The 70,026-nt window shown below is 38.1% G+C and overlaps 5 protein-coding genes across 12 annotated transcripts; 4 read left to right on the top strand and 1 right to left on the bottom strand.

The window, feature by feature from the left end:
- The first annotated feature begins 23,223 nt into the window (after positions 1-23,223).
- LOC110605924 (U-box domain-containing protein 15) lies at positions 23,224-26,655 on the top strand. 4 transcript variants are annotated; one of them, XM_021744609.2, is made up of 4 exons: positions 23,224-23,820; positions 23,903-24,019; positions 24,737-25,126; positions 25,475-26,655. In XM_021744609.2, the coding sequence occupies exons 1-4, from the start codon at positions 23,485-23,487 to the stop codon at positions 26,522-26,524; spliced, it is 1,893 nt and encodes a 630-aa protein (XP_021600301.1). In that variant the 5' UTR covers positions 23,224-23,484; the 3' UTR covers positions 26,525-26,655. The 4 variants fall into 4 exon arrangements, with proteins under 4 accessions (XP_021600301.1, XP_021600300.1, XP_021600299.1 ...); XM_021744608.2 differs by having other exon boundaries at positions 23,226-23,820; positions 24,758-25,162; XM_021744607.2 differs by having other exon boundaries at positions 23,228-23,820; positions 24,737-25,162.
- Positions 26,656-28,902: 2,247 nt separating this feature from the next.
- LOC110606601 (catalase isozyme 2) lies at positions 28,903-33,856 on the top strand. 2 transcript variants are annotated; one of them, XR_006349428.1, is made up of 9 exons: positions 28,903-29,085; positions 29,443-29,539; positions 29,625-29,902; positions 29,998-30,774; positions 30,883-30,972; positions 31,069-31,136; positions 31,234-31,327; positions 31,425-31,548; positions 32,048-33,856. XR_006349428.1 is itself a non-coding variant. In XM_021745478.2 (8 exons), the coding sequence occupies exons 1-8, from the start codon at positions 29,071-29,073 to the stop codon at positions 31,482-31,484; spliced, it is 1,479 nt and encodes a 492-aa protein (XP_021601170.1). In that variant the 5' UTR covers positions 28,903-29,070; the 3' UTR covers positions 31,485-31,717. The 2 variants fall into 2 exon arrangements, 1 of the variants encoding a protein (XP_021601170.1); XM_021745478.2 differs by lacking the exon at positions 32,048-33,856 and having other exon boundaries at positions 31,425-31,717.
- LOC110606602 (catalase isozyme 1) lies at positions 31,313-39,199 on the top strand. Of its 2 annotated transcripts, XM_043953360.1 has the most exons (10): positions 31,313-31,327; positions 31,425-31,548; positions 32,048-32,080; positions 35,764-35,860; positions 36,133-36,410; positions 37,205-37,981; positions 38,228-38,317; positions 38,543-38,610; positions 38,710-38,803; positions 38,898-39,199. In XM_043953360.1, the coding sequence occupies exons 2-10, from the start codon at positions 31,495-31,497 to the stop codon at positions 38,955-38,957; spliced, it is 1,551 nt and encodes a 516-aa protein (XP_043809295.1). In that variant the 5' UTR covers positions 31,313-31,327; positions 31,425-31,494; the 3' UTR covers positions 38,958-39,199. The 2 variants fall into 2 exon arrangements, with proteins under 2 accessions (XP_043809295.1, XP_021601171.1); XM_021745479.2 differs by lacking the exons at positions 31,313-31,327; positions 31,425-31,548; positions 32,048-32,080 and adding an exon at positions 35,309-35,468.
- Positions 39,200-40,216: 1,017 nt separating this feature from the next.
- LOC110606584 (protein NLP4) lies at positions 40,217-46,466 on the top strand. 2 transcript variants are annotated; one of them, XM_043953359.1, is made up of 5 exons: positions 40,217-40,916; positions 41,560-42,592; positions 43,460-43,507; positions 43,603-44,572; positions 45,081-46,466. In XM_043953359.1, exons 2-5 carry the CDS (start codon positions 41,699-41,701, stop codon positions 45,968-45,970), a joined length of 2,802 nt encoding a protein of 933 aa, XP_043809294.1. In that variant the 5' UTR covers positions 40,217-40,916; positions 41,560-41,698; the 3' UTR covers positions 45,971-46,466. The 2 variants fall into 2 exon arrangements, with proteins under 2 accessions (XP_043809294.1, XP_021601146.1); XM_021745454.2 differs by having other exon boundaries at positions 40,225-40,916; positions 41,555-42,592.
- A 381-nt stretch (positions 46,467-46,847) lies between these two features.
- LOC110606583 (NPC intracellular cholesterol transporter 1) lies at positions 46,848-65,479 on the bottom strand. Of its 2 annotated transcripts, XM_043953349.1 has the most exons (39): positions 65,283-65,478; positions 64,202-64,278; positions 63,835-63,934; positions 63,421-63,528; positions 62,484-62,600; positions 61,901-62,051; positions 61,056-61,303; positions 60,741-60,929; positions 60,448-60,524; positions 60,256-60,373; positions 59,615-59,698; positions 58,917-59,012; positions 58,654-58,755; positions 58,094-58,162; positions 56,829-56,924; positions 56,641-56,748; positions 55,740-55,853; positions 55,206-55,289; positions 54,849-54,977; positions 52,462-52,660; positions 52,227-52,370; positions 52,081-52,124; positions 51,742-51,825; positions 51,576-51,644; positions 51,401-51,477; positions 50,983-51,052; positions 50,331-50,480; positions 50,079-50,144; positions 49,812-49,956; positions 49,573-49,637; positions 49,401-49,466; positions 48,974-49,067; positions 48,609-48,645; positions 48,420-48,477; positions 48,188-48,298; positions 47,845-47,912; positions 47,421-47,487; positions 47,256-47,324; positions 46,848-47,167 (listed from the first exon to the last, which is right to left on the bottom strand). In XM_043953349.1, the coding sequence occupies exons 1-39, from the start codon at positions 65,313-65,315 to the stop codon at positions 47,081-47,083; spliced, it is 3,870 nt and encodes a 1,289-aa protein (XP_043809284.1). In that variant the 5' UTR covers positions 65,316-65,478; the 3' UTR covers positions 46,848-47,080. The 2 variants fall into 2 exon arrangements, with proteins under 2 accessions (XP_043809284.1, XP_043809285.1); XM_043953350.1 differs by lacking the exon at positions 54,849-54,977 and having other exon boundaries at positions 65,283-65,479.
- Between the last annotated feature and the right edge of the window lie 4,547 nt (positions 65,480-70,026).

Genomic DNA, 70,026 nt, shown 5'->3' with positions numbered 1-70,026 from the left:
TTCTACTAGCTGGTCCTATAGCTCATCCATTCTACATGGAAACACCTGTCCTGGTAGTGCTTTTGTGCAACTGCTCACAGTCGTTACAAAAGTTCAAGGTTTCATCCTTCGTTTCTCATACTGACACTGGAACATTCCAGGGTGAGGTACTAGGTCGGATAACCTTTCTCTACCAAGCTTGTCTATACTATGCTGATTATGCTCTCTGTGCAGGTGCCATGCTGTAGGGTAAAAGGAAAGAAGGAAAGAAATGGTTCCGCGTCCAGACACCACTCCTATTCCAAACTCTGACTCCCTGACAGATGGATAACCTGACAGCTCGTCTGGGACAACCATCTAGAACTCACTAGCAATGGGCGTTGAGGCTGATTCCCTAATCTGACTCCTAAACTTGCTCACAAGAGCTAGAACCCTCTGATACCCTTTCCTGTGTACCGTTGAGCCTACTGGGCTGACATCAAACCTCTAGGCACCTATACTCTGTCCCTTTCAAGGACTATCTCTGATCCATCTTAGCCTCTGAACTCTCTTACCTTGTCTCTACAGACACAGACACAGGTAGTATACTGAGTAAGTAGCCAATCCGCCCTAGAATGACATCAACTAGTCAACTCTAGAACCATAAGGTCAACTGGATAGTCTCTACTCACTCCAACCGCTAAACTGCTCTGACTGACTGACTCTGCCTCAGATGGATCATACTCGGGTCCACTAACCCAGAGAAAACAAAGCCTAGAAGGCATCCAACCCACTCGATTAACAGCTTACTAAGTCACAAGAAAGTAGAAACACGCGGGTTCTAAACAAACAACATACACATCCGAACATCCACAAGTGAACATACCTGACGTCACTGTGTTCGATGTGATAGTTTCCTACTGAGTCAGAGTGAAGATCCGAACTATAGGTAACGGACCTTCTCTCGGGAACGTACTAATGAAAAGGCTAACCCTTTCCTCTGCCTCAATTACCACCGAATCCCAGAGTAAACTGAAAGCTCCTCTTGAACTTACCCTTAGTCTTACTCTTTTCTTTCTCTCTTTCATTCTAGTTTGCGTATTCTTTTTTCTTTCTTTTGTTTTGTTACTCTGATCTATGACACTTACTTTTTTCTTACTCTTATTCTTTTCTTACTCTGTTCTTTGACTTATTTCTTATCTTTGAGGGCTGCACTCGAAGATGAGAGATCACTCTCCCTATACCTGGATAAAAAGCATCTCATAGCACCACTCTCTAATATCTTTCCTGGTTCATTATCTCGCTATTACTCATTTGGCTTTTCCTCTCTCGCACTCTGGTAGTGCAATCTTTACCATTCTTCGTTCTCACTCTCTTCGTTTAGCGGGTGGTACACCTGATGACTTGTCTGGGTCCTAGCGACAACTTTTCTCTGGCTGTGGGCACTACAACTGTTCCCCTTCTAATCTGACTAACTACGCTGTTCTCTAACACAAGCAAGAAACCTTTGATAACCTCTCCTAAATAGCGTAAGAGCCTCTAGGGCTGATAGCAAACTTCTAGGCATCTCTACTTTGTCCCCACACACATTACCTGTGATCCATCCATCCTGGTCTCAAAGCCTGACTACTCTGCCTCTGCTATCTAAGGCAGTACAATGAGTAGCTAGCCCATCCACCCCTAGTGTAATACCCGGCTAAATCAGACACCGAAATTCCTACCGTCCGGTGGAATTCAAGGATGTCAGAGTTTTCTAGAAGGGGAGAGTGAAGGTTTTCTAAAAGATTGTTAAGCATGATTGTTAGTTTAAGGATTTGACTAGAATAGGATTGAGGTTTGAAGAGAAAAGGTTATGGGGACAAAGGCCAGGTTCGGCCGCCGAAGGTAAGTTCGGCTGCCGAAAGTGCCCAATGTTCGGCCCCCGAAGGTGATGTTCGGCCCCCGAAAGTTGCATGGTTTTGCATGCAGTTTCGGCAGCCGAAGCTGAGCTGGTCAGCCAGCTATTGTGCACTCCTCAGTCGGTGAAATGGCCAGCTCTTGCTTCCAAATCACAGACAGAGGGTTATGCCACGTCTCCCATGACTCATCTGCAAGCTTTTATCAGCTCATGCAGAGGGTTTGGTCGCGTTTCAGTAGCTTTGAAAGGTTTTGAGAGAAAAGAGTGGTTTTGGTGGTTTGAAGCTTGTGAAGGGGATTTGCTGAGTTCAAGTTGTTCCTCTTCTGGTTTCAGGAGGTAAGGGAAGTCTGTACACTTGTTTTAATGGTTTTTCACAGGTTTTAAAGAAGATAGGGAAGTTTATGCGTGAGTTGCATACTTAGGTTTTTAAGTGAGTTTTTGATGTATTTAATGGTTTATGCATGATTATGTGTTATGTGTGCTGTTGTTGGGGTTAATAGGTAGTTTTGGACCCCTTGGTGCATATACCAAAGTATGTGCAAGTTGAGGAGTTGAGTTATGCATGTGGAGAGGAGTTGTTGCTTGGCAGAAGATGGTTGTGCACGAAGCTGAGTTCTGGATGAACTCAGGTTCGGCCGCCGAAGAGAGGATTCGGCCGCCGAACCCTGTGTGAAGGTGGTTTCGGCTGCCGAAGGTTGCCGCCGAACATGCCTGATTTTCGGCTCTGGAGAAGACATTCGGCCGCCGAAGGTGCTGCCGAAGGTGTTCTGCCCAGCTTTCCTATGCATGTTTTATGTGATTGTTTTATGAGCTTTTAGAGGGGTTTTGGGAAGTTGTTTGAAGAGTTTATAAGAGTATATTTGACACCTCAATCGAGTCCTTTTGTGTAGGATTGGACCCGACAGTTCAGGGAGGTCGTCAGGATTAGCAGTTGCAGAGTCAGTCAGGTTTCTGCTAAAGAAACAGAGGTGAGTAGAACTAAACTTAATCTTTTATACTGAGAAATGGAATGTATGAGTATAGTACATGCATCATGAATGCTATGATTTTTAATAGGGTGACTTGCATTAGAATCACGAAGTTGTTGCATTGCTTATTCAGTGATAGTGGGAATTGGACCAAAGCGACATCAATAGCCCTTAGAGGGAGTTTTGAGGTCATGTCTAATTCCAGATGATTGGACCCAGGCGACATCAATAGCCCGTCGAGGGAGTTTTGAGGTCATGTCCAATCAATGATGTGGAATGTATGAGTTGTGATGCATTTTCATATAAAGTGTGTATGAATGAACTGTTTTCAGTGTTTCTACTCACTGGGCTTTATAGCTCATCCCTTTCCCTTACTCCCAGTTTTGCAGGTATAGAGAGTAGCTGGGAAGGGCAGAAGCAACAGAGTTATGCTAAAGGATTGCATGTGTAATAGTATAGTGTGGACATGATGTAATTAAAGAGATATTGTGTACAGATGTATAGATAGTCAGTTAATGTGCTAATGGTTTAGTATGTGCTTTGCTTACAGTATGTTTTATCCTTTGTATATGCATGTATCCTGTTTTCAGTTTCTTGATGAGAAATGAGTCGAGCCAGGCTTAATAAATGTTGTGTTTCAACACCCAGTGAATTATAACTGTGAGGGAAGACAGGGATTAATTCCTTTGACCCAAGACCAGTGCAAAGGAAAGACCAGGTTTGATTCCTGTGATCCATAGAGAGGCCAATAGAGAAGATCAGGTTTGATTCCTGTGACTCTATGGTAGCCAAGTTAACTTATGATATGCTGACCCTTACAGAGTGGGTTCTATGACACAGCGCATAGTGCATGGAGGTTACTTGGTAGCGTGTCACTGGTGTATTACAGATAGCCCTAAGGGCTATTTCAGATTAGTCTATCTGAGTGGTTTTTAAGTTAAGTCTGGTAGTTTTTCAGAAAAGTTTTCCAGTTGTTGGATCATGTATGGGATGTTTGGAGTTCAGTTTAGGCTTGCTACGGGTTCTGGCGGCCTTAAGCCGACCTGAGTCCTAGCGCCGAGCAGTTTGGGCCGTTATAGAGAGGGTACCGGTTTCCGGGCTGTTACAGTTGGTATCAGAGCATAGGGCCTCCTGAGTACGGTGTGCTGAGCATGTTTGTTCAAGGATTAGAGATCCCACATCGGAAAGAGGTTGATTTAGAGTCATAGTGAGGCAAAGTGTAACAGCCCGGCCCCTTTCGACCGGCCCTGTTACCGTTCACACCCAGGGCTATCCCTCGCCTGGCCTCTTACCACCTCGGGCTTTCCACTGGCGTGTGAGCAGCTCTTAACATCCCTTCACCCTCACGGGTTCCAGGCAGGATTTGTCCCCTTGGGTTCTCGTCAAACGCATCCTTCCCCAAGTGGATTTGGCCCAAATTTCCCTTAGGAAATTAGGTCGCCTCCCCCACTGCTCGAACCCTTGACCTCCCACTTTAAGGGAATAGTCTGGTGAGAGTGAGTACCAATTGTTCCAATGGCACAATTGGTACTCACTCTCACCAGACTATTCCCTTAAAGTGGGAGGTCAAGGGTTCGAGCAGTGGGGGAGGCGACCTAATTTCCTAAGGGAAATTTGGGCCAAATCCACTTGGGGAAGGATGCGTTTGACGAGAACCCAAGGGGACAAATCCTGCCTGGAACCCGTGAGGGTGAAGGGATGTTAAGAGCTGCTCACAGTGGCTGGGCCCAGAGGAAGGTCACGGGCTGTGAGTGGTAACAGTGCCGTGCGAGAAGGGCCGGGCTGTTACACAAAGCATAATAAGTAAAATCATGTCCACTAGGTTAAGATGTTATGTTTGTTTGTTTGCATGCTGATGTGAAATGCCATGAAGATAGGCATGTGCATTACTGTTATGTTATGTATGCATGTATCTATTGTAGGTTCATGTGTTTTCATATGCACTCTATGTGTGCTACTGATTGTATCTTGTGTGTTGTTCTTCAGGAGAGCTAAGATGAGTGATGCTGGTTACCTTGTGGAATCAGATCCGTCTGAAGAGTCTTTTGAGGAAATTAGAGAAGGAATAGATCTAGGAAGACTGGCAGGAAACAGGAAAGAGACAGGAGGAGATGTGCAAAGAAAGAATATAGGTATACAGGTGAATTTAGGAGAGAATGAACCCTCCACTTGGAGTACAGCTACCGCGAAAGGAGTGATGTGGGGGAGAACCAGTAAGAAAAAGGTTAGAGGCTTGAGACGGTCAAAGAAAAATAAGAGTCTAGGTGATGATGCCGGTGTAAGTTCTGGTAGAGGCAGAGCAAAATGTTTGAGGTGTGGAAGGTTGCATAAGGGAGTTTGTCTTGTTGGTACAACAGGATGTTATAGGTGTGGACAGGAGGGACATGTGATGCGTGAGTGTCCTTTTGCGCCCCAGTTGGTTCAGTCTCAGGGAGCAGATACAGATAGAGCAGCTCAGGCTGATAGGCAAGGAGGAGAGGCTGACACATCTGACACCGCTGTGCCAGGTATGCTCATGATTGAGTGATATGACTATAGTAGGATATCAGTTATGTGATAAAAGTAAGTAAGATCGAGCAGAAAAGAATACATAAGAGTAAGAATAAGTTCAGAAAGAGGTTAGAGCCAGTCTGAGATTGGGTGATAGTTGAGGCAAAGAAAAGGGTCAGTCTTTTCTTGAAAGATTCCCGAGGGAAGTTCCATTCGTTTTAGCACCCTGACGTAATAGGAGACTAACACATCGAATACGGCGACGTTAGGTACGTTCGTTTGTAAGTATTCGGATGTGTATACTGTTTGTGTTGGACCCCAGTGTTTCGCTTTCCTTGTTGTTGTGAGCTGTTGGTAGGATGGGTTTGATGACTTCTGGGCTTAGAGTGTGTTTCTTGGGTCAGTGGACCTAAGTGTATGATCCATCTGAAGCAGAGTCAGTCAGTTCAGTTCAGAGTTTGTGGTGAGTAGATGCGATCCAGCTGACCTTATGGTTCTAGAGTTGACTGTGTGATGTCATTCTAGGGCGGATTGGCTAGTTCCTCACAGTACTACCTGTGTCAGCAGCGACAAGGTAGGAGAGTTCAGGGTATAGGATGGATCGGTGGTAGTCCTTTAGAAGGACAGTGTATAGAGGTGCCTAGAAGTTGATGTCAGCCCTACAGGCTCACAGTTATTCAGGAAAGGTTATCAGAGGGTTGTTTTCGCTCTTGTGAGTAAGTTTGTCAGGATAGGGAATCAGCCTCAGTGCCATTGCTAGTGGGTACTAGCATACTGTCAGGTTTACCATCTGTTAGGAAATTTGAGATGGGAGTGAAAATGGTATCTGGACGCAGAACCAATTCTTTCTTTCCTTTCCCTACAGAATGGCACCTGCAGAGAGAGCTAAGAGTTATCAGAATAGTGGAAAGTTGGGGTAGATAAGGTTTTATTTGACTTAGTACTTCACCCAGGAATGTTTCCAGTGTTGTTGTGGGAAACGAAGGATGATTCCTTAAGATTTGATTGTTACAGATTAGGATTCCTAGTTAAGGTTGATGATCTACTAGCTGGTCTAATTAAGTTGATTGGAGTTACAGATTGGTATAAAGGCGGGTAAGGATTAGGAGTACAGATTGGTGTCGAACCTACAAATTGGTGTCGAACCTACAGATTGGTCTCTGTTGAGAATTCACGAGTGAGAGTTTCACAAAGAGATTAGTTTAGTTAAGATGAAAAGTGAAGAGTAAGGATTAGAGTAGCGCAGCGAAAGCTGTGGAGTTCAAAAAAGATTAGGATACTAATTCTGGAATATGGACTCAGATCAGGATAATAGAGTGTCAGAAATTCTCTTTTTGAAGAGAAGTGTGAGGCTTTACTTGCCTGTTATTTGTTTGTTTTGTTTTAACATTCGAGGACGAATGTTTTTAAAGGGGGGAAGATTGTAATACCCGGCTAAATCAGACACCGGAATTCCTACCGTCCGGTGGAATTCAAGGATGTCAGAGTTTTCTAGAAGGGGAGAGTGAAGGTTTTCTAAAAGATTGTTAAGCATGATTGTTAGTTTAAGGATTTGACTAGAATAGGATTGAGGTTTGAAGAGAAAAGGTTATGGGGACAAAGGCCAGGTTCGGCCGCCGAAGGTAAGTTCGGCTGCCGAAAGTGCCCAATGTTCGGCCCCCGAAGGTGATGTTCGGCCCCCGAAAGTTGCATGGTTTTGCATGCAGTTTCGGCAGCCGAAGCTGAGCTGGTCAGCCAGCTATTGTGCACTCCTCAGTCGGTGAAATGGCCAGCTCTTGCTTCCAAATCACAGACAGAGGGTTATGCCACGTCTCCCATGACTCATCTGCAAGCTTTTATCAGCTCATGCAGAGGGTTTGGTCGCGTTTCAGTAGCTTTGAAAGGTTTTGAGAGAAAAGAGTGGTTTTGGTGGTTTGAAGCTTGTGAAGGGGATTTGCTGAGTTCAAGTTGTTCCTCTTCTGGTTTCAGGAGGTAAGGAAAGTCTGTACACTTGTTTTAATGGTTTTTCACAGGTTTTAAAGAAGATAGGGAAGTTTATGCGTGAGTTGCATACTTAGGTTTTTAAGTGAGTTTTTGATGTATTTAATGGTTTATGCATGATTATGTGTTATGTGTGCTGTTGTTGGGGTTAATAGGTAGTTTTGGACCCCTTGGTGCATATACCAAAGTATGTGCAAGTTGAGGAGTTGAGTTATGCATGTGGAGAGGAGTTGTTGCTTGGCAGAAGATGGTTGTGCACGAAGCTGAGTTCTGGATGAACTCAGGTTCGGCCGCCGAAGAGAGGATTCGGCCGCCGAACCCTGTGTGAAGGTGGTTTCGGCTGCCGAAGGTTGCCGCCGAACATGCCTGATTTTCGGCTCTGGAGAAGACATTCGGCCGCCGAAGGTGCTGCCGAAGGTGTTCTGCCCAGCTTTCCTATGCATGTTTTATGTGATTGTTTTATGAGCTTTTAGAGGGGTTTTGGGAAGTTGTTTGAAGAGTTTATAAGAGTATATTTGACACCTCAATCGAGTCCTTTTGTGTAGGATTGGACCCGACAGTTCAGGGAGGTCGTCAGGATTAGCAGTTGCAGAGTCAGTCAGGTTTCTGCTAAAGAAACAGAGGTGAGTAGAACTAAACTTAATCTTTTATACTGAGAAATGGAATGTATGAGTATAGTACATGCATCATGAATGCTATGATTTTTACTTGCATTAGAATCACGAAGTTGTTGCATTGCTTATTCAGTGATAGTGGGAATTGGACCAAGGCGACATCAATAGCCCTTAGAGGGAGTTTTGAGGTCATGTCTAATTCCAGATGATTGGACCCAGGCGACATCAATAGCCCGTCGAGGGAGTTTTGAGGTCATGTCCAATCAATAATGTGGAATGTATGAGTTGTGATGCATTTTCATATAAAGTGTGTATGAATGAACTGTTTTCAGTGTTTCTACTCACTGGGCTTTATAGCTCATCCCTTTCCCTTACTCCCAGTTTTGCAGGTATAGAGAGTAGCTGGGAAGGGCAGAAGCAACAGAGTTATGCTAAAGGATTGCATGTGTAATAGTATAGTGTGGACATGATGTAATTAAAGAGATATTGTGTACAGATGTATAGATAGTCAGTTAATGTGCTAATGGTTTAGTATGTGCTTTGCTTACAGTATGTTTTATCCTTTGTATATGCATGTATCCTGTTTTCAGTTTCTTGATGAGAAATGAGTCGAGCCAGGCTTAATAAATGTTGTGTTTCAACACCCAGTGAATTATAACTGTGAGGGAAGACAGGGATTAATTCCTTTGACCCAAGACCAGTGCAAAGGAAAGACCAGGTTTGATTCCTGTGATCCATAGAGAGGCCAATAGAGAAGATCAGGTTTGATTCCTGTGACTCTATAGTAGCCAAGTTAACTTATGATATGCTGACCCTTACAGAGTGGGTTCTATGACACAGCGCATAGTGCATGGAGGTTACTTGGTAGCGTGTCACTGGTGTATTACAGATAGCCCTAAGGGCTATTTCAGATTAGTCTATCTGAGTGGTTTTTAAGTTAAGTCTGGTAGTTTTTCAGAAAAGTTTTCCAGTTGTTGGATCATGTATGGGATGTTTGGAGTTCAGTTTAGGCTTGCTACGGGTTCTGGCGGCCTTAAGCCGACCTGAGTCCTAGCGCCGAGCAGTTTGGGCCGTTACAGAGAGGGTACCGGTTTCCGGGCTGTTACACCTAGAATGACATCAACCAGTCACTCTAGATCCACAAGGTCAGCTGGAAGGCACCTACTCAAAACTCGCACTCAACTCTATTGGCAGACTAACTCTGCCACTGACGGATCACACGTGAGTCTATTGACCCAAAAAGGACATTCTAATCCCAGAAGTTATCAAACCCATACTCTCGACGGCTCTCACAGCCCTAAGGAAAGTGAAACATCAGAGTCACTATGAACAAACACATCAAAACATATGGAAGTGAAACGTACCTGTCACTGCCAGGTCCGATGTGTCAGCCTCCTGCTGCGTCAAAGCGAAGATCCGTGCTGGTACTGATGGATCTTCCCCTGGGGAACCTGTGGATCCCGCTCCCTCTGCCTCTGCCCTGCACCATGGCTAGAGCTCCTGGCTGAGCCACTCTGTCTGAGACTGTTTGCTGGGACTGTGTTATCAAAGTCGCGGTGGAACACTCACGTGCTATGTGCCCCTCCTGTCCGCACCTGAAACATGCTGTTGTCCCTACTAAACAGACTCCCTTGTGCGGCCTACCGCACCTCGGACATTTTGCGGTGTTCAAACCAGAACTCGAACCCTCACCTATTCCCAGACCAGACTTTATCTGCTTCCAGAACTTATTCTTCTTTGATCGTCTGAGGCCTCTACCTCCCTTCTTCCTTTCTATACCAGCCTCGTGCAGAGGGGAGAGATTCACATCACTTGTCCCTGCAAGTTTGGCACTAGCTTCTCTCTTCTGTGCCATATCTACTATATCATGGAACCTCTTCCTTGCGCTATCTGGAAAAGCCCCTTCGGCAAACTCTGTTGCAAACTGCTCCCAGGATAAGCTTTCTACCCTCGGGTTCACATACTGGTTGAACCATTCCCTTACCTTTTCACATTTCAATGTGACCCCTGCCATCTGAATGGCTCTACTCTCACTGGCTCCCAACTCATCAGTTATCATCTTGACCGTTCTGAGATACTTAACAGGGTCATCACCAGTCTCAAACTTGGGAATATCTATCCGTAAATAATCTGTCAGCTGCACCATACTTTCTCCAGGTGAACTAAGCTTAGGTGTTTGGCTAACTGGGGCTACTGGTTCTACTGGTGGTGGAGGAGGTGCAACTTGCCCTGGGTTAGGGTTTACTGACCTTGGGTAACAAAAGAAGGGTGGACACATGGTATCCTGTGGATATGATGGTGGATATGGTAGATATGATGGTGGATATGGCGGATAAAAGGGAGGATAGGGCATAAAGGTGGGATATGGGTGATATCTAGGCAACTCTGATGTACCTCTCATCGGGTACTCTGTCCCCCACTGGTAGGGTGGATACTGAGGTGGAACAAATCTCGAGGCCTGAGTGCCTCCTTGGGACTCACCCATATCTCCTCCTAATCCGCTCATACCAAAGCCGCCCTCTCTACTCTGGTCATCCTCCTCTCTTTCTCTCATAAGCCCTGACATACCACTCTGGACAACTCCCCTTCTACTCTCCTCAACAGACCTTCTAGGGTCCCTTGATGTACCTTCTCTACTTAAACTATCGGATGTTGCCCTTTGCAGAATAAGGAGATGGACATCCATGTCCTCATTCTCCGGCGGAGCTCCAATCAATCTCGCAGATCGACGAGTTCCTCTTATCCTGCCTCTGTAAAGCACAACAGCACACAAAAATATCATCAAATGATCCATGTGAGAACACATGAATCCTCAGCACATATCAAACATATTCATAGCACATGTAGCTCATCATGGCATTTCACATCATCATGCAAGACAGGACTCCACATCCTATCCTAGTGGACATGCGTTTACCTATTGTGCTTTCCCTCCTATACAAGACTACACCTCTTTCCGATGTGGGAATCTAATCCTTGAGCATCTTCGCTCAACACACCGTACGCGAAAGATCTAAAACTCTGACATCTTAACCTCTTTCCGATGTGAGATATCTCTGATCCCTGAGTATACTGACTCAGCACATCGTACTCTAGAGGCCCTATGCTCTGATACCAATCTGTAACGACCCGGAAACCGGTACCCCTCAGTAACGGTCCGAACCATCACTGGCACTAGGATCCAGATCGGCTTAAGGCCGCCGGGACCCGTAGTCAGCCAACTATACTCTCTGTGTACCTGATAAATCCCATTCATAATACAAAACAATACTCACAATCCTGTAAAACTCTGTAGGCTTAACCACTGCTACTCAGAGATGTCAATCTGAAATGGCCCTCAGGGCCTGTACCAGGGACTACTATCTGCTGTGGTCCAGGGATTTACACAATCTGTAACACATCCCACTGGTATCTCATCGAAGCCATACATTAAGCCTAACTCACACATTTCTCATCAAGAAACGTAAAACAGGATTGTGTACAAGGGATGAATCATACATCACACTATAGCAGTGACACTAGGGAAAGCATAAGTCTATCCAGGATATGACAGTACATATCTATCTATTACATTACAACTAATCTTTCAATTACATCATGTCCACTATCCTATTACAACATACATTCATGCATAACTGTCCTCTGTACTCTTGTTGACTTTGACTTCCTAGCTCTCAGAACCTGCAAAACTGGGGTCAAGGGAGTGGGATGAGCTCTAGAGCCCAGTGAGGAGGAACAATAAAAACAGTTCATTCATTACATGCTCTCATGAAATGCATCACATCACAAACATATCATCTCAAGGATGAACTTGTCACCATAGCCCTCTACATACATAATAGTATGTCCAACTGTGCCAGGGGCGATTAGGCCTCACCTGGACTATTCTGAAGTAACTCATATCATAACATGTCCAACTGTGCCAGGGGCGATTAGGCCTCACCTGGACTGCTCTGAGCTCTGATCTGACAGCCCAGCTGTCTCACTCATAGTACCAGGAGCGACCTGGACTAACCAGGGGCGACCTGGTATGGCTATCTCATGCCACAACTCTGTATCTGTGCTCTATCAAGGGCTAAGGATCATCCAACATTCATCCACACAATTATCAGCTTATGCAATGCAGCATATTCGTGGAATCTAATGCAATACAACCTAATACATAACATGGCATTTTATGATGCATGGATCATGCTAGATTCGTGTCATTTCTGAATGTAAAATAGTACAGTTAGTTCCACTCACCTGTAGCCTCTACTTAGCTACCTCTGGGCTACCTCTAACTCTGAGATCGCTACGACTGCTAACCTCTGCAGTTCCTCGGGTCCAATCCTACAATGGAGGATGTAAATGAGGCACCACACATACTCTATGCCACTGATAAAACAATTTCCCAAAACCCCTCTAGAACACTTCAAAACATGCAGGCAAAACAAGCAAAGGAAGGCTGGACAGAGCACCTTCGGCAGCACCTTCGGCGGCCGAATGTCTCCTCCAGAGACGAAAGTCAGGCATGTTCGGCGGCCTAACTTGGACTTTCGGCGGCCGAACCTGAGTTCATCCAGAACTCAGCTTCAAGCTTCAACCAGCCTCCCAACCCTTTCCATACTCCCCAAAGCATGCATTCAACCTCTCAAACGATGCATATACTCATGTACATGCTTCAAGGGGTCCATAACTAACTTAAAACCCCAACAAAACAACAAACATAACACATACACATACTTACACCATTAACTCATCAAAACTAACCTAAGCATGCAACTCGACATAAACTCCCATACCCTCTTTCAAAAGCTGTTAAAACTCATTCAAACAAATATAAAAACTTCCCTTACCTCCTGAAAGCAGAAGAGGAACAACCACACTCAGCAAATCCTCCTCCAAAGCTTCCACACCTCAAAACCTCACTTTTCTCTCAAAAACATTCAAATTCACTGAAAGCACGACCAACCCTCTGCCTAAGCTGATAAAAGCTTGCAGATGAGTCAAGGGAGACGTGGCCAAACCTCTGGTCATGATCTGGAGGTGAACACCTGGCCAAACCACGGACTGAGGAGTGTGCACAACTAACCGACCACCTCAGCTTCGGCTGCCGAAACGGCATGCAAAACCATGCAACGTTCGGGGGTCGAACATAACCTTCGGGGGCCGAACATTGGGCACTTTCGGCGGCCGAACTTACCATTCGGGGGCCGAACATGATAGAAACTCCTTTGGCTAATTCTCCACAAAACTTAACTCTTCCTTAAACAAATCCTTAAAAAATACTTAAACCCATCAGTCTTAAAAATCGTTTAGAAAACCTTCACTCTACCCTTCTAGACACCTCTGACATCCTTGAATTCCACCGGACGGTAGGAATTCTGATGCCTGATTTAGCCGGGTATTACAACGGATGTTAGCATGGTCCGTGGAAATCAGCCCTTACTGTCTGGAGTACCGACCTCGGACAGCTATAAAATCTCAAGCGCTGGCTGACTTCATAGCAGAATGCTCATTCAACAAGGAGAAGGAAGGATCATCCTCGGAGATACCAAGCAAAGAAGGAGAGGGAGAGCTTTCCCAAGAGTCCAGCTGGAAGCTATATGTAGACGGAGCATCAGGCTCTGAGGGCAGTGGCGCTGGGATAATACTTAAGGGGCCGGAGGGCTTCAAAGTATGTTATGCCTTACGGCTAGAATTCAAAGCTTCTAATAATGTGGCCGAATATGAAGCCTTGGTGAACGGAATGTTGGTAGCTTTGGAAATAGGGGTAACCGACCTCGAAGTAAATAGTGACTCTCAGCTGGTGATCAACCAGGTGACGGGAGTATATCAGGCCAGAGATCCCATCATGCAGAGTTATCTTGATAAAGTAAAAACTGTGGAAGCCGACCTCACGAGCCGAGGAGTTATTACCAGATTTCAGAGGATACCTCGAGATGAAAATGAGGAGGCAGACCTGCTTAGTCGACTGACCAAAGAAGAGTTAGAGCAACTCCCTGATGAAGTATACATACAGCATGTCAGCACACCTGCTTTCAAGAAGACAAACATAGTATTGCAGGTGGAGCAGAGCCCAACTTGGATGACTCCATACCTGAGATACTTGGAAAAGGGCGAACTCCCCGAAGATAAAGTTGAAGCCAAAAAGATAGCAGCTCGAGCTGCCAATTACCAAGTAATAAGGGGAACTTTATACAGAAAAGGGAAGTCCAGCCCATGGCTCCGGTGCGTGAGCCCGGAAGAAGCTGCAAAGGTAATGGAGGAAATACATAGAGGCCTATGTGGGGCTCACGAGGGAGCAGGGACATTAGCTAACAAAATATTCAGGCAAGGATACTACTGGCCCACTGTTAAAAAAGAAGCAGAAGAGTTTGTCCGGAGGTGTGACGTATGTCAGAGATTTGCCAATGCCATCAGGACCCCTGCCACTCCTCAAGCAAGCATATCCAGTCCATGGCCTTTCTCACAATGGGGAATTGACATCCTGGGACCTTTCCCCAAGACTACGGGGCAAAGGAAATTCGTAGTAGTGGCTGTGGAATATTTCTCGAAATGGCCAGAGGCAGAAGCAATAGCCACAATCACAGCTCGCAAAATGATAGATTTCGTATGGGGACATATCATCTGCAGATTTGGCATTCCAAGAGTACTTATCTCAGACAACGGCAGACAGTTTGACTGCAGCACTTTCAGAGCCTTTACGACGAACATGGGCATATGGCATAAGTTCTCCTCCGTGGCTCACCCTCAGACTAACGGCCAAACAGAAGTCACTAATAGAGCTATCCTTCAAGGATTAAAGAAACGGCTGGATGGCGCAAAGGAGAATTGGGCAGAAGAACTCAATAGCACTCTATGGGCACTCCGAACCACTCCCAGAGCGCCCACTCAAGAAACCCCGTTTGCACTTGCTTATGGCACAGAGGCTGTAGTCCCAGTTGAATTGCAGATCCCCACTCATCGAGTTCAATTCTTTAGTGAGAACGCTAATGGGGACAAATTAAGGAGCAACCTAGATGCTCTTGAAGAAGTTAGGGATGAAGCCCAAGTCCGAACTGCCGCTTATCAACAACGAGCGGCAAGATATTACAATCAAAAGGTCAGAGAAAGAAGCTTGAAGGTGGGAGACCTGACTTTAAGAAACCTGGAAGCTACGGGAAAAAGAGCAGCCGCCGGCAAGCTAGCACCGACCTGGGAAGGTCCATTCAAGGTGACAAAAGTGGTTAAGCCCGGGGTATACCGAATTGAAGATATGCAAGGAAACCCCGAGCCCCACGCTTGGAACATCCAGCACTTAAAAAGGTATTTTCCTTGAAATATTTGTAAAGAAAAAACATTGTATTTTGACAAAAATGAATAAATAAAAATTGTTTATACAATGTGATTATCTTTGTGAAAAACATTTTTCCATGATAAAGAAAGAACAGGGCTCAGAAAGATCCCTTGCAAACAAGACCTCAGTTAGGCACAAAAACCAGCTGAGATGACGAAGCGACAGTAAGGCCAATGAGCCCGAATTTTGTACAAACAACCGGCGAGGCCCCGAGGTCGTCCCGGAAATTCAAAGAAAACCAGGATCCCGTAAGATCTCCTGGAAACAAAAACAACCGGCGAGGCCCCGAGGTCGTCCCGAAAATTCAAAGAAAACCAGGATCCCGTAAGATCTCCTGGAAACAAAAACAACCGGCGAGGCCCCGAGGTCGTCCCGGAAATTCAAAGAAAACCAGGATCCCGTAAGATCTCCTGGAAATAAAAACAACCGGCGAGGCCCCGAGGTCGTCCCGAAAATTCAAAGAAAACCAGGATCCCGTAAGATCTCCTGGAAACAAAAACAACCGGCGAGGCCCCGAGGTCGTCCCAGAAATTCAAAGAAAACCAGGATCCCGTAAGATCTCCTGGAAACAAAAACAACCGGCGAGGCCCCGAGGTCGTCCCGGAAATTCAAAGAAAACCAGGATCCCATAAAATCTCCTGGAAACAAAAATAGGTCGGTAAAGGACTTAAGAGCCTCCCGAAATAAAAAATTTCTCCACCGGAACAACTTATAAAATCCAATCCCGACCTCGGAAAGAGAAGAGCCCAGAGCTATATATATAAAAAAAAAAAAAAAAAAAAAAAGGGGCCGAGCTACCAGCTCGGATAGACTTATATTCTTACAAAACTCAAGGTCGAGCTCTCAGCTCGGACCAATATTCACAAAGGCCCAAGACCGAGCTCTCAGCTCGGATAGACTTATATCCTTAAAGGATCAAGATACGAAGGCCAAAGAAAAAGGCCGAGCACCCTCCATAGAAGGACTCATAAATGAAGATATCCTTAGGAGGATAAAAAGGCTATAATCAAAGCCTCAACCAGTTTATCTGAAACAAATATACGAAGTCACAACGAAGAAAGAAGGGCTAAAAGCCAAAAACTGACATGATAGTTGTCATTAAAAAGGTACGAAATTTGATCTCTCAGACTATCAGCTGAGAGCTGAGCTCGCAACTTAAGATTAATTCAGAGCTTCTGAATGAAAATATGTAGTTTATATCACAAATACGAAGAGTAGATATAAATGTCAAGAAATATGAAAAACAAGAAGGAAACTAATATTTCATTAATAACTATTACAATTTATTTCTCCGGCGAGGAAGGAGGGTAAATAGTCCTTAAGGGACTTACATCAGTAGGAACACCCTCGCCTGCTTTATCTCTATTTACAGCCACCTCCGAAGGAAGCTCGGTGTCCCTTGGGCCAGAGCTCTCAACATTAATAGTAGGGGCAACTTCTGCCCCAGGGTGGAGGCCTTCTTTCTCAGAATCAAGATCATCTTCCTCCGACCCTACCTCAGATTCCTCTGACGAAGACTCAGATGACCGGTCTATGTTCCTTCGAGAATCTCCTCGGGGCAAAGGGCAATCATCCTCCCCGTATAGCACTGACTCGCCATCTGAGTCCACTTCGCGCCTCCGAAGCTCGGCCAAAGGAACATCAGGAGCCTGTCTAGCTTCTCTTAAACCGCGATTGTAGCCAGTTACATACATGCGGTAGGCCTTATCAAGGATAGCCTTTTTCATCTCACCAGAAGCTTTATACTCATCAAGGTGTTCTTCACAAGCCTCAGCCACAAATTCCTTAAACTCAGAAGAGTCTTTGTAGTCCTGAAGATGAGCTTCACAGGCCTGATCAATTTTAACCTTCAGCTCATCAGACTCCTGATACTCCGCTATATACTGTTCACGCTTCAGCTGAGCCTTCCCTTCCGCATACTTTACCACCTCAAGCAGGGCTAAACATTTACGTTCCAAAGCCCTGACTTCATTCTTCAACTGTTGTTGGCGAAGGTTGAACTCTTCAGCCGATGAAGACAGATCTTTGATACGTTCAGAACTTGTGCCCAATTCCTGCTCAAGGACCTCCACCCGGGCTAGGGCACTTTCCTTCTGAGCCTTCACCTCACTCAGGTGAGCTTGAAGCCCCTCAAAATCAGCCTTTAAGGCCTCATGTTGGCGCTGGACCTCAGCCCTTTGGCTTACAGCCTCATCCCTCTCCTGAAGGGCAGTCGTCATAGAGGACAGCTGTTTTACAACCTCTACACAACGAGTTTCCACTTCAGCTGCCCTCTCATCAGACTCCTGAAGAACTCTGCGAGTACGAGATAGCTCTGACTCCAGGGATTTGCTATGCTCTGCCGCCTCAACTGCTTTGTCCTCAGCTCTTTTAGAGGCCTCCAGGGCAGAATGCAACTCCACTCGGAGAGACTGGATCTGCTCCCGGGCGGCTGCCAGGTGGCCCCTCGCGTCGCTGGTGGCAGTCAGGTTCTCATCACGACGCGCTTCCTCGATCCGGCGGTCCACGGACTCCCGGAGAGAGAGATCACGGGCATCCACCTCCATAACCAGGCCTAACACCTAGTACGGAAGAACAATTGTCAAGAAAAGAAACAAAGCAAACTCAAAGAAAGGTGAAAAAATAACTTACCATCAGCAGCATTTCTCCAATCGTGGATCCGAGCTCCTCACGAGCGCGAGATTGGAAGGACACCTGCTCCTTGGTCGAACTGGCCAAGTGACCAGTCAGGGCCAGAAGACGAGGATCCGAAGCCTCTGTTATCCCGCCGAACATCCGTTCCCGGAGAAGTGCGGCAACAGCGGAGGCCGGAGACTCCGAGGAAATGCTTGACAGGTCCAGAATGTTGTCAGTAGGGGACGACGAAGGAACAGCAGAAACACCCTTCCCTTTCCCAATGGAAGGAAGAGGTGGGGAAGGACCCACAGCAGTCCGGGATTTTTTCCGAGCAGGAGAGGGGACGGGCGTTCCAGAAGGGGTCGGACGCTTGCCCCCAGCCTTTGAGGGGACACCCTCAGATCCCTCAGACTCAGTCCTCACAGGGGCAGGGGCACCTTCACCAGAAACCTCCGGGCTTTGATCCTCCAGGAGGACGATCTCCATCCCTGTCCTAGAGATCTCCTTATCTTCAACAGGGGACTTAAATTTCCCCCCTAACGCCTCCTCAGTAGAACGAACGGCACTCTGCCCCACTTGTTCAGTAGCTTGGGTCTGCTCCACAATAGCTAGGGAAGTTCCCCCCACGACCTCTGAGGAGGCTGGAACGGATCTAGATCCTTCAGTAGGCGTCGAGGTTGAGCTCGACCCACCATGGCTAGATGGCCGAGCTGATTTGATGCTGCGTGAGCTCGGCTTGGAAGTCCGAGAAGAAGCTTTGACGGGAGGTCGGCTGACCTTCTTGGAGGAAGCGACCTGAGCCAGCTCTGCAGCAATCTCAGTTACAGAGCGCCCATCCCCAAAGGCGTCAAAAATTGCATGCATGTTCTCCCGAGACAGGTCAAAATTCTTGGGGAATTTGATGCCATCCATTCTAACCTCAGAAGCTGCAAGAAACACGAAGTTATAAAGAGTCAGCATACTTTCTGATGTTATGAGCAAAGAAGAAACAGAATAGCCGGACAAAGCACTATACCCGTGTCCCGGATATCCCTAAGGTTGGACGCAAACATACACTTCTCGACATCATACTTCCTCTCAACGGAAGTCAGTCGAAGCAGCCCGACCTGCTCAATAAGACTCAATACGGGCAGATCGTTGCAGCCCGGATAGATCTCCCCCCACCTTAGGTCCACATCCCACGATCGGCAGGACCCTAGTTTTAACTCGGCCACAAGGAAATTCTCCACCCATCCCTTTATAGAATCCTTGTAGCCCGTAAGAAGAGACAGCCCATTGCGGGGGGAAAAGTAATAGAAGTTTTGCTTCGCCCTAACCAGGCGGAAAAAAGTGACAAACAGACAGGCCGTAGGTGCGAAACCCCAACCTAGACAGATAGACTCGAAACAGGACATGAATAAAATGGAATTTGGGGATAACATTCGAGGAGTTACCCCAAAGTATTCAAAGACCTCAACAAAGAAAGGGGTAAAAGGCAACGGTAGACCAAATTCTCTCTGCTTCAGGAAAAACACAATGCTACGAACCTCTTGGGGATCCACCAAACCAGGAGGGCGAGGATAAGGAAGAACTATCCTCTCATTTGGAAGAGGTGCTCGAATAAGATACAACGGAGTATCTAAAAGCCTCCGGGAAATGTGATTAGTTATGTTGGAAGGTGTAATATGCGACTCAAGGTCAAAAACATCAGGAAGCTTTAAACTTGCCATGGAAGAACAAGGAAGCGTACCTGAAAATGAAATAAGGTGAGAAAAGCAGAAGGAGTTGCAGGGAGGCAGAGAGCAGAAGAGAGCTAATTTCTTCGGAAGACAGAAAGAATTCGAAATGAAAGGCAATGATGAGACGGAACGTTGATCTGAACAGTTTTGTCTTGGAGCGGCGCGATCATTAAATTGCTCTCGAAGTTTACCCTCTCAACGGTTAAGTAATAACCGGAGAGACGGTAAAGGGGCAAAAGGATGATCGCTGGGCTTGTCTACATCTATCAAGGGTGCATCTATCAAGGGCCAGGTCCACAATGGTAGCCCATCACTTAAAAGCCCAGGCAAGCCCAACTTGTTCGGACCTGATTTCCAGCCAAGACAACTTAACCCACAAGATTCATCACTTCACCACATCCGTGGTAAGTATCAAGGAAATAGAAGGAAAAACTCAAAGATGCAAGCAGATGAAAGCATGATAAAGGTTAGACCTACTCATCACGTAGGATACATATAAGATTTGACTTGTTGTTAAAACAAGGGTTACGAGATCGGAAAGAGACGACAAGGATACCTCGGATCCATACTGAGCTGAGAGCTTAGAGCTTAACTCATCAGAAGCCGAGCTCAGAGGTCGGATTAGTCCAGCTCGGACAGCATGACTTGGGAGCTCGGCCCGCTAAAGGAAACTCAGAGCTCATTTCACTAAGCAAAGACAGAACACTTGACCTGAGAGCCCGGTCGGATGAAGGAGACTCAAAGCTCAATTCATCGAAGTAAAGACCGAGCTCACAGGTCGGTCAGACAGTCCAACTCGGAAACTTGAAAGCACAGTTGGCTAAGTGGATCCGGAGTTCAACTCATCAGAGCTCGCAGATAGGTTGGATTAGCTCGGGAAAAAGCAGGACAGAGCTCAGTTGGTCAAAACTATAAGGCGGGCAATCTAAAGTATTTCACACATAACAAAAGAAGAACAGCTTAAGCATGAGAGCAGAACAAGAACTTCATTAAAAGAAAAGCACATTACAGCACGTTACAAAGGCCCACACTACGGGATAAAAGACTATCCTTAAAGAATTTACATATCCAGATACTTCCTCATCTACGACTATCACCTACCCTACTATTCTAGTCTTCAGCTCGGAGGACTTCTCGTAGCTCGGAATGAGAGTTTTTTAGAAAAGGCCAAGATCTGTCTCGCTATTACAGGGGAACTGAACAAGTTGATTCCCATAAGCATTTCTCACTGTTCCCCTGGGCGAACGTCCGGTTACCCAAATGTGATGCACGGTACATTCGAACAAGCTCAGATATGGTATGCCGGCCGCGCACCACACATGAAAAACATAAGTCTTCGAGGCTATGACCCCGAAGAGATCGCGAAGTACACATTCGAAAAGATCGCTGGAGACCTGACTGAGTGCAACAGACCCCAGTCTCACGTAATACTGGTACTTCACACCAAAGGGAATAATAATACTGGTACTTCACACCAAAAAGAACAGCAAGCTGAGCGCCAGCGCCACTCCCATTTATATCAAAAGAGGACAACAGGGGCATCAAGGAAATTCCCTGTTTCTCTGTGGAAAAAGGCAAAGTAAGATCGAACCCCTCAACAGTCCAGAACTTCTCTGGAGCCCGGACAACAAGCAGAGGAGGAGGCCGGCCAGACGACCTGGGTAAAGCAGTTTCAGCAGCTTGCTGAATGGTCCCGCCCTTCGCCTGCCATATCCGAAGGATCTTCAATGCATCATCCAAACACCTTAGAGGTAACACCGAATTTTCAAGAATTTTGAACTGACCCATTTTTATCTCAGGAACTGCCAAAAGTTTCAAAACAGGGGCAAGTCAGAAACAGTTCTCCCTTAAGATGATGAGAGCACAATCAAGGCAAACCTCTGGGGCGCAAGGCAATCTGTTTGAAGAAGGCGTCGGATAGACCTGCCACAGATAAAACAAGAATTTCTCGCTTCAATAGAAGGCTCAAGAATGAAGAAAAGCTGACGCTGATATATACTCGGAGCCTGAGGACTTAGCATGGGGCAGAGCTACAATAGATCCTAAGCTAATAATGTCAGATTTCCAAAAGATATTCACAGAAAAGGAAAGAAAGGAGATGTCCAGATAATGATGACAAGAAAATAAAGGCGGCAGAGGACAAGAAGAATAGAGAAAAGACAGAAAGAGGAAAGAGCAGATAGAATTCAGAAACTGCGCAACAACTGAAAGATGAAAGGATGTTATTAAGGCACCTGAACCCGAACAGACGCGATCATAATAGTTCTTGGTATTCACCCCCTCGGCAATTGGAGCAATAACTGCCGAGAAGGTGAAGGGGCAATTGATGACCGCTGGATTCCTTCACCCCGGACCAGGGGCTTGACCACCGCCCTAGGCCCATGACGTAGAGGCCCACACACCTGATATACATAACAAGCCTGGCTCATCCAACCTTCAAGGCCGGGCTCGACCTCTCTTCCTCATTCAAGCTGGCCCGGCCCGCACGAAGCAGACCCTCTCCACTCAGGCTTAGCATCTGGCCCAACTCTCAGCCCAGCCCAGGATCCAGAATAATATTCACCAGACAGCCTGGCAGATCCGCTCGAACGTACGCACGAGCAGAATCAGAGGCCATTACGCATGGAGCAGGCGGCTGATATCCTAGTACCTCCGAATCCGCATGGCAGAGACGCGTGGCCCAATCCTGGAGAGACCTTCACACGCCATCGGCAAGCAAGACAATGTATAAAAGAGGAGTCCCCTCCTCAGGAAAAAAAACCCTTATTCAGTAATACAAAACCCTTGTAAAACCCTATTCAATTGGATCTCAGATCATCAACATATATCATAGAGATTAGGGATCAAATGGATTTCGGGATGGGGACTTGCTGGTTGCCATTGTCGATTTCTTTACATGGTTTTGTTGTGTTTGTTCGGTGTGGTGGTCTCGATACACATAATTCATTGATTGTTTTGGACCGTTTAGTGCATAAACTGCCTAATTTGAATTTAATTTTAGAGTAAAAATTGAAATTTTAAATAGAGTTAGTTTTTAATTTAATTTCAATAAATAATTTAATTTTAGATAGCACGTTAATTTATTAAATAATATTAAAAAACATTATTATATTGAAAAAAAAAATATTTTAATAGATATTAAATAATGAAGAAAGATTATTACGTTGACGAAAAAAATAAAAATATTTTAATAGATATAAAAAAAGATATAAACTATTTTATTAACGAAAAAATATGATAAGTACGTGTTAATAAATATAAAAAAAAATAAAAATATTTTAATAAATTTTTAAAAATATAAAAATTAACTTATTAATAATAATAATATTTAAAAACTAAATAAAAAATTTTATTCGTGAATAAAATTAAATTTTAAAAATTTTTTTTTTCTTGTATCTAATTTTAATGAAAAATAAGAAAGAAATATTATTTAATTGAAAAAAAAAACGTTTTAATAAATTTTTAAAATTATAAAAATTAATTTATTAATAATTCTAATACTAAAAAGCTAAATTATAAATCTCCTGTATTTTATGTATCCTGACCTTCGTCTTGTACCCTCGTACTTAGCCCATTGGAATCTTAAAAATGCAATTTTCTTGCATGATAAAAGCAAAAAAAAAAAAAAAAAAATTCATCCTCGACGAAAGGCGATATAGGATGACGTCCGTCAGGAATTAACCAACTTCCAATTTTCCAAAACTGTTTTCTAATTTAAGCACCAAAAGCCTTAAAGCCCGCCAAGAGCTGCGAGGCCATCGAACAGACAGATCATCACAGTTCACGAACACTAGGGTTCGGTTTCGTTGATCTTTGCACATTAAATTTTCAAATTGTAAATTCTCCAAAACAGAAAGTTGCACTCCACTACCTGTTTTTGAGATATCAAAAACCCTGGACACCCTAGTTTTCTGGGCAGCAGATGATGATGGATGGAGAAGAGGAAGGGAACAGGGGAGGAGGAGAGGAAATTGAATCGTATGAATCAAACCCACGAGCTGAAACTGAGATTGCTCAAGCGATACTGAACCTCATCGAATCCGTTGCTCATCTAGGAGGTTACCCAAGAACGCATAAGAAATATTGCTTTGGCCTAGTTAGGCGTATGAAACTTCTGTTGCCACTTCTAGAGGAGATCAGGGATTATAATGAGCAAATTTCCGAGAAGGGTATTTCTTGTTTGAGTAATTTGAAGGAGACATTTCTTTTGGCCGAAAAGCTGCTAAAAGTTTGCAGTGAAGGAAGCAAGATTGACTTGGTCAGTCTTTTTGAATTTTGCTTTTTCTATTTCCTTCCTTTTGCTTGGTGATCATTTGTATGTTGTCCTATTTTGATCTCAGGCTGTGGAGAGTGAAGCGTTTATGGTGAAATTTCGCACAATAGATGAAAAATTATGCCAAGCTCTGGAAGGTGTGCCTTTCGATCAACTTGGTATTTCTGATGAGACGAAAGAACAGGTATGTGAGTTCAAAAATTGTGTCTCAACAAAGGGTGCCTTTTATTTATTTATTTATTTTTATGACTGAAATTATCTAGCTTATGAATTTTCTTCAAAGGTGTGCTTTCAGTCTCAGTTGATAGTGAATTTTGCTATATATTTGGATTCCACTTTTCATGTCATTGATCTGGAAGCTCATCTTTAATTTAATGCAATCAAAGCATAGCTTGAATCACTAATACAATGGGAAAAAGAAGAGGAAAGACCTATAAAACCAGTATCATTTCTTTTGTTTCTTAACCTCGAAGCAGTTGGTTAATTTTCCCGGTTGTCATCCCATCATTTCACCCCAGACCTGGAGTAGTGTTCTTTTTCTCTTTTTAGTTTTCTAATCTTTATAAACATATAGCCTAATATTGATGTTAGAACATGAATTTTCTTATTCTCATTCTTGTTTTTTGAATTCCTGTCAAAGTTTTTCTTTGTGTTGTATATTGGAGGGACGATAACTGTTACTGACACTTGCAGAGCTCCCACTTGAACTTATTGTTCAAGCAGTTTGATGATAGTTGTCTTGTCATTATCAAAGGTTAAAAGATAGTAATCTTGCTTTCAAATCTATAGCAATAAGCTTCTATGATTGACACTTGTCATCTGGTTCATTTTATATCTCTGCAAGTTCCTTCCTTGGTAGAATCATGAACATGCTGTGAGATAAATTTACATGGTTGATCAGGTGGAACTCATGTGGATGCAGCTTAAACGGGCAAAGGGGAAAACAGATACTCTGGATGTAGAACTTGAAATGGATATGATGGCGGTACTCTCTAAGAAAGATGGCCAGAATGCTGATAGTGCTATAATAGAAAGGCTAGCAAAAAAGCTAGATTTGCATACTGTTGAAGATCTGAATAATGAAACCATAGCCATTAGGAATCTTGTTAAAGAAAGAGGAGGATTCAATGCAGAGAATATCTTGCAAATCACTGACCTCCTGAAGAAATTCAAACAAATAATAGGAATGGAAGTAACTGATGTGCTAAATAATCCTGTCATGCCTGAAACATTGGACATATGCACATCTCTAGTCATTCCCCATGAATTCCTCTGTCCAATCATGCTAGAGGTAATGACAGATCCAGTTATTATTGCATCTGGACAGGTAATTACTCATATTCCATATGGGAATCCTTTCCTTATTAATTGAACTAAGTTTGCGAAAACCTAAGCAATTTTTTGAGAATGGATTAGAAGTGTTACAAAATATAAAAGTTCCCAAATGGGAAAGTTCATCTTTAGAACTTTCACTTCCTAACGGCTGAAGATTATTGTTACCATTGTCTTTCCCTTTGAATTTATCTATCTTCCATGTTTGCTAAATCAGAGAATAACCTGTCTTAAACATATCATTAGATTATGATGTTGTCATCCTGGAACTAATTTATGTTTGTCTTCTCTTTGGTATCTACTTCAGACATATGAGAAGGAAAGCATAGAGAAGTGGTTTAATTCCAATCACTGGACCTGTCCAAAGACGGGACAAACTCTGGCTCACCTGTCAGTCACCCCAAATTATGCCCTTAAAAACCTGATCTTGCAATGGTGTGAAGAGAACAAATTTCACCTCCCCAAGAAAGCTGATTGTGCATCCTCTGAGAGCTCCACTGACCATAGCAAAGGCATCTGCTCTTTGGTTAAGGACCTATCCTGTAGTCATTTGGAAATGCTGAGGAAGGCTGTTAAGAAAATCCGAATGCTGTCCAAAGAGAATGCTGAGAACAGAATCTTGATTGCCAGCAAAGGAGGAATACAACCATTAATTCAAATTCTGTTCTATCCAGATTCTGAAATTCAAGAGCACTCTGTGACAGCTTTATTGAACTTATCACTTGAAGTTACTAACAAGAGACTCATAGTGAAAAGAGGAGGCGTACCAGCTATCATAGAAGTTTTGCAGCATGGAAGGAGACAGGCTAGAGAGAATTCTGCAGCAGCTCTATTCAGCTTATCAATGCTTTATGAGAACAAGATAATCGTGGGCCTATCAAATGGCATCCCACCATTAGTAGACTTGCTACAGAGTGGGACACAGAGAGGTAAAAAAGATGCTGTCTCTGCACTTTTCAATTTATCTCTCAACCACTCAAATAAGGGTAGAGCCATTGATGCTGGCATTGTTACAACCTTAGTCCAGTTGCTTAAGGACAAAAACTTGGGTATAGTTGATGAGGCTCTGTCCTTCCTTTTACTACTTGTATCACATCCTGAGGGGCGAAGCGAAATTGGGCAGATATCATGCATTGAAAGCCTAGTAGAATTCATTAAAGAAGGCAACCCCAAGAACAAGGAATATGCAACTTCAGTCCTCCTTGAGTTGGGGTCAAGCAACTCATCTTTCATACTTGCTGCACTTCAGTTTGGTGTATATGAGCATTTACTGGAAATATCAACCAGTGGAACCCATAGAGCCCAGAAAAAGGCAAATTCACTTTTACAACTTATAAACAAGACCGAACAAATTTGAGATGTAAATTCAAATTTTTTACCACTAATCACTCACGCCACATTAAAAATGAAACAAAGATGATGTCCATTGATTGCTTTTGTAATATTTAATTGTGGTTCAGATAATGTTAGCTGTAGTTCTTTTTACATTATGTTCTTTGGCCGTTGGTTCTATGCTTGTTTTTCGTTTTGTTGCAGAGTGTCCGCATGTGGGCATTGTCAATTATAGGTTCATAAAATGAAAGTTAAATAGGGGCAAAAATAGAAATTACAAGCTAAAAGTTGGAACTTGTTTAAGTTCTTAAACAAGCTGACAAGTCGCAAGATGTTTTTTTTTTAATTAATTAATTAATTTTTATTTCCTCTAAATCTCAGAAAGTGAAAGTGAAAAAAGGATGAAATAGGTCTTCCCTTTCTGTTTTGGCCCAATTCTAATTTTCGGTTTACTCCATTTCTAAATTTCCCAGTGCCATTAAACTTAGCATGCGAATTGACTTGCAAATTTTTATTGTACCTGCAAAGGAGTGAAGGTAATAGGAATCGAGTTAAGGGCCGTCTTCCTTTTAATCACACCACCAAAATCTTCAGTCATGTCGAGAATTTCTGGCTTTTGTCCGTCAGGCAGTTACCCGTCCAAGGGATACAAGTGTGCAAGGAAAAGCTCAAGGTGAGTTAAACCCAAAGTAAGGCCAGGTTCCTGGACCAAATGGGGCCGATTCAAAGCCAGGGCTCAGGTGATCGATTTGAACTGTCAAGAATCTTTCTGGGTAGAACTTTTTTTTTTTTTTTTTCTTTGTCGAATTCTGGGTGGAACTTGTCAGCTTCAGTCAAGATATCAGAATCCTTCCAACTCTCAATAAGAAAGTAAATTACCATTTCTCCACGGTTCCGCCAAAGGAAGTAAAGTCTCTGACTTTCCAAAAATTTCAAAAAATAATTAATTAAACAGACATTTTTTCAGAATTTTAAATTATCTAATTAAGTTAGATGCAACAAAACCAAACCAAACCAAACCAAACCAAGCATAAGTTTGGGATGGATGTTAATGTTGGAGTTTTGAATTATGGACATTGGAGGATATAATCCTGAGTTTCTTTGACAACTAACTTCAAGTATTCTAACTCATGCATTTCTGCTTCTGGAGTCTGGCCTCCTTATCAACTCTGCCAATGCCCTTATCCACGTTGTCTGCTACCTTTATATTTGAGCACTCCATAATTATTAAAATAACAATTTTGTTTATCTTTATAGGAGCCTACATTGCTAGAGGCTTAATATTGATAAAAATTTCATCTTTTTTTTTTTTAAAAAAAAATACTGAAACTAATGAGTATTTACAGTTGAATACGCCCTACATCAAATTAACATTCAATATAATAATTAAATGTAAAAATTTTGAATTCCATCTTTCATAGGACTTGAATAAATAACGGCTGAACTGAACTCATTGTTAAGGGAGCGTTTAGACTGATTGATGGAAATTCTCTCTCTTCCCATCGGCCCAAGCTACCACCGAAAACTTTCCATTTTTTATTAGGAATGTGTAGCTTTTCTTTTTATTAATAATAACTAGGATACGTTAGCAGCTGCAGCTGCAGCTGTGTCGTAAAATTCCAAAAACTCCCATTCATATCAATAATTCAGCTTTAAAAAATTATTATTAATATTATTCTTTAAACATTAGGTGAAATAAGACGATCTTATCTCTTATCTTCTGAAATCTGAATTCAATTATTGTCCTGCACATGTTTCAAACTGAACCTTGACTTTATGCGTTGTGCCCATAAGTGGTGGGTCCCCTTCTTCTTTACTATCCCCACCAAATATAAAAATATCACCGCAATTTCTCCCACCATAACACGTAGTAATATTATATATATTTTAAGGATAAGTCTTTAATAGTGATTGAAATTTAAATGATAAACTTAATTATATAATAGCATAATAGGAAAAAATAGAAATATCCAAAAATAAAAATTTAAATGAACTCTAAACTAAAACTGGATTCATCTAAAAATTCATAGCACTTTTTTTTTTAAATGGATAATGAGATTCATATATAGGTAAATCTATATGATTAATGGATGTATCCATTGGACATATAATAAATATATTTAATAATTTTTCAAAGAATGGACCAAAAAATATCAAAGTCCATTCCCAACGCCATATATTAATATCGCGACAAGAAGAATAGGAACCAGTGAAACTGGCGATATTTTAGAGTAAAAATCTAAAAATGCATAAAAATTTTGACCCCTTGAGATTTGGGTAAATCGTACCGTCCATTATTAATTACTTATAAAAACTTCAATTTTTCTTGAGTTATATATGATAGATTCTATTTTTTAAATAATAAAAAAGCATCTAATAATAAGTATATGTGTATATGTATTTACGAAAAAAAAAATACACCCGAGTGTGCAACAATTTTCCCAGAAGGGTAAAGGTCGTGATGCGACAGCCGACAGTGGCAGGGCAACCTACGAGTTCTTATAAATATACCCTCCAATAAGCTAAGCTTACCATATCACAGAAAATAGAGTTTCCTTCACTTTCTTTGTCATGGATCCTTGCAAGGTAATCACTCTCTCTTCATTTTACATAAATTGCTGTATTTTAATTTGCTTTTGTAATCAACTCCTCCATGGGTAAGAGCAATTCAAGCTAATTTCTGTCTGGTTACTGGTTAGATCATAGAACCTAGATTCATGTACTCCAGTGTATAGCCATCGTGATTACATTTTCTATTAATAGAAAATCAAAATCTATCTGATCATTAAAAAATTCTTAAAACTGCATCTAGTTTTGGTAATCTCGGAACAAAATCACCATCCATGCATTATTAAGCAATATTTTTTTATGTTGTGTTATATTTGGCAAAAACAACTCATCTTTCCTTTCTTTCTCCTTCTTTTAAATATTGGTCTGCTACAGTTCCGTCCATCAAGCTCAAACAATACCCCCTTCTGGACCACCGATGCTGGTGCTCCAGTATGGAACAACAATTCCTCCATGACTGTTGGAACCAGAGGTATATAATTTTCAAAGTTCCTTTGTTCTTTTGGAGAATGAGAATCTTCTTCGTTAATTAAGCTATGGCTTTGATCCGTTGGCAGGTCCAATCCTTTTGGAGGACTATCATATGATAGAGAAACTTGCCAACTTTACCAGAGAGAGGATTCCAGAGCGTGTCGTCCATGCTAGGGGAATGAGTGCAAAGGGCTTCTTTGAAGTCACCCACGATGTCTCTCACCTTACTTGTGCTGATTTCCTTCGAGCCCCTGGAGTTCAAACCCCTGTCATCGTCCGTTTCTCCACTGTTATCCACGAGCGTGGCAGCCCTGAAACACTCAGGGATCCTCGAGGTTTTGCGACTAAGTTCTACACCAGAGAGGTGAGCAAGCTTTTGTCATCTTCTCCTCTCTAATATTAATATTTATTACTGCTGCTCCTATTAATTTTCCTCTTCACTACTCGTTAACGTAACAGGGCAACTTTGATATTGTGGGAAACAACTTCCCTGTCTTCTTCATCCGTGATGGAATAAAATTCCCAGATGTGATACACGCTTTTAAGCCCAATCCCAAGTCTCACATCCAAGAATACTGGAGGATCTTTGACTTCTTATCACACCATCCTGAGAGCTTGAGCACCTTCGCCTGGTTCTTCGATGATGTTGGAATTCCCCAAGATTACAGACACATGGAAGGTTTCGGTGTTCACACCTTTACTTTCATCAACAAGGCTGGAAAAGTAACCTACGTGAAATTTCACTGGAAACCCACTTGCGGGGTCAAGTGTTTGATGGATGATGAGGCACTTAAGATCGGAGGTGCCAACCACAGCCATGCTACGCAGGATTTATACGACTCCATTGCCGCTGGCAACTATCCTGAGTGGAGACTCTTCATCCAGACAATGGATCCAGCTGATGAAGACAAATTCGACTTTGATCCACTTGATATGACCAAGATCTGGCCTGAGGATATTTTTCCTCTACAGCAAATTGGCCGTTTGGTCTTGAACAGGAACATCGATAACTGGTTTGCTGAGAATGAAATGCTCGCATTCGACCCTGGTCATATTGTTCCTGGCATTCACTATTCAAACGACAAGTTGTTTCAGCTCAGAACCTTTGCATATGCTGACACTCAGAGGCACCGTCTCGGACCCAACTATAAGATGCTCCCTGTTAATGCTCCCAAGTGTGCTTATCACAACAATCATTACGATGGTTTCATGAATTTCATGCACAGGGATGAGGAGGTATATATATATATATGTTTACACTTTCTCTCTCGTACCCAAGTGATACTTTTGTATAATATATACGCTGCCAGTCTCAGATTAATATATATATATTTTTTCTCTTAGGTGGATTACTTCCCATCCAGGTATGATCCAGTTCGCCATGCTGAGAGAAGCCCCATTCCTAACGCTATCTGTAGTGGAAGGCGTGAAAAGGTCAGTTTCCTTGATTTTCTTAGCTCAAACGCAACACAAATAGCTTTAAATTGTGAAAACCTCAAAGTTAAATCCTGTCGGTGATTATTGATGCAGTGCGTCATTGAAAAGGAGAACAATTTCAAGCAACCTGGAGAGAGATATCGATCCTGGGCACCTGATAGGTAAACTTGTAGTTCTGCCATAGCAAGCTTCAGTAAGTGAAAGATGATTGTATATTTTAATTTCTAATTAGTCATACAATTGATTTTGTTTTTCCAGACAAGAAAGATTCCTGTGCAGATTGGTTAACGCCTTATCAGAGCCACGTATCACCTTTGAGATTCGCAGTATCTGGGTCTCTTACTGGTCTAAGGTTAGAGACACCCAATTTTCATAAACTAAACACCCCTTTTAATTAATTTGCATACAATGTTGTTCTGATGCTGGGTCGATTTGCTTGTGCTATGCAGTGCGACGCGTCTCTGGGTCAAAAGCTGGCTTCTCGTCTCAACGTGAGGCCAAATATATGAAGATGAGGCTATGGGTCACAGTGGCAGAGAGATGTTGAGGAGGAGGAGAAGCAGAAGATCAATTGTCAATCTCCACTTTGCTATGTTGTTTAAATACTAAAACAATAAATTAATGCGCTTAATTATCCAATAAATACGACAGAAGCTGAACTTGCTATGTAGTCTTGGATTTCCACACAAATATGTAATTTTGTATGTTAACCCTGAACACAATGCAGTTATGCTTTCTCCTCTGTTCACACCCTATAAAATAAGAAAACATCGGCAGGCAATATCTGGGCATAAAATAAAGTAAAATTTTCCTAATTCATCGATTTGGAAAGTTTTGGACATCCGACTCTCATAATAGAGTAAATAATTAATTAATACGAAAATGGATTGGTGAGTGAAAATCAAAGAGTTTGCTTTTGTTGATAAACCAGGTACTTTATGATGGTATACTTATTAGATACTTCCAATCCCTTATTAAGTTGGCAACATGTCAAAATCCTTATCCTTAACTTTTAGAAATTGTAGCTCCATCTCTGTCTCTCCTTTATAAACTTTTTTTTTTTCTTTTGCAGGATTGCTTTTCAAAAGCAGCAGCAATCAACCCAGTAAGTTTTTCTTTTCATGAACAACTTTAATTTAAATTTGTGTTATCACATCATAGAATTGATCATACTCTAATTTGAAATCACATAGCTGAACTCATCAAAATCAATTTGAAATCAAACAAAAAATTATGAGCAAGTTTAAAAAATCAATTATTGAATTTATTCAAAATTGATTCTAAATTGGAACGGTGGACCACGAATTGATTTATTTTATTTAATGAACCGGATAGGATAGTATTGCTCCGACCCACATCAAATTTATGGGCCGGATCTGAACATATCACCAATTAACTATAGAGATGCTTATGTCTAAGTTTTATTAAAAATATTATACTTTTTCCTCTAAAAACTATAGGATAAATGTGTTAAGTTCATTAGAAAATCGTAGATATATTTAAATTTAATATCAAACTCTAGTTTGTAATATGAATTTGATAATTTCATATGCTTAATTAATTTTATTGAATTGTATTATATGTCAATTTTATTTAAAAACACACACGTTAATATATAAATATTTGATTTATAACTAATCCACTTATTTTATATAAAATTAAATACAATTTATACGTTATTAAATGTTTATTTCTACAAAATAAATAAGTTGGATAAGCTAAGGGTAGATCTCAATTAAAAAACAAATCTTCTATAAAGCATTAAAATTCGATAATCCTATAATTATTGTTACACTGCTCACTCATATTATTTAATTATTCACTTATTTTTAAAATATATTTTATTTTTCATACTTATTAACTATAAAGTATTAAAAAGATAAATATATTTTAACTATAAAAATATTAAAATAATGAAATTATTTTTTTTTTTAAAAAAACTTAATTTTTTTAACTTATCGCTGAATCAACGGTCCATGTGGTTGTGAGTTGGTTACAGCGATGCAACCAAAACCCGGATAAGGAACCATTACTTGATGACGTCTTCAATTTATTTTATTATTTTTATTCCTTCATCCGGATAATGATAATTGTGTCAAACTTGAAATTATCGACACCATATCTAATCGAATAGAGTTCAAATAATTTTATCATTAACTTTATCTTTTCACATTTGATGATAATTGGTCTGGACACCCGATTCAGGCTAGATCCGCGCTGAAAATGTCAAATGTAATTCCATTAAAATTTAATAATCAAGTCCGTCTCATTTATAAAATTTTAAGGAGTTGGACTAGACTCGAGTCTACATGTGGGAGGTCTAATTTTGTTTATTCGGTTAGTCCCGAAAAATAACAAATCTCATGACACCCGAGATCATATCCGTACAGTACCGAATAAAATTAAATTATCGTCTAACGATAGAAAAAAACACAATATATCCCTACGTATAGCCAACGTGACTGTAGCGAGAGAGTATAAGCGCATGACGGCGGTTACGCATCACTAAATGATAAAAGGAAAAAGAAATAAAGGAAACAAAGGAAAGACACACCAAACTAATCTTATCAAAATGCACCTTCAACTTACCATTTATTGGACCTTAGAATATCAATTGCGTCGTCTATGGGAAATGAAGTAGATCTTTTTATCACTGGAGTTTTCATCCTCATTTTCATATGATAAGATCCGCATGGCCAATCACGACGAAAATAATATTGGAAACACCTCAAACGACTTAAGTTATACTAAGGAAGAACCAGAGTTCTCATTGCCTGCTCTACCGAGCTCTAGAAGAATCGGTTTTGAGCATCAATCTCCATGAATACCCCAAAAACCCTGCCACAGAAAAATAAAAACAGGGTTAAAAAAGCTATAGAAATCAGAGATATACTTAAGAGAGTAGATGACTTACCACGAGGAACGAGAGTTGAAGACTGCGTGTTGCTTAATGGAGCAAGCGAGATGGCTGATAAGGGCTAGAAAACGAGGATCAGAGACATCTAGGATCTCCCTAAACATCCTTTCGCATAGCATTTTGGCTGTAGAAGCCGGCATGGACTCAGTGGTCACCTCGGCGACATCCAATAGGTCATTGTTTGGAGTAGACGATAGGTGCTCCACCACTTTCTTCCCCTTAGGAGAAGGGGTTGTTCCCGCAGGCTCTATAGTACAGGCTTGCTTAGTAACCCTACTCTCGGTTGCAGGTTCCGAGGTCTGGGTCCGCTTATCAGCCCTGCCCCGAATCACAATAGTCCCTACAGTTTGAATAGGTGGGACATCCAGAGGGGCAACCCTGGTGCTCTCTTCAAAGCTGCATTTGGTTGACTCGCTAAGTGTGATTGGCTCCTTAGGAGTCTGCTTAGGAGCAAAAGGAGTCTTGGCAGGAGCCGACGCCTTAGCTGGAACAAACATCCTCGAAGCCGCGGAGTGAGAATCCGATACTGTGGGCACTAAAGCCAAGGAAGGCATAGGGGCAGGGGCAGGGACAGTGTAATGGGTTGCGATTGTAGGTCCATAAAGGCAGAGACAATGCAATGGGGTATGCCTGTTTTACATTAGACCCAGTTTTATTGGCAGTTAGAATCGCCTTCATGCTCTCTTGAAATAAAATAAAATTTTTTGAAAGCTTGATAGTGTCTAGGCAAATAAGATAAATCTATGAAAATAGATTAGAAATAAAAATTTTATTTTATAAAGTGAATAGATATATTGTAAATAAATTATATAAATATATTTAATAAATTAAATTTATATAATATTATATAATAAATTAATAAATATATAAATTAATAAATATAATAAATTAAATAAATATAATATAATTTATTATATTATATATATTTTTTATATTAATTTATATTAATTAAAATATTATATAATTGTTTTAATATATTTTTAAAATTAAATAATCAATTAATAATTTTAATATAATATAAATTTTTTTTAAATTTAATTTTATAAAATAATTTATATTTAAATATTTTTTGTGAATTTTTTTTCAACAATATAATATATTTTTTATCAATTAATTTAAATTTAAAAAATAAAATTTATTAATAAATTTTATATATAAAGAGATATCAATAATAATTTTAATATGTGAAAAATAATTTTTTTTAAAAAAAAAGAAAAATAAATACTTTGTCAAAGAAAAAAAAAGACTTTTTCTAACATACTTTCTTAGGCTAAATTTATTGAGTGTTATAGTCTATGAAAATTATGAACAAAGTATTTTTCGTGAAATAAAGGCGGCCTTAATCTAAAGTACAGAGCGGTGAAAATACAGAGTACAATACTGTATTTACGGTGTTTTGGACAAGACAACACGAATGCAAGGTGGAAAGTGAGGGGGAAGTGAAGGCACCAGCATTTATAAATACCCAAAAATGAGTAAGCCATTCTTTCTATTCAAATATTTTATATCTCGGCGTCTCCGCTTCTGACAAAAGCATCAAAAGTTACCAAATATCATTCCTATGGATCCCTACAAGGTACTCTTCTCATCTTCCTCGTTCGATTTATTGATTTATGTTTTTAGTAGTTAGTCTTTTGGCGTAGGATCATCTCTGTTTATTGGTATTTTTGAAACCAGCTTTGGTCTTCTTATCTGTTTGATTGATTTTGAGAAAAAAAAAAAAATCTATTTCATTGATTTCGACTGATTTCGATTTTCATCGTGAGTTTTGGTTGTTTTAGCAGAGCTTGAACGGATTATTATTATTGTTTTTGTTGTTGTTGTGTTAGTGAGAACCTGATTATGCTCTTCTTTTGATTCTGATGGCATAGAACCTTCCATCAAGCTCTCATAATTGCTCTTTCTGGACTACAAATTCTGGTGCTCCTGTATGGAACAACAATTCATCCCTCACTGTTGGAGCCAGAGGTATTCTGTTGATCACCTTGTTACATTTGCAGTCCCTATCCCAATTATTAGAACTTAGAAAATTAGTACTCTGGCTTTGTCCCTTAGGATTCATCTGGTCGTTGGAATTATATAATGGCTGTTCTTATGTATTATGTGAGTTCATATGATAGATAGCTAGACATAGTCAACAGCCATCATTGACATTATAGGCCAAAATATTTTGCTTTAGCATAGAGTTTAAAGCGGCAAATGAAGATATTAGCTGTCACTTTTCCTCCTTATTTGGACAGGTCCAATCCTTCTTGAAGACTATCATCTGTTGGAGAAACTTGCGAACTTTGATAGGGAGCGGATTCCAGAGCGTGTTGTGCATGCTAGGGGAGCAAGTGCAAAGGGTTTCTTTGAGGTTACTCATAATGTCTCTCACCTTACATGTGCTGATTTCCTTCGAGCTCCTGGGGTTCAGACTCCTGTCATTGTCCGTTTCTCCACTGTTGTTCATGAGCGGGGCAGCCCAGAAACCATAAGGGATCCTCGAGGTTTTGCTGTGAAGTTTTACACCAGAGAGGTAAGGATTTATTGTGACTTCCCCTTTTCATCCTGTTTTGAGAATACATTAGCAGCAGAAAGGAGATGTCAGTGTGATATAGCCAACAAATTCAAGAAAATTCATAGTCAAATACTCAAGAAGCTTATGATTACGGTTCATTGTTTATTTAAAATTTTCTTTGAAATTAAGAGTACTTCATAGTTCTTTTAGAGTTTAACTTGTGTGTCTATTTACATATATTGGTTGTTGGTTCTTTATTTTTCACTGTTAAATGTTATTTTAGATTTCCTGGGAAGGTCTGGATTTCGTTAGGAGTCTTTATTTAGAGCCTTGTTTTGAAGTCCAAATCCTTCAAGGTTTAAGACTACTTTTGAGTCTATAAATGTCTATGTCTGTAATGTGGTTTGAAAGTGTTTTTTTTTTAATTTATCAATATAAATTCTAGCAATTATGCTTTGAATTTTGTGATGCCTATAAACAGGCTATCCTCCTGCATACTGTGGTACTAGTACTAGCTACGGTGGAGATGGCCTTGTGTGCACTTAGATGTCCATTTACCTGTAATAGTCTTGGTGTGCTTGGATGTCCATTTACCTGTAACTTTTGGTTATGCTGAAAACTTCTAGAAAACTTCCAGGGGTGATTGTTGCATCTGCAAACTTATCCACTTTCTTTGGTGAAATTTGCTACTGTCTGTGCAGAACGAAAACCTACAATTTTTTGTTTTCTTTCTGTATGAGTTTTCCCTAATTAGGTTTTCTAGATTTTAGTTCTCTTAATTTTTCACTGTCCTCTTTTTCTTGTTTACTCAGGGTAACTTTGATATGGTGGGAAACAATTTCCCCGTCTTTTTCATCCGCGATGGAATGAAGTTCCCAGATTTGGTGCACGCTTTTAAGCCCAATCCTAAATCTCACATCCAGGAGAGCTGGAGGATCTTTGACTTCCTATCCCATGTTCCTGAAAGCTTGCACATGCTCACCTTCCTTTTTGATGATCTGGGTATTCCACAAGATTACAGGCACATGGAAGGCTCCGGTGTTAACACCTATACTCTAATAAACAAGGATGGAAAAGTACACTACGTGAAATTTCACTGGAAACCTACTTGTGGCGTGAAGTGTTTGTTAGAGGAAGAAGCAATCAAGGTTGGAGGATCTAATCATAGCCATGCCATTCAAGATCTGTATGATTCGATTGCAGCTGGCAACTATCCAGAGTGGAAACTTTACATTCAGTCAATGGATCCTGATGATGAAGACAAATTTGATTTTGATCCACTTGATGTGACTAAGACCTGGCCTGAGGATATCCTGCCTCTTCAACCTGTTGGCCGCTTAGTCTTGAATAAGAACATTGACAATTTCTTTGCTGAGAATGAGCAACTCGCATTCTGCCCTGGTATTGTGGTTCCTGGTGTTTCATATTCAGAGGACAAATTACTCCAGACTAGGATCTTTTCCTACTCTGATACACAGAGGCACCGTCTTGGATCGAACTATCTACAGCTTCCTGTTAATGCTCCTAAGTGTGCTTATCACAACAATCACCATGATGGTTTCATGAATTTCATGCACAGAGATGAGGAGGTATTCAGCCTGTGTTCTTGCGTGCTTGTGTGTCACATGAAATGTTTGTTGTAAAATTGGATCCTACTGCTCTGTTTACACCTAAAGTAATTCCTTTAAAACATACTGAGGTTATATATGCATTGGCAGCTTGGGATAATATTTACATATTCACTTAGGTTTACTGCTTTCTTTCTTTTTATATATATATTCTTTGACTTACTTCTAGGTTCTGTTCTGATCTGATGCTATGATGCTATTTCTCAGGTCAATTACTTCCCATCCAGGTGTGATCCAGTTCGCCATTCTGAGAAATTCCCCATTCCTCCTGCTATCTGCAGCGGAAAGCGCGATAAGGTTAGTGTCCTCCTCCTCGGGTCTCTATTAAAATTGAAGCTTGGTATGGGAGTGTGTGTCGTTTTTTTTTTCTCCCTCTCTTCCTTATCTTCCACATATATATATATATATATATATATATATATATATGTTTTTTTTTTTTGAGGGGGGGGGTTGACTTTTTCTTTTTGGAGCCTACTAATGGAAGCTGCTGCAATATGTAACATAAAATTTTCCGTAATGCAGTGTGTCATTGAGAAGGAAAACAATTTCAAGCAACCTGGAGAGAGATATAGATCCTGGGCACCTGACAGGTGAACCCATGTTTGACAGTTGCTTTTGAATTGAAAGATGAGTGTAAAAATTGTAAAATTGTTATCCGTTGTGCCCTTTGTTAACCAAATGGTTTACAGGCAAGAGCGATTCATCAGCCGGCTGGTTGGGTGCTTAAGTGATCCCCGCATCACTCATGAGCTTCGTAGTATCTGGATCTCATACTGGACTCAGGTTAGACTTGCTTTCAATTCAATGCATCTTTTATAAATAAATAAAGGATTGGTGATCTGATGTTTTATGCCTTGTGATTTTTCACTTGATGCAGTGTGACAAATCTCTGGGTCAAAAGCTAGCATCCCGGCTCAACGTGAGGCCAAGCATTTAGAGATGATGCCACACTGATATTCCAAGTCTCGGAGAGAAGATGCTGGTTCAGAAACACAACATCAATGTGCTGGATTCATATCTCAACTGTTCTTATGTGTGCTTGTTGTTTGCTCAGCCACAATGTGTTTGGACAACGTTAGCAACTTGAGGCATGTGGTACTGGTCATTTTACTGCATCTCAAGTTTGTTACTGCTTTCAGACTCCTGGACAATAATTAAAAATAAAAATGTAAAATATCACTCCGTTGTGCAGTGGCAGAAGAAATTGCACATTATAGTAATTACGTTACTGATTCTAACCACAGCGATGGATGACCTCTGGCTCATTATTAAGAAAGCAATGATACTAAGAAGAAACACTCAGCGCTTTTCCTCCGAAATGAATTTAATTTAATTGTTTTTTTAATTATTTTTTTATTTAAAATGGAGAAATTTATTGTTTTTAAATAAAAAAAAGTTATATTTACTTTTATCAAATGGAGTCCTCTTTAATCGATGAAAATTTTAAGACATTTATCAAGAGAAATAGAATATCCTGCTCACCAAAAAGTTGATTTAATGATATAAATAAATAAGAAAGTTTTCTGCATTTCCAGAAACAATCCTAATCAAACCAGGCCTAAAAAGCAAATTTAATTTCACAAATAAACTAATTCTCGGGAGCACATAGTAAAAAGTATATATTCTTGTTGAGTTGTTTCTTTGATAAAAAGTATTTCCTCTGCTGCTTTAATTTTGTGTTCAGGTAAGAAGATAAAAAGTATATATTCTTGTTGAGTTGGTTTCTTTGACTGTATGGATGAATGAGCATCATCCCATCCCATGTACAAAATGATGAGCATTAATTAAGGTAAAAGAAAGTGGAAATAATTAGGGCTAGTGCGAACCTGGAATCATATAGAATCTTTATGGATCATAGACCAAAGGATGAATCCCATTTGGCTTGTAAAAGCTGGCCTTGGTCTGCTCACTTCGATTAATCAAATAGATTTGGAATATTAATTTATGAGATTGTAGATTAGCATCGTAGCCTGTGCTCATTGGTAACCCTAATATTAAATTCTATATTCTGATTTCTTATATAATAAAAATATCAACGCTGAATCCTTTTACAAATCAAAATTTGATGGTCCGAATTATTAACATTAGATGCGGAGGTGAAGGACTATTAAAATTTAAAATAAAAAAACAAATCAAAGCTCTTTTTTTTTTTTTTAATTTTAACCATTTAAAATTATCAGTATCGTGAAAATAAAGCAGTTGTTATTTTATTAAAAAAAAAAAAACTTGTATTTTCAAGTCTTATGTGGATGTAGTTGTTTTGTTTGCAAGTGAGTGAGGTGAGGAGGGAAGAGCCTGTGGAAAGAAGCAAAAGTGGCACGCACACACACTCTGGAACTTTTTTTTTTTTTTTTGGGGAGAAATGCACCTCCATTTTTAAGCCACTTTGAAAATGAATAAATCAGATTCCATTGATATTTCTTTTATATTTTAATATTCCCCATTCAAGATTTGGCTTCAGCGTCAACCATGGCATCATCAACCGTATCAGTTGTTGATTCCCTCTTTCCCTCTCGCTTTCATTTGTCTGGAGTCGAGTTGGGCTTCAAAAAGTTGTCTTGGACGGCCAGGATTTCATTTTAAAACCCACCAAAAGGACTGTGAGCTGGGAGTGTGGGGTCACAGCTTGGAAGCGGAATCTTCACTCGCACAATAATATGGAATCATAAGCAGTCAAAACTCTAACGAGAGTCTCAGATTATTACTATGTGAGAGAGGGAGAAGAGTTTATTTCTTCTTGTGGAGGTGATTTCCCGAGAACTAGCCTGTTAAAAGGTCTGCCTTTTATGAGATTTTTGTTTTGTTCGTTGCTCATGTTTCTCCTCCTCAGACATTCAGACAGTATATTTTTCGGTCCTGGGTTCTGCTCCACCAAAACAGGCTACGACCATAGAAAGTATGTATCTTCAAGAATCTTTGCACAGTTCTGTAATAGTTATTTCCTCTTCCTTTTCTGCTTTGATTTGATTTGATTTTTGTTTTGGGTTATGAATGGAATTGCTTTCAGATTCTGCAATCCCCATGTTTTTCCTAAATGAAAATTATATCGTGTATTGATTTTTTTTTTTTTTGTTGCTTGGTAAAATCGGAATCTTCGAATCAAAGAAAGCAAAATTGTTTCCTGTACACGTTGTAAGAATAAGTGGAAAGTGAATTTCTATTTGCTTTTGTTCTCTTCTTCTTGACTCTAATGATGGAATTTTATGCTACTTGGATTGATGGATATGCTGGTTTCAAATTTGATATTTATTCTTTTATTCGCTTTAGTGGTTTCTGCCCGTTTATCTAGTCGATTTTTGCTACCTTTTCTTCTACAATATGTGTAAAAGGAAAGAAGGACCTAATCTTCATATAATATTCATTAAATCAAGCCTCATTTAATCTTTGTGTTAGGCGCTCAGCCACTGAAGCATCCTATTAATCAACCCCCGCCCCAGACAACTGGAACAAAAATTATTTTCTTTGGAATCTATTGTTTTTATCTGGTTTGATGTTATTGTTGATTGATTGAGGGCGTTTCAATAATTTGGACAGATTAGATTTGGAGACTGAAGATCTGAAATCTTCCTAGATATTGTTGTTTAGAAAACTTCAGGTGGAATTAGATCATCTTTTGAATAGTAGACCTTTGTGAAATACACCAGAATAGTAACTTCTAAGATTTGAGGACTTACCATCATGGAAGACCACATTTTATCACCAGGCACTATGCTGCTGGGTGCTCATGCTGATTCAACTATGGACTTTGACTACATGGATAAATTATTGTTAGAAGGATTCAGGCTGGAATCAATAGACGGATCTGAGTTCTTTAATCCTAGCTCCTCTAGTTCTGCTGCTTGTGTTGATTCTTCATTTCTATGGCCTGCTTCAGAGATCAGCAATGGCAATTTTGCTTCCAGTAGAAGCAATCAAGAAGATGAACACATACTGTTGCCCAGGATTGCACCCCCAAATGAAGCCCATGGCAGAAGTCTGGTCACTGCTCAGGCTCATGGCGAGGACATAGGTAGTGCCTACAGATTGGGAGATAATACAGTTGATGGTTCTGAAGTAAGCAGAAGATGGTGGATTGGACCAAGAACAAGTCCAGGATCTAAAACTTCTGTCAGGGATAGATTAATTAGAGCACTTGGATACATTAAAGATTTCACAAAAGATAACAATATCCTTATACAAATATGGGTTCCAGTAGACAAAGGAGGTAGACGTGTTCTAACAACTCATGACCAATGTTTTGCACTTGTTCCCAACTGTCAAAGGCTGGCAAATTACAGACACGTATCCATTAACTATCAATTTTTGGCCGAGGAGGATTCCAAGCACATGGTGGGGCTTCCTGGTCGGGTTTTCTTGGGTAAGGTTCCTGAGTGGACTCCTGATGTTCGATTCTTTAGAAGTGATGAATACCCACGAGTACATGATGCTCAACTGTGTGATGTACGTGGAACTCTGGCCCTTCCTGTTTTTGAACAAGGCAGCAGGACTTGCTTGGGGGTTATTGAAGTGGTAATGACCAAACAAAAGATAAAGTACCATCCTGAGCTTGAGAGAATTTGCAAGGCACTTGAGGTTTGTTTTCTTGTTTTAGAAATGCTTCTCCCTCTTCTTCTCAGTGTAATGGCTGAAGGTGTTACAGCCTTGAAAATTAACTTCCCTTTTTAACAGACTAAATTAATACTGCTATGAAGCTGGCCTGATTAGTGGAATTCTTGACATAGCATCAGTCTCTCTCCATGCTTGAATATGTTATATATTTCGTCATATATTCTTCATTTGGTTTACTCACATATGCAATTAGCTAGTTCAGCTTCCACAAGACATGCATATATGCACATGAGCACATAATTAAGATCCAAGGGAACCAAGTTGTGCACCCTTTTTTATGCTCTCAGCGTTTTGTTTTGGAGTACCTGAAATATAATGGTGCTCTTCAAGATATATTTATTTGCTTATTGCAGGCTGAGGTTGGATTTTTTTTTTTCTGTTTCCACTGCCTGGGTTACAAATGGAGGTAGCTCTCTGCCTCTTTCAACCAAACGCACCAACTCCTTTCTAAAGTAAGGGGGAAATTTTATATATCTTAAATCCTGATGTTGGGACCAGGAGACATTATCCATTAAGATTAGATTTCTCTATGCCCATCTTCCATGAAAACTTATCTTTCCTAATAAGGACTGGTTATGGCTATCCCTTGTTAATATATTTGTATCTTCTCTTGATTTTTTGTAATTAAGAAGATGCCTTTTGCCATCCAATGTTAATAATTATAATTGGGTTGCATCTCTTCAGTTTTCTAAGTGAATTTTCTTTGATTTTTTAAGACATAGGCGAAGGATCAGAGCTTCTTGTCCAAGTTGGATATAGATCAAACATGAGGTGCAATAACAATTAACTTAAACTTGAGTTTTTAACCGGAGAAAACCTTTTTACTTGCAGGCAGTCAATCTTCAGAGTTCTGAAGTGCCAAGTTTGCAGCATGTAAAGGTAATAGAAGAAAGTAGCAAAATAAAATTAACGTCTTAAACTAAGGAATTGTTTTTCTAATAACTTTTCATTTCTTTTTTATTTTGTTCCATCAGGCATGTGATACGTCCTACCAAGCTGTATTACCTGAGATCCATGAGGTTCTGAAATCTGCTTGTGAGACGCATAAATTGCCATTAGCTCAAACATGGGTCCCATGCATCCAGCAGGGCAAGGGAGGGTCCCGACATTCTGATGAGAACTACTATCGTTGTGTTTCGACTGTGGATCACGCTTGCTATGTACGTGACTCTGGTGTCCAGGCTTTTCAAGAGGCTTGCTCTGAGCATCACTTGTTAAAAGGTCAAGGAGTTGCTGGAGAAGCGTTCTTGACTAACCAACCTTGCTTCACAAGTGACTTAACTTCATATGGGAAAACTGAATATCCTCTTTCTCACCATGCAAGGATGTTTGGTTTGCATGCTGCTGTTGCGATTCGCCTGCGAAGTGTGCACACTGGTACAGCTGACTTTGTGCTGGAGTTCTTTTTGCCTGCAGATTGCAAAGATCCAGAGGAACAGAAGAAGATGCTTACTTCATTGTCCATCATTATACAAGAGGTATGCCAGTCCTTACGGGTAGTAACAGACAAAGAGCTAGAGGAGGAAAATGACTTGCCAATTAGTGAAGTTTTAGCCCTTTCATATGGAACACCTCCTGATGAAGAGATGTTTAGGGTGACACAGCCTTATTCTGAAAGTTATCATGGAGATAATTTATCCTGGAGTGACAGTTTCCCAGGGATCCAACAAAGTGGAAGTGCTGTCTCATCTTTTCAAATAGAGAAGCAAAAGTTACTCATCCATGAAAAATCTGTGGACTGCAGGCAAACTCAAGAAGATTATAGTCCAAAGGTGAGTGTTGAATATGGCGGTGATTCTGCAATTGCTGAAGGTAGCTTTTCAAGTGTCTGTGTGAGTAAAACAGGAGAGAAAAGACGAACCAAGGGGGAGAAAACAATCACCTTGCAAGTTCTTCGGCAATATTTTGCTGGGAGCTTAAAAGATGCTGCAAAAAGTATTGGTGGTAAGCATCATTGATATAGAGTTTACTTGTAATTTACTACTGCTGGACCTTTCATTTGGGGGGATTAGAGTCTGCAAAATTATTCCTTTTCAATTTAGATGCTTCACAATACATGTAATGCATTCATGTGAACAACTTAACAAAAATTATACACAGTGCCTATGCCAATTTGGTAATTATGAAGCTAAGTATGCTTCCTTAGCCGAATCATGTCTATGACTATTGGGAACAAGTTATTGGTAAATAATGCAATTGAATCTAGAGGGAAAGTTACTCGTTTAGTACTATCTTTGGCGTGCAACCAAAAGCTTGTTGTTTCATGTCCTGAGTGCAGTCATTTTGAGCAAAAATGTCAAAGGGTTGGACTTTGTCTAAAATAAGCTTTTCCATAAGGGAAATGAAGCTTCTGAATCATTTGAGTGAATTATGCTGCTCTGTAATTTTTTTATGATATTTGTTTTAACTCTAAGCAACTTTTTAATTTTTGTTTTCCCCCTTCAATTTTCAGTTTGCCCCACAACCTTGAAAAGAATATGCAGGCAGCACGGAATAAAACGATGGCCTTCTCGAAAGATCAAGAAGGTAGGCCACTCCTTACGGAAACTCCAAGTTGTGATTGACTCTGTCCAAGGTGCCTCTGGTGCTTTTCAGATTGATTCCTTTTATACAAAATTTCCTGAGCTAGCCTCTCCAAATTTATCAAGAAGCACTCCACTTTCAACCTCAAAGCAGCTTGGTCATCCAGAGTCATCAAGCATACAACCTGAGGGAGGCATCTTTAGCTCCCAAGTAGCTGCACCAAAATCACCCTCTTCCTCGTCCAGTCAGAGTTCCAGTTCAAGCCATTGCTGTTCTAGTGGGACAGAGCAACACGCATCTACACTCACCATTCCCACCTGCAAAGATCTTATGCTTGGGGAAAACTCAGGTAATTGTGTGTTAAAGGGGGTCAAAAGTGATGCAGAGCTGCATGTCTCTATTCAAGAAGAACAAAACCTGCTGCCAAGATCTCAAAGCCAGAAATCTCTTTGGGAACAGCCTAATTTGGGGAACCTTCCGCCACTAGCTAAAAGTAGCAACCGGATATGTCAAGAGATTGATGGTCAGAGAGTGAAGGTCACATATGGAAATGAGAAAATAAGGTTTCGCATGCCAAACAATTGGGAGCTTAAAGATCTATTGCAAGAAATTGCGAGAAGATTTAATATAGATGATATACATAAATATGATCTGAAGTACTTGGATGATGACTCTGAGTGGGTGTTATTAACATGTGATGATGATCTGGAGGAGTGTATTGATTTATGCCAATCATCTCAAAGCCACACAATTAAACTCTTGCTGCAAATTTCTCCTCACCTCTTGGACAGGTCTACAAACAGCCGTGGCCTTTCATGATGTTAGTAAAATGCCTCGTACCAAATCAGATTGGAACTTGGAAGTGGGTTGTACTTTTAGAGTTGATGAGGTTCTCCGTTAAGTCGACAGTAGCAGTTGGAATGTTGAAGCCTTGCAGCAGACTACTGAACTATGAACATAGGATCCCGACGGCTGTGTTGATAGAATGATGCTTATGGATTGCAGTTGGAACTTGGAATGCTGTTTGAGATCAGGTATTCACTATCGTGAATAGGATTGCAAAATGACGACTAAACATGATAGGAAGTTTGCAGCCTGACAGAAGTTGATGATTTTGCTTCTGTTCTGTGGGGATACTGTCTGTACATTCGATTGATTGGGGGGTGGGGGTGTGAACTAAACCTATGTCAGGTGTAAAATGTCCTAATCAAACTTAAAATGGAGGTAAAATTTTTTGGACCGAATGTGGTGTATCTTGATAAATAAGTTCCTTATTTCGCTCTTTTTTAATTTTCATTCTTTTCCTTTTATTTTATCTTTTGCTTTGTTTTGGTTCTGCTTCCTGCTGTATGTTAAGACAGCTAAAAGTCACAGAGAGCAGGAGTGCTCAGGCTTTGTTGATCTTATCAGATTCCACTGTATTTGGAATGGAGGCGGTTTTGTATTTAGTTTGTCGTTTGTTTACTATGTTCTTCCCTTGCTATGTTCCCTTTGTCCTTTGCAACAAGGACCCTTTCCCATAAAAAATTTGTCTGATTATTCGGCTGCTTTTGTTTAGAAGAACAGAAGTTATGCGTGTTCTCGCTTAGTTCCCTAGTTCATACACATACATGTACGCCAACGAGATTTACAAATAGACCAAAACAATTGGAAAAAAAAAATCTCCAAAATTGGTAGACCAGCTCATTAACACGCATTGGCAATCACAGCTGCATCAGCTAACTTTACATTCTTTTTTTATTTTTTGAAACTCGACAATTTTCTTCTATTTTGAAACAAACGTTGTATACATGTCAGAAGCGATATCTATATATATATATACTTTTTTTGCACTAATTATACATGTAACTTTAGCACCTCGAGGAGTCTTTTTTTACGAAGGAAAAAAAAAAATACAGAAAGAGCCAAAGGTGCAGCAACTCCAGCTTCTCATGGCTGCAACGAAACTGATGGTCGATCTTCTGTCTTTTCAACAAGCTTACATCTTGAAGGCGGACCAAACATGCTTAAAACAACCTGCAAGTGGTTGTAATGACTTTACAAGTCCACGTCCATAGAGGCGCACATACAATGACTAAAATTGGGGGAAGATTAATAAACTTACAGGTAAGAATACAAGCCCATGCAAGAAACCGAGAAGCACCAGTGCCAGATACATTTGGAAGTAATACACCTGCAGAACATGTGAAGCCAAGATATTAAATATTACTGAGAGAATATTGAATTTGCATGTTTGATTCATTACTAAGCCAAGTGTAAGAACAGAGACCACAAAAATTTCCGTCCTAGAGAAGCACAGAACGAGCACACCGACTAGCTTTGTTAGTGTGATTCCACTGCAAAGTTACATCACAAGAACATAAAATTTGTCAAGGACATCATTACACAGGAAAAAAAAAATGTAGATGAGTTCATAAGAGAATAATGCTTGCAGCAGATCAACATCTTTGGTCTTTAGGCAGAAGACAAATGGTTTTTGCCATTCTTTTGGTTGTATTTTTCCTCCATTACTTGTAAATCTAGTTCTTCCTTGTGAGAGAAAATGTATTGCACCATGGGAAGCCAAAGACAACGTATTTACATGAGCCACAAAGCTATAGGTCATATACCAGCCTATTATAAATGTGTTACCCAAATACAAGAGATCTCAACAATCTAGATCGTATCTCTTTGACGAAGAGGAGAAAAAGAACCTGAAGACTGAAGCCCCCATTGTACCTAGTGCCTCCTTCACTCTTTGGTCTCTGTCTCCACTGGTAACCTGTACAAATATCGTGTAAGAACATGCAGCCAAAGCAACAAATGGGAAATAGTACCAAGAGAAAATTTAGACCAGAAAATATCAAGTTCCTACATTCAGAAACAGGAGAATTCCTTTATATGCTTTTTGTCAACTATTAAGTTTTTCCTAGAAAAACAAATAGAGGCTAAATCACAATATTTTGTTAAACATATCCAGATCCAGATGTAGGATAAATTTTAACTGAAATAAACAATATAGGCAATGAAAAAGGAGTAGGAGCAAACGATACTTACTGAGAAAGCATGTGTTATATGTACACAGAACTCGACAGAGATGCCCACTGACATGACAAGATTAACAACAGATACTGCATTCAGTTGTATATCCAGAATTGCCATCACACCCTGTGCAATCATGCAAGCAGGTAGAGTTTCATCTTGTAACCAGAATTGTAAACATATACAAAGAACGAGTATATTACAATAGATAAACAAAAATTAGTCATTATCAAGCAAGAAGAGGTACCATGAGATCCACGACAATCATTGCCAAAACTAGTAAAATGATTGCTGAGCTCCATAAACTACATTTAAACGACAAAAAGAACAAAAAATATATTAGCTCTTTCTGCCCCTTATGTATATGCATATCATATGTTGAACCACTGATCTTTTCTCAAGGAAATATTGCTCAAGGGCTGAAGAGAATGCTGACCTGCATGTGATAACTAAACAAACAACAAATACTGCACCTGCCATGCCACCAAATAATCCAGTCAATGAAATGACTAAAAGTTTTAACAATGCAGAAATAGTACTACAGAAATCCATAACACTATTTGTTTTGGTTTTAAAAGACACCAAAATTACGCATGAAAACATTAAAATGCCAACAGATCAACCAGCTACTAAAAATAATGCAGCTTTGTGTATAGCAAGAAACATATAAAAGATGGCATTTTTATCAAGAATGTTCAGGACTAAATGATATATAATTGTGCAAGATATTACAGATCAATGATGTCCTGAGAAAATTGGAATACATTAATTGTTGAGCGCCAGCCCCTAAAACTTACTTACCAATTGCAATAGCCAGGTTGATCAATGCTGTCTTCCATATATCAAGATATTGTTCAAAAAACATATAAAACACTGAATAAGGGAACACCTCCATCTGCACCAGAAAAAAAAAATGTTATTTGACTGAGCCTTAATACTGACACAAAGCTAACGCTGTCAAATATTGTTTTGCAATACACCAATCAGCAATGAGCATGAATGGACAAGTCAAGTATTTTTATGGATCAGAAGGCCAGGAGGATCAACGATTTCACTTATTATTATTGGAAGTAAAAACCTAGTGATAGCAAAATAAAAATATCAGCTTCCAAAACTGAAACAGAGAAAAAATTAATGCAAAAAAATCTGACCAGGAAAGCTTGATACATTTCAATTGCAAGCAATATGAAGAAGATCGTGAAATCAACTACCAGAATTGAATTCTTACCTTTAAAGAGTCAGACATCCTTGAACTGAACTCTTGAGCAGCCTTCATTGAATTGACATAGTCGATCTAAAGAAATGCAGCCCTTGTAAGTGACAAAGCACTTGATAAAAAAGAAAAAGAAAAAGAAAAAGAACACATATCATGCATGTTATAACATCAGAAAACCCATCACCTGTTTGTTGAGAGGTGTATGATATGTGCGGAAGGATGATGCCTGAATAACGCCATCCTCATAGCCTGATCACACAAATGTTAAGAATTCACACCTTATCGAAATAACATATTGCCATATGACATCAAAACACAAAAGGCACAAAGTAAAATCTTGAGTATGATTGCATGCAGGAATTTCCTGAATTTTTTTTAAATGGATTTTAACCAATAAGGGAATGAATATCCAGTTAGACAAACCTTCCAGTTCCACACTGCTGGTGTAAGCACCATGGCCCCCTTTAGCACAATCAGCAGAAGGCAAAGCATTGAGGAACCATGGGAGTTTATCCCTAAATTGTGCTGTAGATGGACGATCATTATTCAAATCTGAATGTCGGAAACACTGAAAAATTCCAAAATTGTTATTAAATGAACCCTCTTTCATCTAAAATGACACATGGTTTACCTAGAAGGCAATTAACAATATATATATGATATTTCCCTAGTGTATGCTATGTAGCTTACCGTGGTACAATCTTTGCAAACTCCACTGGGGTCACAAGAACCTGAATCAGAGGAACAGCAAGGAGGCTGGAAAAAAAAAATCAACTATAGCATATTAAGAGGTAGGAATTGCAAATATAGATAATGATATCTCAAAAGAGTAGAAAAGTTAGATATCCAGAAAAAGGCCAAGTAATGTCACTACAATATTAGGATTCACAAGTCCACACCAACATTTATAATTATAAGTTAAATGTTGAGCAAGATGATGACCTGATCATCAGGAGGACAATAACTCCCATTTGTGAACTTCCGACAGCAACCAAAAGCTTCTGGAGATATCCATACAAGAAAATCATCAAGCCATGAAGCAGCAGGCTTAGCAATATAGCTGGACTCAGGCGTCAAGGATGCTCTAGCAATCTAAAAAAGCAAGAAGATAAAAGCTAATTGTCAAAGAAAACACGTCCAAACAAAGGTAAAATTTAGCAAGAGGTAATGTCATGCTTAGAAGTAACATAGACTTTCACAAGAATTGAAATGTTATCCTCAGTTTCAAATTTTGTGTTTATGGTTACAGAATTTAGTTTTAGGATGTAATTGAAAGATTCTGAAAAATAAAACAAAAGAAAAAATTTCCAAAATTCAAGCTTAGAAGTATATCTCAATAGATCCTCTACCATTTGTTCATGTAGGATATATACTTGCACCATCACTACAAAATGCCATATCAAAAAAATAAAAAAGTGAACTGCAGACATGCCTTTCCACTATTGGATTCTTAATCTTCAATAAATTAACATCAAAACCATAAACCAATCAGTATGAGGAAATATTAACAAAGATGCCAGATGAAGACATCTGATATGAAAAAATGACATAGAATCCACGCGTTAATCAGAGTCGAAAAAGAAGGAAGGTTTACCTCATTTAAAAGAGAGTCTGAATTACACTGGCTAATGGAGCACAACTGATTTGTATGTCTTGATTCTGAGCTGAGGAGCAGAGCACCATCAGTTTGAAGAGCTCAAGATATGAAAGCATTAATACTAAATTTTTTGTTAACAATCTTCCCTTGAAATGACAACTAAATCTTCAATACTTTATACAAGGAGGCAATCGGGGATTCAGAATCTAAATACACGTTCTAAAGCAAAAGTAGAAGCTTGGACTAAGAAGCATGTTCTACCAAATTCTTCAATAATCAAGGAACAAATAGTATGTTTATAAATTGTCAACCAACAAAAGTGAACCTAAATCCAATATTAGGGGGATAAAGAATAAGCAAATATCAAACTGGAAGCCAAAGGAAAATCTCAGAAAATGAAAGAGAACTGAATTACCTGTAATTATAGTTCTTCACAACAAAATACAGGGGAGGACCAATTCTGAGATACTCTGAAGCATTATTAAAATAGCCCTGGGTGAAACAGAGTTGCATTTTGAATCAAGCAACAGATAGTACATCACAAAGGATGCATTTCACCAAGCTGCAAAAAAATTCTGAAGAAGTTAAACCTGAAGATAAGAGTCCCGTGGAAGAACAATCTTCTGATCCAAACCAGGTTCAACCCTAGTGGATAAAGCCTACAAGGTTCAGAAATGTGATAAATTAACTTGAGAGATAGAAAGACCTAAAAATTTGGAGAATTGGGAAGAATAGAATCAATCACAGGCAACTTACGATACTAGCCAATGCAAAGCCAATAAAGATGAAAATGACAACTATCTTAACTCCCCAAAGACTGAGCATGGGCGCATGGACCACCTAGCAAATACCAAAAAAAGCTCAACATATTAGAACTTATTGTAAGCAAAAAAAAACACCTATAAATTTATATAAACACATTATATTCACATTGGAATTCGAATCATTATATAATAATACTTACATATCTTAGATTACAGTCCTGCAAATCTAAATGAAAACATACATACTCACATAGTGCCAGTTGAAAATATAGAAGTAAGCTAGCAAAGGGACTACTTCCATGAACATTCCAGAAACGACTAAGTACATTACCTTCATATATCGAGCCAGCAATCCAGGCCTTCTCCCGCCAATGCCTAAGCTTTCATACAATATGCCAAACATGTCAAGTTTACAATAAGATATAAAATACAGGTCATTCATCATGTGAATACAACTTAAACAAGTCGCAGTTATACCTTTATCAGAGTCAGCATATGAAGAAGAAATTTTTAGACATGGAACACAGTCAACCCTCTTATCCTCTGCCCTTAAAAAGTCAAAAACTATCAAAGCAACAAAAGCAGTAACTTGCAGAAGGAAGTCCAAAAGAACGGCTAGTGCTGCAATAAAGAATGCCATAAAATGAAGTGAAAAATATCAAAATAGAAATCCCATGATTAGCATGTTAAAAAATGGATAAAAATATCTGACCAGCAAACATAGAAAACACACGACATGCTGGCATAGGAATAAAACTCCCAACTGCAAATGCTAGCACCTCAGATAGACTAGCAAGAGTTATAGATGGTCCAACTTCCACAAGTGCGTTGCTAATCCGTCCTTCTAGTGGCAACTCTAATGGCTGCCGCTTGACAGCATGCACCAATATACACATGTTGTCCACCCCTACCTGATATGATAGACATTCAGATAACATTTTCCATGAAAATTTCCAAAAATTTTTTGGTGAATAACCAAAATCATAGAAAAGTTATTCATTTTGTCATCTAATATTCAAATTAAAGAATTAAATATTTTCCAGAAAGAATATAGGATTTTGATTTCATTCATCATAAGTTTTTACATGAGTTCTATTGAATCCCACATCAGTTCTGGAAAGGGTAATGTGCCCCCATAGGCACTCCTCCACTTAAGCTAGCTTTTGGGTTGAGTTAGGTCTGACCCAAATTTAACATGGTATCAGAGCCTTCTCATCCGATGTTGGGCCTCCTATAAATATGTCACGCACCAGTAAAATTCTAGACGTGAGGGGATGTGTTGAATCCCACATCGGTTGTGTTATAGATTATAGGAAGTAAATATATTAATATAGGAAATAAATATTAATAGATGGGTTAGTTGCTTAATCTTAGGGATTGTATAATCATATACTTGATTTTCCTTCTTGTTTAGATACCGTCTTTTATATATAAATAGGTTGTAATCTTTATTATAAAATACAACAATAAAATATTATATTCCTACATGGTATCAGAGCCATTCTCGTAGAGATTTATTTTTTTTCTCTCTCGTCAAGTTATAAATTTTTTGAGACTCAGGATTCCTGTTCTTTTGTGTTATCCATCTAGGATAATATTTGTCTCTCACCGTTCACCTAAAGAGGATGCCAAAGTCGCCTTGCAGCTCTCTTGTCAGATTTGCGGTTCATTTGCCGTTTGGGTGTTAGGTGGAGGCTTTTTTTGATACTATTCATTTGGGTTACCCATAAATAGTAACTTTTGGAGACTTAGGGCTCTGTTTATTTGGTTTACCCATAAAAAGGTAATATTTGGAGATTTAGGCTCTGTTTATTTGGGTTACCCATAAAAGGTTAACATTTGGAGACTTAGGGCTCTGTTCATTTGGGTTACCCATAAAAGGGTAACATTTGGAGACTTAAGGCTCTGTTCATTTGGGTTACCCATAAAGGGTAACATTTGGAGACTTGGAGCTCTGTTCATTTGGGTTAGTCGTAAAGGGTAACATTTGGAGACTTGGAGCTCTGTTCATTTGGGTTACTCGTAAAGGGTAACATTTGGAGACTTAGGGCTCTGTTCATCAGGTATTGTTCACGGGAATTATTCATCGGACACTGTTCACGAGTACTGTTCACGAGTCACGAGTACTGTTCATCGAGTACTATTCACGGATTCGAAATTCTATTCATAGTAAGGTGATTAGTTTTATTAATCATTTTGAATTTGTTAAAGAATTAATGGAGTATTTGGAATTTCTACATTCTGGCAAAGGGAATATTTCTCATATTTATGATGTGTGTAAGGCGTTTTATCAAGCTGAGAAAATGTGGTCTCCCGTTCTAGTGCTGAACCTGAATGTCAAATCATGACAAAAATCGTTTGTGAAGTTTTGTGGGTACGTCAATTATTGGAAGAAGTTGGGTTCACAAATTCAGTATCGGTATCTGCTAAGTTGTATGGGACAAGTTGATTATATATGTAACAAGTTGGGTATGATTAACATTTATGCTCCAATTTGAGGGGGAGTGTCATAGATTATAGGAAGTGTTATAGATTATAGGAAGTAAATATTGATAGATGAGTTGGTTGCTTAATTTTAGAGATTGTATAATCATATACTTGATTTTCCTTTTTGTTTAAATACCGTCTTTTATATATAAATAGGTTGTAATCTTTATTATGAAATACAACAATAAAATATTATATTCCTACAGGTTGTGGACAGAGGTAATGTGCCTCTTATATGGACCACAGGCACTCCTCCCCTTGAGCTAGCTTTTGGGATGAGTTAGGTCTAACCCAAATTTAACAAGTTCAATATGCTAATGTCATAGTTGGCATGTTAGCCTAACTTGCCTACATTTGCAATTGCGGGTCCTACACATTGCAATAGAGAAATTTGATAGGACGGTCATTAGTTTTTTATCCTTGAGTAATAAATAAATTGCTCAGCAATAGAGAGGTAAATGTTCAATAAGAATTGGTAGTTCCTATTTGAACCTCATGCTTAATGATGGTTTGCAAAGACTAGGTAGATGAATATGTCATGACTCAAGGGAGATGATAGCTAGATCATCAAATCAAATTAAGGCTAAAAGAAGGAAAAAGGAAGAAACTTACTGCTAACACAAGAAAAGGAATGACTTCCATGATGATTAGTGTAGACTTTACTCCAATTGCACTAAACAATCCAACTGATCCGAGAACAGAAAGCATGACAAGCAGAACTCCAGAAAGACCAAGCAACACCTAGAATTCAACCACCATAAAACTAGAATGATTTGAAAAGTGCTAAAATTTTAATATAGGAAACCAAGCATTCATGGTGATGTGATTGGATAGCAATTTATGACACCATCAAGATGTACAAACTGCATGGGATGAACAGTTTCAATGGGATCAAACAATTTGAAATTGGATTACAATCTGTATTTAGAAACAAGGTTTAAACTTTAAAAGCTACATATAAGAATGTACCTTAGATGAAATGTAAAACGAAGACAAACGAGGTGTATCACCCAGAGTAAGAGAGATGTAGGCAAACATCACAAGATAACTTATCTGAAAAAAAAAACATAAAAACAACCAGCAAAGAAGTTACTTAGAAAAGGATACATGTGAAAATGCAACAGAATTTCAATCTAGTGGGGAAAAGAAAAAACTGAGACATTTTAAATTTCCAAGTCATGGATATAGTTCAGTGATTAGAAGTAATTTTAGCACTAACTTAAAAACTAATGTGAATATTTCTACAACTCAAGGAAAAGGTCACCAAACACCAAACAATTATGGTTCCACCAAAGAGAGTTATGAGGGAGAGAACTTAATCAGACACTCGCACAAGTTTGCAATATGCAATGACCCTCAATCTCAGAACAGCAAGCAACCTCTTGGCTGCAAGTCTAGGACTTACCATTGCGCGGAACAACTAATACCATTTTTTTAAACAAAAGGAATATAATTACTCCAATAAGCTATATGGAAAAAAAATTCAACCGGGGAGAAAATTACCAATATAGTGATTGCATCTGCAGTACTTTCTCCTTTTAGTTCTTCCTCAATAGAACTTTCCGATGAAAATGAGAGTGTAAGATTTTTCCGTTGGAACATTGGCAACAAGTCATCCTATTATACAGCATGTAAGATATTCAGATATAAATAAACAGAAAGCCTAGAACTATACTTCTGTCGCTAATTAAGTAAAAGATGACACACATGCATTACCACATTAATGAGCTCAACATTTGCATATTCAAGATAAGTTTGTCTCTAGAAATTAGGTTCCATTTATTTAATCCTAACTTTGATTCATTCCCTAAATAAAATAAATAACATCACTCACTATCAACCTTAATGTGATATGTTCAAGGTGAATTCCTAGTCATGTTACATTCTTCAGTTACACATGTTGGATCTTATGCCTCCTCTAACATGAATATAATTAAGTTGAGGATGAATTAGTAACATAAAGAACCTCCTTTCATACAATGTATACCATGCAGAAGTCGCCTTGTAATTCAAAATGATCAGAAAAGTCACCTTCTACAGAAGCACTTATAGAATTTACCGGAAAATATGAAAGAGAAAGAAAAAAAAGAACTCGTAGATTTTACACATCAACATCTTTTTTCCATGAAAAATTTTCCAAGAGACCAGCCAAACCAGATTTCTTGGTGCTAGAGATATACTTCATAGCACAACATAGAATTATGGATGTAAAATGCCATAAATTTACATTAAGAAATCCATATGATTGTAAAAATACTTTGATACCATTATGAATATGTTTTTGTAAATTAAAATGTGATACTGCATGGCAGACCTTGAACAAAGAGAACTGCACAAGGAAAAGTACATAAACAACCAATGAAATGAGGAAAAGCAAATCTTCACTAACCAAACAAATGCCTACCTTTGCCAACTGAATAAAGGCCTTCTCCCAAGCAACAGCTTTATCAATTTTATTCCCTTCTCTATCAACTGCATTGTTTACTGGATAAGTTACTATAAATGCAGAAGCCTGTCCAGAAAAATCATTACGAGATCGTCACATGCTCCAGACATATCTGTATTTGCTATTTTTACAAGGTAAATAACTACCTCTGAGTAATTGCTCCCTGAGAAACCTCCCAAAGCAGTGCTTGGATCAAGAGGGGCTTTAAAGGTACTCATACATTTGTCGGCAGAGGTATAATGCTGAAATAACACATATGACAGACAATCTAAAACAAAAGAAAAATAGAAGAGAGAGCTGGAAGAATACTTGAATATGAGATTAAATACTAGAAGACAAGCTCTTATACAATTCAGAAAAGTCAATGTGGATAAAATAATTCAGCCATCTTGATTAATGCAGGGAAAAAAGAAAAAAAAAAGCAAACTCTAGTTAAATAAATATATATCACTATCCAATGGAAATAAATATCACATTAAATGCAATGTCAATTATTTTAACATTGTTTGAGTTAAAGAACCACCGTAGAGTGGCTCATATTCAGAAACTTCCTGCATAAATGAAGACCTCGGAAATGGGGATGTGTGCAGAGCTGATTGTATTTTATCTGGCTACAGTTATTCCTATTCTTCCTAAGCATACTAATTGTAATGGGTCAAGGCTATTTTATACTGATAAAAGAAGCACGATGTATTTTGAGATCCTTGGATCTTAATTATAAAGAGGCACCTCAGGTATAATTTTGAATAGCAAGCAGGATTTTCTCATGAAGACAGAAACCATATTTTTGAACCACGAAAATCTGTCTCTCTTTGATTGTTTATATTCTCTTACACTCTTGTATTTGCGTGTGCACACATAATTTTCACAACAAACATTACCCAAAATGCCAATTACATTATCAAAGAAAAAAAGTTGTCTGGGGTTAAAGAAAAATTTAAATCAGAAGACCAGGTATAATGTAAGAAAGATATCTGCTTCCTTTAATAAAAAATTTGTCAACTTCAGATCCAGATATATATCAATAAGACATTAAGAGAACAAGGATAGTATGTCCAGTAGTTAGATTGGAAGCAAACAGGCTGTGCACAATCAACCTGTGAACATCATACCCAGCAACACAAGTTCCAAATTTGTAAGAATTCAATCTTCTCTAACCATCATAGTGCAAGTTTTATTTCTCCAACCTTCCAGGATGAATGAAAAAGTAAAATTAAAATTTTTTTTCAAAAAAAGCATAACAGTAATTTTCTTCTTCAATTGAATTGCTTATTATAGCTCCTTTTGTAACTAAAGGGCCCAAAAAGCATTAATGCCCACAAAAAGTGATGAAAATGCTAATCTTGCTAACTTATGAACAACAAAAATATGTTCTAGAGTTCCAAGAGAGACAAAGAATATCAAATTATACCTGCAAACAATAATGCACATGCTCAATTCCCCCATAATTGTCATAGTTTTGAGGATCCATTTGGAAATACTGGGTCACAGATTGAGAGAGAGGAGCATTAGACACAAAAGATGAGTACTTGAAAGGCATTGAAGATGTAATGTTGCATTAAAATAAATAACTTAAAAGCAAAAATATGAATAGAACATAGTAAAAGCAGGTTTACTTCAGGTAAAAACAGCTCAGAACTTCTTTTTGTTTATTGGGGAAGGAGAGTTGAAGAGTAAAAAAAAGGCAGGGAAAGAAAGGTTGGGATACATGTCAAGAAAAACGTTAGTGTGTCAACATCATCATAAGAAAAAGGAAATCTAAGAACATATTAGTAATTATTATGTGATATAAATATGAACATTGCATAGACTGCTAAGTGCTGATAGTAGCAAGCCATTCAAGGAATTATAAAATCTCTTAGTACCTTGGAGTGAACAAGAGAAAAACCTGTAAGTTTCATTACTATAATTTAATCACCAAAATGCATCAACAGTTTCACACCAACAAGGACAACCAAGGAAGAAAACAACCTGCAGAACACTTTGAGTTGCACAATCTTGGTCCAGTGGTTTCATACAGATATCAGTTAGAGATATTTTTGATCCAGAATAATTTGCACGAATTCCATCGATCTGTCAGAAAAGGTATTATTACAGTAAAACATTTTGAAACAAACACTACCAATAAGATAAGTCCAGAAAATTATGTAAACATCATGTAAAACTTGATTGAAGTTCACTGCCATTCACATAACAGTCTGATACATTCATGAAAGCAGACTAGACATGACTACCTTCTTTTGTACTTCAAACAGTAACTTTATATTTTCCTCTGTTATAATACTTGGTAATTTGCCATCCTCAGCATTTGGTGTGGTAGCCAGAATTAGCTGAAAGGGGGGAAATCATCAGCCTTAGTTATTTCCAAAAATTTTTAGTAGGACCATAATAAAAGGAAAAGGAAATTCCAAAGCTAAACTATAGATATAGAAACCAGTTCCCATGCAGATAGGCACCTACACTGAAAGCAATCAACATATAAGTTGTTTAGGGTGTAGCAAATACATGCACATCTGCACATGTAAAGTAATGATAGCAAATATGAGGCACAACATCCACAGAGCAGATAATGGCCAAATGAATCATTAGATTGCAATCCGCCCTGCCCCCCCTCCCTTCCACAAACACACAGAATCACAGTACAGTTTAGATATGAAAAATAAATGCATTACAAGATGCATAAGTCAGGATTTCTGAATGGAAAAAGGAGAGAGAGCAGAAGTCAAGTAGTTCACTTGTTAAGAGAAAAAGAAATAAAAAAGGAACAATTCAAAATTTTCCAAGTCCTTGAAAGTCACATCCAAGTTCTAGAATTGCCATCTAGAAGATCACGACTTGTCTACCACAAAACAAAAACATAATGATGAAACTGGCTATCATAAAATAAAGATATATAAACAAATAAAGCACATAAAAAAAATAAATGCAACACCTGCTCAATTCTGTAAAAAGGAGCTAGGTGGCTGTCAAAAAATTTTTTCTCCTCTGCAGCTTTACTCCCAGGCCCTACCCATAGCTGAAACAATGCATGAATCAGAAGTAATAATTATATGGAGAAACCAAGTATCGGTAAAAGCATGATAATTATATGTGAACATATTCATTTCTCAAAATTTACCATCCCAGTAAAATAAACTATCTCAACTTAAATTTATTAGTACATCTATCAATGACTTAATAAGGGGAAAAAAACACTACTGATCCACTACTAGACCTGATTCTTAAATAATTAAACAATTTACATATTATTTTCATGATTCTGTGATTTGCCACCAATGCATATTTTGCACTTGAAATACAAATAATGAATTATTTTCCTCCTTATTTACCATGTCTTATCAATAATTTCCTGTACAACAACTATTAAATACAGTACTTGTTAGATATATCTATCTCTTGAAACAATTTATACGTACTTCTATCTCATGCTGTTTTACTCTCCTACAAGTTATGTGAACAAATAATGCTGAGAATGAGCATCCACAAGAAGAAAGATTAGGTACACAAAAACCAAAAAGGAACTGTATCTGTTCATAGAGGGGGTGGGGGAGACCAATTTACACATAATAATACCTTCTCAGGTCGTGTTTCAACCTTAAAACGGATTAGACCTAAACAGAGCAGAAGAACTACAACCACAGAACTGCTCAACACAAGGGCAGGATGTCGAGCAACCCATGTTCCATATCTCCTGAACAAAAGTAATCCACAGGGTAAAAAAAATTCTGCTAAACCGATATTAGCATTAATGGGATAGGCAGTAACCTGTAAAATGTCGACATATATCCTTGCACAATTGAAAGCTGAACCCTGTTTCCAGTTTGTGGAGAATCTTCAAGCATCTGGTAATTAATAAGCCAAAATAAAAAGAAAACATGAGTCCTAAAATGAAATTGGCCAGAAAGTAAGAAAAGAACAAGAGGCCTACAAAATTTTTCACTTCTTAAAACATTCACATAATATGCATAAATCTCAAATTAATCCATTCTATCAGATTTATTCACTTTAATGAGGAAAAAATAGCTACTAGAATTTCATTCAACAGAAGGAATTGAGACCTGCATGGGGAGATTCTCATCCTTCCTCCTAATAACAGAATGGAAGTCACCAATATCCATGCTATGTTGCATTGGTTTCATTCCAGAAGTTTGGTTCCTTTCTCTTTTTTGATGAAAGAGACCCCACCCCAAAAACATTGAAACCAACACGATATAAAGGATTGTTAGAGTAAAGTCAATGCACTTGGCCTGCAGAGGTTGAACAGGGAAACTAAATTAGAAACATATATAGACAAACAAATAAATAAAGAAGAATACTCGAATGCTTATCCAATAATAAAAACTTTCCAACAACCTGGATTCCTCTGTCCTCACCTTAATAGATCCAATTCTAACAGAACAGGAAGATTTCTTATGCTGAGGAGGAGGAGCTGTACTGGTACAAACAGGAGAAGATGGGCAATCACCACAAGAACAGCCCAGTGAAGTATCAGCACATGAATATGTAGATACATTCATAGGTTTCATTCCTGAAGGCTCGGGAACAATTGACTTGAACGTAATGGCATAAGGTGAGCCTGGTAGATTTGGGGCTGCACGTCTACCAATAAATGCGTACCACTCTGCCAGAAGTAATCATGGCATAAGCACTAACAGTTATCCAGAAATGCAGACAATCATACACAACAAACAAGCAACTGGGAATTGCAATGAAAAGGACAAAAATGTCTACTTCTTCACCTCATGAATTTTAAATGCATAAAGAATCATATGATTGTACATGCAACAAAAATACTGAGCTACCTAGTTCCCAATAATGAGATGATCAACTGCTAGCAATCATCCATCAATACCAGCTAAACCAATAATATAAGTAGCAAAGACTAAAGATCCAAAGAAAGCTTTAAGCAACCAATTGAGCAAAGAACCACCCTCACTTGTCACTAAAGAACCTCATCGAAGGACATTCAAGATTGTTAATTAAAATAAGCGTTTAGCACGTCAGAACATTTCATTCCATAAGAATAAAACTCACTTAGATAGACTAAGCAATTGTTGCTCATTCTGACCTTTGATCATACTTACCAAGAAAGGATAAGGTAATTGGTGAACTGTGTGTGCATGAGAGAGTGAAAGGTAGGGAGGAGAGAGGGGGAGAGAGAGAGAGAGAGAGAGAGAGAAGGAGAGAGATGATTACAGTTTTCAAATTATAAATTTACCTTTAAAATTTTGAGCACCAGCACCAATGAAGTTTAGAGCTCGAGTATTCATAGTACCAAACTTTACATCCTTGCAAGATTCATATAACCCCTCACCAAAAGCATCTGCTACATAAAAATCAATTCCATCCACTGTGAAATTGTTTTTAACCTGAAAAAAAAATAGAAAAGCTTTATAAGCATAAAAAATGATGTGTCTGTCTCCAAGAAGAAGTGTAATGGCAATCAACTCAAATGAACCCATGATCCAAAGGCATTTTGAGAAATTAACAAAATAAAGAATATACAAAAGTAGCACTGAAATGAAAAATACAAGGATCATTATAAATCATATATCTCAAATATATCATGATCCTACAGATCTAAGCTATTTAACCTGTTAATAAGATAATTATCAAATAACATTGCAAATTCATATATAAAGGTTACATTCAACTCTCAGCTCCATTCCAATTTCTAAAAAAAATTCTTTGCTGTATCATAAATGAAAACAAAGTGGCATGCAATGCTTCATGGGTCATGATTAGGAGAGCACATAAATCACTTTAAAAACTTGAAAGATTGATGGGTGAGCATTGCTAACCTTGGAAATAGAAGTCACATTGATAAATAAACTCTGATGTGGAGAGCAGGTAAGCTCACAGAAAAAATTCAAAAAGTTCCGTAAGCAAGCTGGACAGCCAACAAGAAAAGGAATGGCCTGCAAAACAGACATTAATTTGGTTGTGTACATAGCATAATTTGGGGAGAGGGTGGAAAGCATGCAAAGGAATTGCAATCTCTTAGCTGATGATATTGAAGTGGAACACAGCTCATGATTCTCCAGCAAGACCTAAATATCTAAATAGAAAACCGAATGCACAAACTCCTTAGCAATTAAAATAGAAAAATGAACGGAGACTGTGGAGAATGATATTTGATGAAAGGGAGTCTTACGCTAACAAAAGGAGACAGAAGAGGAGTGAGACTTTCAAGGAAGGACTAGAAAACATTTACTTATCCTTGGCCCTTGGGACAAAAGTTTCAGAGCTTCATCGAAGATATTTGTGTTGACATTGGATATTGATGTGGACTTGATGTCTAATAGAGCTGAAAGGTGAAAAATGATCCATATAGCCAACCCAACTAGCTAGGATTAAGGCTTTATTGTTATTGTTGTATTTAAACTAGAATATGAATCTAGCCATCCAAAAAGAAACGAGCTTAAAGAATATAAATTGTTCAAAGATTCAGTAGCAGAATCTCTTGTTTAAACATGATGGACACCATGCCCAGTACTGGAATAATGGACAGCTGAGATCCCTCAATACAGACACTGCCTTAGATGCAAACTACAATTAGAGGACCAAGAGCTACAATCATTCTCCATAAAAGAAGCAAAAAAAGTCAACTGGTCTAAAATCGTATTCATTGGCAGTAAATAACTCCAACTCCAAATGCAAAATCTTTTAACTTAGCAAAAATAAAGAATATCTGTCATCAGACAGAACATTACTGCCAGAGTTTCTAAGAGTTCTTACTGGCTGCACTTGTGATCGTAATGTCTCAAACTGCGGTTCTGTGCAACACACATTGCCAGTGATTGTTGGGCACAAACTTTGGATCTTTTGTGAAAGCAAATCATCTGGCTGAGAAACACAGAAGTAATGTAGTATTTACAAATATAGCAGGCTAATATAAACTTCGAACTTGTAGAAACCAAAGGAAAAGCACCATCGTACTCATGAAAGGCAGAAATGAAACAAAAAGATGACACAACTACAGTGACTTGTGTAAAGGAAAAAAAAAAAGAAGAAGAAGCAAAACGAATAAAAGTCGGGTAGTAGTAAATGAACTTCAGGAAATATAGTAAACAAGAAACTTCATGATGTGAACACATCACAGCAGAATCATCAATCAAGGATACAAATAATAATTAAAGTCCTACAATATACCTTCACAGACGGAGAACCGTGAGGACAATTCAGTACTTTCCCGTCATCACGTGCTCCACAGATACCATACATGGCACAATATTCTTCAGAACGTCTTTCCCTAAACAATTGGAGAGTGGGAAAGTATTAATTCCTCAATTCAACTAGAAGATCAACAAAATCCAAAAATAATTTATTTTCTTTAGCACGTCTCATGAAATTAGAGATGAGAGTTGAGAAATATATATATATGGCCACTGACCATATAAGAGTTCCAGGGCTGAATAACTCTAAATTACAATAAAGCTTATGTTGAGTTGCAGGTCTACAAAATTATTTTTAACATAAAGCTTTCACATAAATAAACATTATTAAAATAACGCCTGACCCAGATTTGGCATTGGATGTCAAAAGCAATCGTGTATCGAACCCCTCCGCACAGATTATAGATGCAATATGGAGAACCTGAAACACAAAATTCAAAATGGACTGAGATCCACCACAAAAATGGCAATACATTCCATTTAAATTCCAAAGCTACTAACTAAAAATCTAAACAAAATATGTCTGCACACGTAACGCTGCATAAAGATGATAGATAATATCCAAAATTACAAATTGAATGGCGCACATTTTTTTGTCTTTTTTTTTTTTTTATCTTAAAACAATTATTAAAGAATGTGTAAATATTCATTTCAGTCACCAGTATCTGAGAAAACAGAGCAAGATAGATAAAGATTATAAAGTTTTTTTTTTCTAAAATAAAATAAATAAATAAACAAATACAGAAGAAGAAGTTAGATAGGAAAATTTCATCTTCAGTTTTCATGACCCCTTGACAATTCATTGGTAATGCTGAAAATGTAATACTGCTCCTTCCGTATGAAAAACAAAGAGTTCCTCTTTAAGTTTGAAAAAGCAAACTTCTTTCTATCCCCAAACTTAACAAACGACAATTTATTATCGCGTGAAGTTCTTTTCAATTAAAAAGAAAACTATAAGAAAAATAGAAATTCTACAGAAATACACTCTTTCGCTTAAAGAGAGAAACACATAATTTCAGTTCTCTCCAAATTTTCTATTTAAAATCCACAAATAGGAATGACGTGCTCATTTCTCTCTATATACATAATAGTCGGCTGACTGCTTTAACTGAGAAAATTTGGGAAAACCGAAACAAACAATAAAGTCGAAACAGAAGAGCGAGTTTGTTTTTACTCTGCTTTCCTACATTTCTCAAAATAAAAACAAAAATTCCGAAAAAAAAAAGAGCAGGATACAATTGTAGTTATAGAAAACTATTTCAAAGCAGAACGAGAAGTTGAGAAACAGAGCAATCGTATCACATCTTTCAAAATAAAACAGAGAAACTTCGCATGAAAAAAAAGGGGGGGGGGGAAGAAAAGGAAAAATAAGCTAAAAAATGGAAGAAAACAATGAAGAAATCAAAATGGAAGCTGAGAACTAGCCTGGAACAGAGAAATCCATAGCAGAAGCTTCATTGCAAGCGAGACACAGAATACTGATTAGTGAATGAGAGTGCACATAGGAGAGAGATACAGAAGAGGAGAAGGAGACAGAGGGAGAGAAATCAGAGAGAAAAAAAGGCGAGCTTGTTGGTTTGGTATGGTGAAGGAGTCAAAAAGTAGACTCAATTTATAGTTGCTGAGAAGAGAAGAGAAGAGAGGAGAGGGAAGTATAAGTAGCAGTGTTCAAGTAACCGCTCGTCCACGGCCCAAGTTAATACTTAGTTGTCGTATGTCGTGAGATGTTCCTTTCATTTACGTAATTACCCCTTCCTTTCGGGTGCTTGTCATATAAATATTAACATACATCCAACAATTCCTTGCGAAATTGCGTTACATAATTAATGCTAAGTTGGTGTCGATTTCTTTTACTTTTGTTTTTTTAAATATAATAAAAAAAAAAGTTAGACTGAAAAACTTTTAATTCGTGGAATCTAAAGTATAGAATTAAAATAAAGATAGTATTTTTGATAAGGAAAAAAACAGAGAGAAAATGAAATTATTAATGAGGTGAGTGGATATTAGATATGGGAAATGGTAATAAATGGAGGAGGGATTCAGTAGTCAATTTGCGAATGTGAACTTGACTTGCTCATTTATAACTTTGAAGGTCCACACTATCCTTCTCCCTAACACTATGCTGCTCTCTGCTCACCACTGAGTTGAGTTGAGTTGGTGACTGAAAATGACACCTTCATTCACTCTCTTTCTGTTTTCCTATGGATTATCTCAAATCTTTCCTCAATACTTTAATTTTCACAAATAAATTAAATATTTACTTATATAGTGCATGGTGGTTGAATGGCTTATAAGAGGAGGGCACATTATCTGTAACTACCCCACTTAGGACTAGACTGTTTAGATGGATGAAAATTTTCACACAATTCTTACTTTTTCGAGTAAGAAATAGGTATGTGGAATAGTTTGTATTTCAAATTGAATCGAAAAAATTAAAATTAAAATTTAAAAATATTAGAAATTAAATTAAATAAATTATTAATTATATAAATAAATTAAATTAAAATTGATTAAAATTAATTTAATTTAGTTTGATTATATTAAAATTAAAATTTATAAATTTAATTTGTTTAAATACTATTAATTGGATTGTGTACGAAAAATAAAAATAAATTTAAGATTAGTATAATAGTATATAATAAAATTGATTAATTCAGGTAATTGATTATTTAATATGTTTAAATCGAATAAAAAATTATATAATATAAAAAATACTAATTGAATTAAATTGAATGTTTTGCGAAATTGAAATTAATTGATTTAATTTAATTTTTTAATTTAAATTAAAATATGTTTTTCTCTAATAAGAAATTAAGAAAAAAAAAAGTAGATACTTAAATATGGGTATACTCGACCATTTGAATTATAGTAGTTAAAATAGTCTATATGAATTTAATAATATATATGAAATTCTAATAATTTTATATTTATGTATGAGAAGAAATAATAATAAACTCAAATTGGGGGTAGACATCCCCACAATTGGCGTGCGAGCACAAAGTCCACATTTACAATTTGGGGGGTAAAGAGTGTATTGACACATATCCATTCACTTGATTTCGTGTAGTCACTCGTCTTGACTTGTTTTGCTTGTTTTTTATTTTTTATTTTTTTTGTGGTGAGTTGAATGACGTCATAATTTAGAGGGGGGAGAGAATGGTCAAAAAGGAGGTGGGTGGCTTATTAAATGAGTACGGTTAGATGTTGGGGATGCAGATTTGAAGACCAAAAAGACAATGAGATAGGGAGACAGATTAGCGTATTTACAATAAATTGCAAAGGAGGGTGGCTTTACAAATTAGAATTGTTGATTTCTGAGTTAGTGGGATTAATGATGACAGATTCTAGTTCTAGATGCTGGGCCCCGATAACAAGAAAGTAGCTGGAGTGACCGGAGGTTTCAATTCCATCCAGCCTGACTTATTTCATTTTTATTTTTTTATTTCAACTAGTTATAAACATAAATTTATGTATATAAATAAATTTGAATTGGTTATGGATATTAATTTATAATCTCCAAAATTCAATTATATACTATAAAAACTCCATGTAATTCATTTCTATTTTTAAGTTGGCTTCAAATCAGAATTAAAAATGGTATAATATGATTTAGAATAATTTTGATTTAGTGTGGATTTTGTATGAATATATTCAAATTAAAAATGAATTTATTGCTTTTGGGCTTTTGTGGATCCCTTTATCTCTTTTGGTTGGTTATAAAATAGAAAGAAATGAAATGGCATTCATAGTAATGATAGCTACGGGTCTGACGTTATTATAGCCATCGGCGCCACGCCTCGATCATGCAAAACGCCCACGCGCTACTTCTTCCTCATCCCTCTTGGTTTATTGACTCATTCTCTCTCCTCTGCTTTTTTTTTTTTTTTTTTTTATAGATTCAATAATTTATTAAATTTAAATTTATTTAATTAAAATGTTATTATATTTTATAAAATTCATTTGTTTAATTAAATATGATTAACTTGTAAAAAAAAATCAGTAATTTAATAGTAATAATATTATATAAGAAATAACGATCAGCAATGAAATAGTAATTGCAGCAGTGTTATGTGCATTTACCCATTGTTGAGTGCTCAAACTTTATTTTCCCTTTTTTTTTTTTTTTTTTTTTTTTTCTTTTCATCTGTTTTTGAAATCCATTTTGTTTTAATTTACATTTTTACAACCGATGCAATGCCGTATGTGTAAAGGAGCCTCTGCACGTGACAAGCTCGTCCAATAATTGCCATAAATAAATTAAACTCACGTGATTTATTTTTCTTTTGAGTGGCAATATAAAGTATATATATATATTTAGTTTGCTGTCGTCATAATTAAGTAATTTAAATAAGATTAATTGTTATATGTAGAGAAAATACTTGATTGAGTAGCACATATATATATCTCTCTCCAATACCAAAAGTTATATAAAATTTCCCTTCTATCCACCAAGTAACGCCCACATATTCTTCTAAATTTTTTTTTAACTTTTTAAAGTATTTAAATAGTTTTACTATAAATAAAAAAATTATAATTAAATTAAAAAATGTCTTTATTTTAAAATTATTTAATTAAAATATTTTATAATTTTATTATCAAATGAATTTTACTATTTAATTTATGTATTTTTAACTATATATATATTCATTTCTTATAATTTTTATCATTTTTCAATTCAAAAAATTTATTTCTCATGTTTTTTGACATTTAATATTCTAAATAGTAAAATTATTTTTAAATTATTCACTCATTGTCTAAATTAATTTTGTACACTATTTTTAATATTAAAGATCACATTTAATATAGATTAAATAGAATTATATATTACGAGAATAATTTTTAATTTTGTATTTAAAATTTACATTAGATCACCGCTAATAAGTGTATATCTCATTTATATTAAATTAAATGAGTTGAATTTTAATCCCTCTTATTTATTTTATTTATCATTCTATTATATTAAATATGAAAAAATTGATAAATTAATAATATAACATCATTCTCAATCCATTTAAAAAAAAAACATCATTCTCAATGTTGAATCAAACGTTATGAAAGAATTTTTTATTTTGTTATTCCATGAAAAAGTTTATCATTAATTTTATTTTGTTAACCCAACATTAAACATATTCTAAGAATGGTAAAAAAATTTTAAATCATTTAATTGTAAATTTATTTATGCGATTCAAATGAATTATATATTAAATTATTTAATTTTTAAAAAATAAAATTTATAGACTATTTAAATTAAAAAAAATAATATTTAAAACTAAAAATTATAAATTTAATAGATAATAGATTAGATAATTTAAATTTTAAACAATAAATAATAAATAAAAATCATTATAATTTAACTATATTATTTTATTAATTTTTATAAAAAATATTTTTTATAAAATTTATTATATTTAAAATAAATAAAATTAAAAATTAATAAAAAATTATGAAATGAAAAAAAGTAATATACATGAAATCAGCATTATGTTATAAAATTTTTTCTAACCAAGATTGGACTAGCTTCACTGTCTACATTTATCATTTCCCATTTTCCCGGTTTTTATTGCTCGCCACATACTCCAAAAAAAGTAATTAACTAAAAAAGGACAACCTATGTAGCTTTAATTAACATTAATTACACATTCACAAGATCAAGGCTTAGTTTAATTTAAAATATCTATTTTTGGAGAATTTAATTTTTTAAGAAAAAATATAATTTAATATGTCAAGATTTCATCTATCAAAAAGTTTGAAATTCTCCTGCTAAATTACTCCAACCAAACATACCAAAAAGCATAATTTCAAACCTTCAGTAAATAAATGTTTATTTATTGGCCAGGGAACTGTGTGGTCCGTGGATTGTAGAGAGGAAGTGGGACCTTGTGCTCTCGGAAAATTAATAACTTTTCCAACTTTGGGATGAAAATTACATGTTCATCTTCTCCAACATTGTAAAATTGCACCAATTCTTTTTTTAACCAATGCAAAGGTTACGTTTAACAATGTCCACATGCAAGTACATTTATAGAGATAAATGGTATGAAAAAAATATGAGTCCACACAATCAAAATCCACAAATCAAAAAATTCAACTCAAACCAATTCTAAGTCACAAGCCGAATTAGCACCACTAGAAACCATTGCTAGAGAATAAAATCCAAATTAGTGAAAAA

The sequence above is a fragment of the Manihot esculenta genome, chromosome 18 (genome assembly GCF_001659605.2).
Source record: "Manihot esculenta cultivar AM560-2 chromosome 18, M.esculenta_v8, whole genome shotgun sequence".
NCBI classification, from domain to species: Eukaryota; Viridiplantae; Streptophyta; class Magnoliopsida; order Malpighiales; family Euphorbiaceae; genus Manihot; species Manihot esculenta.
Note: the sequence above shows the minus strand (reverse complement) of the source record. Positions and strands in the feature narration are given on the sequence as shown.

What these genes read in the sequence shown, in the direction of transcription:
- LOC110606601 (XM_021745478.2), top strand. An exon ending in GTAGTGGAAGGCGTGAAAAG is followed by an intron (nt 30,973 to 31,068) that starts GTCAGTTTCCTT and finishes TTATTGATGCAG; the next exon opens with TGCGTCATTGAAAAGGAGAA. An exon ending in CGATCCTGGGCACCTGATAG is followed by an intron (nt 31,137 to 31,233) that starts GTAAACTTGTAG and finishes TTGTTTTTCCAG; the next exon opens with ACAAGAAAGATTCCTGTGCA.
- LOC110606584 (XM_043953359.1), top strand. Translation starts at nt 41,699, where the DNA reads ATGGAAGACCACATTTTATCACCAGGCACTATGCTGCTGGGTGCTCAT. An exon ending in GAATTTGCAAGGCACTTGAG is followed by an intron (nt 42,593 to 43,459) that starts GTTTGTTTTCTT and finishes TTTTACTTGCAG; the next exon opens with GCAGTCAATCTTCAGAGTTC. An exon ending in TGCTGCAAAAAGTATTGGTG is followed by an intron (nt 44,573 to 45,080) that starts GTAAGCATCATT and finishes TTCAATTTTCAG; the next exon opens with TTTGCCCCACAACCTTGAAA.
- LOC110606583 (XM_043953349.1), bottom strand. Translation starts at nt 65,315, where the DNA reads ATGAAGCTTCTGCTATGGATTTCTCTGTTCCAG. An exon ending in CAACCTGGCTATTGCAATTG is followed by an intron (nt 48,646 to 48,973) that starts GTAAGTAAGTTT and finishes GTGGCATGGCAG; the next exon opens with GTGCAGTATTTGTTGTTTGT. An exon ending in ATATAACACATGCTTTCTCA is followed by an intron (nt 47,913 to 48,187) that starts GTAAGTATCGTT and finishes ATATTTGTACAG; the next exon opens with GTTACCAGTGGAGACAGAGA.
- LOC110606602 (XM_043953360.1), top strand. Translation starts at nt 31,495, where the DNA reads ATGGGTCACAGTGGCAGAGAGATGTTGAGGAGGAGGAGAAGCAGAAGA. An exon ending in GGAGAAGCAGAAGATCAATT is followed by an intron (nt 31,549 to 32,047) that starts GTCAATCTCCAC and finishes TTTCTTTTGCAG; the next exon opens with GATTGCTTTTCAAAAGCAGC. An exon ending in TCATGCACAGAGATGAGGAG is followed by an intron (nt 37,982 to 38,227) that starts GTATTCAGCCTG and finishes GCTATTTCTCAG; the next exon opens with GTCAATTACTTCCCATCCAG.
- LOC110605924 (XM_021744607.2), top strand. Translation starts at nt 23,485, where the DNA reads ATGATGATGGATGGAGAAGAGGAAGGGAACAGGGGAGGAGGAGAGGAA. An exon ending in CTGATGAGACGAAAGAACAG is followed by an intron (nt 24,020 to 24,736) that starts GTATGTGAGTTC and finishes ATGGTTGATCAG; the next exon opens with GTGGAACTCATGTGGATGCA. An exon ending in TTATTATTGCATCTGGACAG is followed by an intron (nt 25,163 to 25,474) that starts GTAATTACTCAT and finishes TATCTACTTCAG; the next exon opens with ACATATGAGAAGGAAAGCAT.